At 33.9% G+C, this 72,089-nt stretch overlaps 3 protein-coding genes across 6 annotated transcripts; 2 read left to right on the top strand and 1 right to left on the bottom strand.

Moving 5' to 3' along the window:
- Nucleotides 1-1,870: 1,870 nt before the first annotated feature.
- LOC110694129 (serine/arginine-rich splicing factor RSZ22-like) lies at nucleotides 1,871-9,396 on the bottom strand. Of its 4 annotated transcripts, XR_002505767.1 has the most exons (7): nucleotides 9,282-9,396; nucleotides 9,052-9,159; nucleotides 8,719-8,807; nucleotides 7,779-8,001; nucleotides 7,340-7,492; nucleotides 6,569-6,799; nucleotides 6,350-6,391 (listed from the first exon to the last, which is right to left on the bottom strand). XR_002505767.1 is itself a non-coding variant. In XM_021871295.1 (6 exons), exons 2-6 carry the CDS (start codon nucleotides 9,138-9,140, stop codon nucleotides 6,793-6,795), a joined length of 561 nt encoding a protein of 186 aa, XP_021726987.1. In that variant the 5' UTR covers nucleotides 9,141-9,159; nucleotides 9,282-9,396; the 3' UTR covers nucleotides 6,402-6,792. The 4 variants fall into 4 exon arrangements, 3 of the variants coding, with proteins under 3 accessions (XP_021726986.1, XP_021726987.1, XP_021726989.1); XM_021871295.1 differs by lacking the exon at nucleotides 6,350-6,391 and having other exon boundaries at nucleotides 6,402-6,799; XM_021871297.1 differs by lacking the exon at nucleotides 6,350-6,391 and having other exon boundaries at nucleotides 6,402-6,799; nucleotides 9,052-9,145; nucleotides 9,282-9,348.
- A 10,786-nt stretch (nucleotides 9,397-20,182) lies between these two features.
- On the top strand, nucleotides 20,183-25,392 carry LOC110694128 (putative potassium transporter 12). The gene is made up of 9 exons (XM_021871293.1): nucleotides 20,183-20,978; nucleotides 21,533-21,761; nucleotides 21,851-22,099; nucleotides 22,608-22,658; nucleotides 22,849-23,109; nucleotides 23,459-23,511; nucleotides 23,598-23,712; nucleotides 23,808-24,062; nucleotides 24,232-25,392. The coding sequence occupies exons 1-9, from the start codon at nucleotides 20,715-20,717 to the stop codon at nucleotides 25,272-25,274; spliced, it is 2,520 nt and encodes an 839-aa protein (XP_021726985.1). The 5' UTR covers nucleotides 20,183-20,714; the 3' UTR covers nucleotides 25,275-25,392.
- Nucleotides 25,393-54,967: 29,575 nt separating this feature from the next.
- On the top strand, nucleotides 54,968-60,724 carry LOC110694126 (potassium transporter 6-like). The gene is made up of 8 exons (XM_021871292.1): nucleotides 54,968-55,451; nucleotides 55,592-56,084; nucleotides 56,252-56,305; nucleotides 58,013-58,273; nucleotides 58,369-58,421; nucleotides 58,847-58,970; nucleotides 59,061-59,315; nucleotides 59,428-60,724. Exons 1-8 carry the CDS (start codon nucleotides 55,407-55,409, stop codon nucleotides 60,495-60,497), a joined length of 2,355 nt encoding a protein of 784 aa, XP_021726984.1. The 5' UTR covers nucleotides 54,968-55,406; the 3' UTR covers nucleotides 60,498-60,724.
- The last annotated feature ends 11,365 nt before the right edge of the window (nucleotides 60,725-72,089 follow it).

Below are 72,089 nucleotides of genomic sequence, written 5' to 3'. Positions count from 1 at the left end.
TCAAATCAATGTCTAAGCCATTTCTCATAATCGCCAAAGCCGAGCCAATATTAAAGCCCCCTGAAGGAGCACCTGACCAATACACTTCATCAATCGCCTCTTCTTCTTCTGCTAGCTCAAAAGAGGCTAACTTACTCAACACATGAGACGGTAAGTAATCCGCAAAGAGCTCATACCTCCACCCAATATTCAGATCCCACATAGCCTCAACCAAGTCCTCATGTATCTCAATTGGAGGTTCCACTACAGCACTCTCTAAAAGAGTCTTCTTCGAAGCCCATCTGTGTTTCCAAAATTTAGTCTTGCGGCCATTACCAACAGCCATCCCTACCCCCTTTCAAAGAGTATCCACACACCTTAAAATCCCCTTCCACGCATTCGAGGCATCCGGCCTATCTTTGAACATATCAATGTCACACCTACCACCACAATATTTGTATCTCAATACTCTCGACCAAAGGGTGTTAGGCTCTGCCAACACTCTCCATCCCAACTTAGTAAGAAAACCCGCATTTTCTTGTCTCATGGAGCGTAAACCTAAACTGCCAGCACTTTTCGGCTTAGTAAGCGACTCCCACACAACAAGGTGAACCTTCCTCACATTTTCACTGCCTCCCCACATAAATCGCCTTGCTTTTTTTTATCAATGTCGTCACAAAGGGAATGAGAAAGCTTAGTTGTCTGCATTGTGTAATACGGAACAGACGACAAGCACGATTGAATCAATGTGGTTCGGCCAGCCATAGACAATGTCTTCGACTTCCAACCTGGCAGTTTCGAGTTAATTCTCTCCATGAGGTACTTATAATCATTCCTTGAGGTCCTACCATTAATAGTGGGCACGCCCAAATTTTTTTCCAAAGTCAAGAGTGGCCTCCATACCCAGCTCTTCACAAATAGCACCTCGAAAATCCAAATTAGTGTTATTCAAGAAAAAAACCCGAGACTTATCTAGGCTCACTTTGCTACCCGAAACTTCACAAAACTTATCAAGGCATTCCCTCATCAACCTAGCTTGATCCACATTGGCTTCACAAAAAAGAATTAAATCATCCGCAAAGGCCAAATGAGAAATACTCGGCCCATTAACACTTGCTCTCACCAGAATCCACCCTCCACATTGAACTTCATGTTCAATCAAATGTGCCAACCTCTCCATACAAATAACATAGAGATACAAAGATAACGGATCACCTTATCTAATTCCCCTAGTTGGAGAAAAAGGCATAGTAGGCTCCTCATTCCATAAGACCTGCAACTTTGTAGAAGATACACAATTCATTACAAGATCAACCATATATTGCGGAAGCCGTAACTCAAGTAAAGAATCTCGAATAAAGCTCCACCGCTATCTATCATATGCTTTCTCAAAATCGATCTTCACCGCCATATAACCCCTCTTCCCTTGCTTCCGTCTCATAGTATGGAGCATTTCTTGGACAATAATGATATTGTCCGTTATTTGACGTTTAGGCACAAACGAACACTGAGTCGGAGAGATAAGGCTAGGTAGAACTGGTTTGATACGATTTACTATAACCTTAGTCACAATCTTGTAAGAACATTTCACAATAACTCAATAAGCAATGAATTTATGACACAAAAAAGAAAACATTACACTGACAATCAAAGAACATGGATATGTTCTTTTCACTCTTTTTTGGTGCAAATATGTTCTTTCCACTCTAGAAACATGTTCATTATATTTTAATAGTAGTTCTTTTCACTATGGCTATATGTTCATTATTTTTCTATATTATGTTCTTTCCTACAAAACAACTGTATGAAGCATCATACAGGCTCCTACAAGGACCAGCGATTGATTAAAATCAAGATAAATCACTAGTATAAAAGTTTTTCAATCTGTTGCTCTATATAATGTTTTTACTTCTATAAACACTGAAATACTCCGAAAACAGAACAAGAGATGTTTCAATTATACATCAGTTTGCAAAGTTTTGCGCTCCTCCTCAACAACCTTCTATAACAACACTAGCCCAACACAAGTTTACAAGAACTTTGTTCACTAAACTCATGAATGTACAGCACAAGTTTACAAGAACTTTGTTCACTAAACTCCCTCCGCAACAACCAGCCCAACACGAACTGCAGTGACTACAACTCAAACAATCAAATTATAACACAATTTTAAAAGTATAAAGGGTAGCCTCAAAGAAAAACTAAATAAAAATATCAAGATAAATCCCCAGTTGCTTTCACAGTTTTCCCCTGCTTATGATCATCAACCTTCTTTTCCATCGTTTGCTGCTTACAATATTCAAAGTACAACAGAAAAGCAATCCACTTCACCAAATTTCCAATTGAAACTGACATTATAACAATGGAAGTGATCATAACACCAGCCACACTTCCATTACATAATCCGGCATACAAACAAGGAAGCCTCAGAGCATTACCAAACACAAAAAAACCGAGCATCAACTGAAACCCGGTTTTCTTGCAATGCCTGCCATAATACTCTGATAATCCTAACGCAGCAACCCCAGTTTGTTCTTCTTTACAAGAAATCGCCATTCCCATATTCCAAAATGCACTCCAATCAAGGTACTTGTATAGCAAAGCTAGAAACATCACTGACTGAAGTGCAACAAACAGTACATACCAAAAAGATATAGACTGATCATAGTACCTAGGACCTGAGAAGAGAACTTTACTCAATAGTCTTATCCAAGAAAGACCTAACAAAGTTGTTGATGACAGTAAGTGAACACAAAGATAGGTTGTAAAAGGACCGCCGAAATTAACTTTCTGGTGAAACAACTCTTTGAAAGTTGACAGTTTCTCAGCTGCAAGAACTTTTGATGCAATTTTCGTAGTTAAGCTCAAGCTAAAGAACTCTAGAAAGGGATACAGAAGCAAATAAAAGAGAGAAAATTGGAATGTGTTTAAGAAAAACTCCCTTCTTTGATCAGTATATGTTGTATAACTAGTGAACTCATCATCATACAACACACCTTGATAATTATCTACCGAGTTTGATGCAGTACTATTTATTAGTGAGGAATTATAGGGGTACATAGTTACAGAAATGGGGTAGTGTTGCATTAGAAGAGGGTTTGATGAAAGAAAACTTAATGATTTTTGGAGTTTTATCTCATAAAAGACCATAAAAACAAAAAGAGGAAGAATAGACAATATCATAAAGAGCATAAACTTGGTATTACTGGTAAAGATTTTCAAAGCCGACTTCAGAAATTCAAATGACTTCAACTGCTTAATATCAACAATAGCTTTCCTGATATCGATCCCAATTCCTTCCCCAGTTCCTAGCAGCCTCTCATTTTGTGACTCGATATCATCGAGTTTAGGAAGTAAGGAAGCTTCAACATTTCCTTCACTCATGTCTAAAATTGTATGCCTGTATCTAACTTCGATAAGCCTTAGATCGTATAGCTAACTTTATAGTCAATCGGCCATCCAAATCTATCATCATTATACTTTGAATTAAACCATTGGCTTTAAATTTCCACCTTATGTGTGCCCGTTCCTTCTCTTTGACTAATATAATGTAACCAATTATTTAATTAGGTGCTGACCATTGACTTTGAAGTTTCCACCTTATGCTTCAACAAAATAATGAATGGTGCAATTGTAGTTGGTACTTGGAAGTCTACTGACATGAAACTTCCTCAATAGCGACCTTGAAAATTGACAAAAAAAATTGGAAAGAACTTATTATCACTAAATTCCTATAACTTCATTCTTGCTCCATCCCAAAATGTCATGCCCATTTCTAAATTTGCACGGGAATGAAGGGAAGTGGAGGGAGTGAAAAAATCATGTATAAAATAGAAAGCTGATACACATACAACCATTGTATGTTGTAGGTACAACACCATTAGAAATTTGACACATCTACAGAAAATGGAAGAAAATTAAGAGCATCAGTAATAGAAGGTTTCTTAAATGAGGGTTCTTATACTCTCTCTTATTCCACATCATCAACAACTCCTATTAAGAACCATCTTTTATATTCTCAAAGAAATACACTAAATCCTAACACTATATCTTTATCTCTCTCTTAATCATAGCCGTTGGAAGAAATTTTTTACAAACAACATTTGATAGTGCATGGCCACGTGGATGCAAATTTCAGTCATAGGATAGCTTTTACTTTTATAAATTGTATAGTATCATGCAAAACGCACCAATTTTAGTAATATACAATGTCGTTTAATGTCTAGTAAGCTATGGTTCTTATTTTTAAGAGCTATTGCTTATTTCAGAACCACCAAGCACAATTGCTAAATAAGATGCTCCCATTTCTTACTTAAGACCCATTTCTTAAATTATCTCTCCTTAAGAACTACCTAATATTGATGCTCTAAGAGTCAAATAAAAATTGAATTTAATGGAACTTGTACCTATTATTTTAGCCAATAAAAACATGACAAATTAAAGTTGTATGTAATGACCACATACAACAATTGTATGTATAGCCTTTACCATGTGAAATATATTTGAAATAAACTACAAAATGCACAACGTACATTTTCTTTTCCACATGATGCATTTAATGTATTCAGTTGATTTGTGCAAATATTACATATGGACGCCAAATTTGAAAAATATTATGGGATCTTAACATTTACACATTACTAACAACTATAAACTGAAAGTATCAAGACAAGAATTACAAAGCAATCAAATGAAAAGTTCAGCTAAAAACATAAGCAGTAGGTGCCATATTAAATTTTGAACCAAGGATAAATTTTCATTTACCATTCAATTTATGTACTAACATACCGGATAAAAACCTACTCGGGAAAGAAAAGAATATATACAGCAACACTAGCACGCCTAAGTACACATTTTACCAAAAAAAATAAAAAAAAATAAATAAATACTAATTCAAATACGTACAATATAAATCACACGAACCAAGTGTATTATTAACATTTGGCTTGGTGACAACACAGATCAATCGATCTCCATCTTCAAGCATATTACAATTGTCTGGGGTTATCAAGTATATCCACAATCATTCACTTGGATTTGAAGAGGTCATACAAATGATGTCCCCCAAACATCACATGGAAAAAGTAACAAGAAGCTCTGGATTCTTCATACTTATAAGGTAAAAACCAACCAAATTCTATACAGCAAGCAACATACACAGGCGTTTAGGTGAAATTATGCACAGATGTCACATGTGTTTTAAAGAAAAAACATGTACCAACCGGAAAAGAACGATAGCTTAACATAGGACCTTCCACTCAATTGCACACAAACTCATTGCCATTAGCACAGCTATTACTTCATATATAATACGTATTCAGTTTCATGTGAAAGCTAATCACAATACCATTCAATATGTATTCAAAAATAATCAAAAGAAAGCAAAGAAGCAACTTGCCAATTATTATCATTTAGAAGTTTGCACAGTTTGATACTCTTCCAAACCGACTCTACAAGAAGTATCAAAAAAAAAAAAAAAAAAAAAAAGAAGCCCTCTATGTAAGTTGGAGGCAAGCCAAGTTGTCGAGAAATCCAAAGATAAAGTTCCATAGAGATTTAAAATGTAGACCAATAAGCACTAGCCTGATTTATTAAGCATATTAGGCAGGAAACAATCTCAAAGCAGATAACTATTTTCAAAATAATTCACTGGTTCTTGATAGTTTACTACTAGTGACGCACCCAAAAGGAAATGACATCCTTCCTAAGTCCCCATCTCAAACTATGCAAACATCAAATGATGTTGACAAACAAATTTTGAAAAAAAAACAACAATGCATCTTACAATTTGAGGAAGAGAAAAACAAAGTCAACAAGTGACTAAGAAATGTATTTGCAACATACCCAAAATAGCAAGCAGGCAAATAAAATAAACTTACCTGCTGAGGGCCTTTGTCTGATGTCCTGGAAACTGTGCAAGAGAAAAAAAGGTTATTTTGCCCTGAGGACATAACGGTTGGAGCAGTAGTTTTACCAAGTCTCATTGACAAGCTGGGACATCAAGTCCATAATGTTCCCTGAGAAGTATGTTACTATATAGCGAATCTTATAATCAAAGGGGCATGTGCAGTTTACTTCCTTTTCTACACTTTGGGTGTACTTTTAGATCATCCAGAAACAAATTTTTGATGGTTCCTATGCCCTCACAACCAGGTTAGATGAAATGTGACGAGGTCTCATCTCCTTCAACTGGGGCAAGCATAGTGAACGTGTTCTAAGTGGAGCAGCTTGGTCATACATGATGAAATTTAAAGTTTGAGGGCGGCCAATGTAGTGGGGTTCCAGAGTCATGATGACACGAAGTTAAGAAGAAGCGATGACAAGCAGATGATGACGCAGACAAGCAGATTTGAAAAAACGGAGCACGGTAAGCAGTAAGAGTCGAAACGATGCCGTTGCATCCTAAATCACACTTCACAAAAGAAATATGAACTTTTAGTCTTTCAGTAATACCAACTTCATATAGAATACACATACACACACACACACACACACTAAGAAGATTATAGAGCAAGAAAATAGCATTTGTCACAAAACTAATAGTAAAATATAAAAAGGCAGTAATATGGCAATCAAAACAGAAACCTACAACATTCAGAGAGCTGTAGAGAGCAAACTGATGCAGAAGGGATGTCCAGTAAACTTCCTACATTAAAACAGCATAGAAGCCATCCAAGCCACCGAAGCAAACTTTAAGCACTTCATAGCCTTCAATATGCACAGTAATATCAAGTCTCTATTCCTAATAGTACTATTGTTGGATCCTGGCTGCAACTGTTGCCTGCTAAAAAGCTTCACCACCATTTATCAGCATCAAACTCTGCAACAAAAAAATATAAATAAATTAAGACTGGAAGCACAGAAAAAGTTCAAGAATATAGTCTGCAATACAAGATTGAAGTGTATAAATGGGGATCTAAGAGAGGGCAACAAATAACTTAGTGTGGTAAATACTACTATTACAAACATAAATACACTACACCAAGCTCAACCAGGGCGCAGCAGTAAATTAATGTAATTATATATCTCGACAACTTCATAAAAGTCTACACTACAAGTTACTCTACAGCACCCCCATCTAACCTCCAAAAAAAACATAATACTCGAAACCTAAGAGAGTCACATCAATTACATAACAGCTTTACTTATTAGAGATTAAACCACACTTGTTAACAAATAGGCAATTGCCAATAATAATTCACAGCAACTGTAACCTTTAGGTGTTAGACATTAAAACTCGCATCTTGATTATAAAACAACCATCTAAGAATATATTTTCCCAGTAATAGATAAATGAATATTTTATCAACAATAAATAACAATATCATGGTAGGTGATTAATGTGAAAAACTTCACATACCCATTAGCATACGGTGAGGCACGGCGAGCACGACGAACTGGTGGTGATCTACTGTAGCTTCGACCACGGCGATATGCAGGTGATATGCTCCGTTTCCTTGGCGGTAGCGGTGACCTCCTTCCTCGTGGGCTGTATCCACGTGGGCTATAACTCCTGCCACATGATAACATCACATCAATCATTGCAAGTTGAGAAAACAGTGACAAAAAAAAATCAGATGGCAAGCAAAGTTTACAAAAAGCATCTTATTGATTAGGCAACAGGGTAATTTTAACAAACTTATGACATAACTAGAAAAAAATACAGAACCAATTGGCCTAAATTGAGCTGCAACAATAGATTGGAAAAGCACTGAAAGAACTTTCAAAATATCAACATAACCATCCTTCATAGAATAACACATAAATAGAGAATCATTCACTAAATCAAAAAAGCAGACCTGCGGCCATAACTAGGACTTCCACGATGACGAATAGGGGAAGGACTACGACGCCGTCCACCACCTACCCCTCTTGAACCAACTCGCAAGCGACATTCACGAGCAAAGTGACCAGGTTCGCCACACTCATAGCATTTCATATCATCACCCCCACGCCCACGTCCACCACGACCTCCACCTCCCTTTGTATTACGGGACAATTCCACTCGCCAGCCATTCCTTCCTGTTGTATAAGCTTGCTCATGAGTAATCCAACATGGTAATTTATAACAAAGCAAACATGATAATTCTAAACATGGAGGGGGAATATTCGATAAGACAAGAACACCACGTTCAAATTGCAACTAGGCCAACTCAGACATAACATAGGCAATTCAAACTTCCATCAAACATCATAGAGAGATCCAAACAATGAAAATACCAAATAGTGAGTAGTGAAAATACCAGTTCATGACAAGTTATATTGCGCTATAAACAACTAGATAAAGTAATCCACTAATCCCCATGTAATACACAATGGCATGAACAACAAAGTTGTAAGAAAGATTAAGAACAGCCAAGAACGGGAATCCAAACCTATTATTTCTCAGCAAACTTTTAAAAAAATGTTTTTAAAAAAACCCCAATTAATTCGATAAGAAAACGACTTGGTTGGAAGGAGTTAGAAAGAATATGAAGTATATGGATTTGCATGAGGAGGAGGCATTGGATTGTAAGGGATGGAGGAGGCGGGTCTTTGTCAATGATTACACATTTACACGTAATAATCAAATTTGGTTCATGTAGCCGACCCCACTTAAAGAATTAAGGCTTTGATTGATTGAATTAAATAAGGAAATCATCATCATCAAAGCTAAAGACCTATTAAAAATGTAGACTTTACAAACGAAAAAATCCTCCACCCAACTAATTTGAAAGACCAAACGAGAAGAAATAATACCATCAAGAGCTTGAATTGCATCAAGTGCATCCCTTTTGTCATCGAATTCGATAAAAGCATAGCCTGGAGGCCTTCGAGCAACCCACACACTGCAATCATGGTAATTTGCTAGCATAAGAAAATCATCATCAAAGCTAAATTCATCTAATTTGATACAAAATATAAATCACCCAATCATCAAGAAAAGATGGACAAATCTACCCAACATGTAAATTTCAGAAATCAGAATCAAAACAACAAACAAAGGAAATCCCTGTTTGAAGTACTCGGATCAAAATTAAGGAAAAAACTCATGTAAAATACAGGAAAAGGAAGAAGAAAAAAAATTAGAACCTGCGAAGAACGCCATAAACTCGAAATTCATCCTCGAGCTCGCGTTCGGTGACTTGAGGATCCAGATTACCGACATAGACTCGAGCCATTATTCCTGAAATTTGATAGCTGAGAAAAATTTATGAGAATTTAATCAAATACAAATTCGAGGAATTGAGAATGATTTTTTAAGGTTTAATTCAAGAAATTGAAGATGAAATTAATAGAGGAAGTGAGGAGAGAGAAAATACCTAGGGCTTGATCAAAAGATGTTACAATACAGAACAAGTTTCTGATTTTGATTTGGGAATAACGAAATGTTTAAGGGGTTATTTGAAGATAAAAATTTATGGGCTTTGATGGAATATGATTTGATGGACTATTGCCAATTGTATGGGCCATATTTTGAGTAGTCCAGTCGACAAAATAAAAAACGGTTTTTCTAAGCTATGTCCCGTGATTGTTGAGTTCCTAAGGCATTTCCATGCTTTATCAAAATTACAAGATATGCCCCACAACTTAAGGTGATTATTCAATCGTACTCTAAAACCTAACGTTAGCAATTGTCTTAACTGTTAATAACCCCACTTTGGAGAGAAATTTCACGCCCAAATTAAGTTAGAATTATATAGGGGAATTAACATTAAGAATTTTTTTCACATTTTCTCATCTATTTTTTCATCGTTTTTTCAAAAGGATATGTTGAGCTCTCGATGTACTTCTTCATTTTCTCTCATCCGCTTCTTATTACTTCCTATTTTCTTTTAATTATTAACATCAGGGGGTACGGTTTATTATGCAGCTTAAGTTAGAGGACATAACTTATAATCTCTACCTCATAAAAAGTAGAAAATAACTCTTATGAATAGTGTTCTACCAATTATACCCTCAAAAAAGTGTACAAAAATGTGTATTTACTTTTTTACCCTCATTAATATGTTTACTCATTAATATGTTTAATGTTTTTTTTCATTAAACCTATCATCAATTAATTTAAAGTTTTTTTTAAACAAAAAACTTGTAATGCTAGATTTTTTTTTAATAAAAAAAAACTCTAATGCTTTATACTTTATATGTTATTATTATTATTATTTAAAAAGAAAAAAAAAAAAAAAAAACTATATGTACGAAGAGACTGTTTATTACCAAAAGACTGTCTATTTTTACTCCTTCGTGGTTACTCTTCTTATTTACAATCTTATCGTCATTTAATTGCAACTACTATTAAGGTTTATTAGCTTTGAAATGCACATGAACAACATTATGGAATTTGAATGGGATTCACATTAAAAAGTGATATTTGAGCAGATGTTATCAAGAGGTATAAAGAACTTAAAAATCCTAAAATCGCAATCAAGGGCAACGATGATTGGAAAAAAAAATGGTATTAATTAATTATGGATAGAATTTAAGAGGAAAAGTATAACTAACAGAAGAACTTACATTATTAAGTTTTTAGCTACAATAAACATTTCACATTTTAAAACTTCATATGACCAAAGCTCACAAGGAATTCATTATTTGAAGAAAAACACACTAGGTATTATTGAAACATGTAAATAAATTAAGAGTTCTAAACTGACAATTGCCGCTTAAATTATGAAGGAATCGGATACAAATCAATTAAATACTATTTAATAATAATTTGGAAAAAAACACTATTTGTTATGAAATATTGTATGGATATCCATTATCCTCCTTTATCATTTCGGAATGTTCTAGAACTAGGGTTATTGTTAACTAAGCAAACCCTAGTTATATTGTGTATATATATATATATCCCCACTCTATGGAATAATATAGGCTGATCTATTCTCCCTAATTTCTCCTCTTTCTCTTTAATTTTATAACACTATCAAACTTTTTAGGGTTTTAAAAAATAACTGCCATAAAAGATTTTTGTGATTTTCTTATATTTCTACATCGCCACCACATAGGCACATAAATCAAATAGTACGTATTAAAACTACCAGGTCTACCACCCAAATCAAAGGTATTAATATACGTCAATACAACTTCTCTGAAGACCTAGCCCTTTGCGCGCATCGCGCGTGTAGGCCACCCTAGTTTTATAAAAGCATGGACACATTTTAAAAACTCAACAACCTCAAAGCATAATAGTTTAGAAAAACCCAAATAAAAATAAAGAATAAAGAAGAGTAAAAAATTTTTGGACCAAAAATAAAATGAAGAGTAATTTTATTTATTTATTTTTTTTCAAGGGTGTTTGAGTGAAACATGATTTAACTATTTTCAATACTACTCGTATGTATTTTGCATTGTTAGAGGATGAACACTTTTCTTCTATTTGCAACCTAAACGTATTCTGTTAGACATACATTTAGACCTTTTCTTGGGTTTCTAAACCTTGTACTACCTCTGTCACATTCTAGCTCACGGAGTATATGTACAATTTTAATGTATTATTTGTGACATATAAAAAATTCAAAAGTTACACATGGAACAGAGGTAGTATATAAGAACAATCTATGTCCCAATTTCTAATGCATCAGTAGCACGTAAGAGTTCATAATCATTGGTTCTTTCAGTCATTGGAGCTCATGGTTTGACAATTTTTTTCTCAAACTTGAAATTTTTTTAATTTTGGAGATTAAACTTGTACTTTAATATTTGGGTTTTGCCTCTTATTAATATTAAGGGCAGGGGATAAAATATTGAAAGAACAAGGAAATGAGACAACAGATCATCTCAAGGATATTCTTCATTCTATATATCAAATTTATTTGTATTGCCTTTCGTTTTTCCACTTAACATCATGTTTTGAAAAGAAATGATGATGATGATCCATTTGTTTATGAATAAGACATTTGTGTTTGTACTAACTCACTTATGGTCCCTTAAGTAATAGAATCTCTTATTCTATTTGTGTTTTGGATTGAAGAGAGTCCCTCTGAAATCCAGGGACTCTATGTAACGATATTGAACTTTTGGTGAATTAATAATATATGCTAAGTTGCAGTTTTTGTTTAAAATAAATAAATAAATAAATAAAATAAAATAAAAATAAAAAAATTTACCCATTTCTAAGAAGGGGGAAGGCCTTAAACTAAGTAACTTCATAATAAAATCAAATTTTGACCATTTTTTCTCAAAGCAATGGCTGAGTTACTTTTTTAAGACTCCGCTTATATTTTACTCCATACAAAATAACTGAATATTAATTTAGGGCTTGTTCACATTTAATTAATGAATTGAGATGAACTGAACTGAACTGAACTGATTGAAGCTGAACTGAACTAAACTGATTGGAGCTGAACTGAACTGAACTGGTTGAACCTGAATACTGAACTGAACTGAATAAGCTGAAATGGATATTTTATGAGAGAAGGAAATTAGGAGCTGAACTAATTTGAGCTGAATTGAACTGAATTGAATTAAACTGAACTAAGTTGAACTGAACTAATTAAACTGAGTTGAAATGAAATTAAGCTGAAGTAAACAGGCCATAGTATAGAGCAAGAGAGGTTGTTGTTTTTGTGAAATTACATAGCTCCACAAATCTACATGATTTCTTGTTCAGCAGATTGAGAGTTGACACACTCAAATTATATATTGTATGTCTTTGAGATGATTCATGGACTACTACATATTTAAGATTTAATTACTTTAATAAATGAAATAACTTTACTTTTATATGATGATGTTAGTTTTGTTTAAAAGTTGAACATTGTAAGTTGTTGTGAATAATCCTGGGCACCGTGCCGTGCCGGGCCGCCGCGGGCCGTGCCTGGCGGGCCACGGGCTGGTTCGTGCCGTGCCGGTGGGCCCATGATTTCGTGCCGTGCCGTGCCAGCCATTTTCACAGGCCAGCCCACGGCACGGCACGGCCCTCGTGCCGTGCCGGCCACGTGCCGGCCTGCGGGCTGGCCTGCGCGGGCTGGTGCAGTTTTCATTTTTTTTTTTTTTTTTTTTTTTTTTTTTTTTAATGACAACATTATAAATTAATAAGTTTATAATGTATATAAGTTATAAAATTATAATTATAAGTTTTATAAGGTAACTTATAAGTTTATAACTTATAAGTTATAAGTTATTAAGTTATGAATTTTATAATTATAAGTTGAATATTTATGTTTTATAATTTGTATATTCAATATTTATATTTATATATTTACTTTATACTATTACTTTAAAATTTAATGTTTATGATTTATTAGTAATTGGTATAATTTTATTTTTTTTAATATGAATTTACAAATTGTAACAAAACGGGGAAAAAAGGCAAATTGGACTTTGGATGTGAATAATGCGTACTTTATATTATTATTACTTGAGTTGAGAAAATTGTACAATGATAACAATGATAAAAATCATACAATGATGGTATTAAACAAAAATTGGAAAATGATAAAATTGATATTTTTAAAATCGTACAATATACAATAATTGTCTATTCTTCTTCTCCTTCTTCTTGCTCGTCTTCGTCTTCGTCTTCGCCTTCGCCTTCAAGGTCATCGGCTAGTTGCATAGATTGGGAACTAGCCGAACCCGAACCGGAAGCGGAGGTTCCTTCTTCGTTGTCGTTGTGGTCGTAAGAACGGTCTTGTGAGCGATTTTCCGCATCCAACCAGTCTTTGAAACACACGCACATTTCTAGTGTTTCGGGTTTTAGACTTGTTCTTCTATCGTCTAAAACCCTTCCGGATGCGCTGAAAGCTCGTTCGGAGGCGACGGAGGAAACTTGGATAGCAAGAATATCTCGTGCCATTGCCGCCAAAGTTGGATGCTTCGAGCTTTGTTGTTTCCACCATGCAAGGAGGTCGAGGCTGTTTATCTCATCGTCGTCCATGCCTTTGGTGAAGTCGTAACTCAGGTACATCTGCAACTCCGAGACGTCGCTTTGCGTTCTCCTGATTGATGAATCACCTGAAAACCTTGAAATCATGTTAGTAGCTTGTGAAAATAAATGTTTGGCCTTCTTACTTACGTTTTTGGATGGTTGGGAAGGCCCTGAGCGAGGAACGGTGCCATATTTGGCTTCATAGACTCTATATAAAGCAAAAAACTGATCCTTCACATTAGTCTTATAGTTTTCTACATCATCGTCAAGAAACATGCATTGAAAGTAAATGTCAACTAACATAAATGTGTTTTCATACTTTTGCCTAGGATCTAATATGGAAGAAAAAATATAAATCAAAGGAATCTCACTATAATATTTACGCCACTTTTTTTCCATTGCTGGAAGATACTGATCATAATCACTTTGATCGCGATGATCAGCGAAAAGTTGGGCGAGTAAGCATGCATTAGAAAGAAAGTTTTGAGCACAAGGATTGTAAACAGTAGAAAAACAATACGTCATGTTATATAATAACTGTAAAAATTGCATATATCTTTCACAGTTTTTCCAATCATCATCATACAAAGCATTTTGTGGAAATTTTTGGTTGTAAAATAATGTTAACGGGCCTTTGTACTCAATTGCCTTTGTTAACATGTCATAGGTGGAATTCCACCTAGTTGGGCAATCGGTTCTAATTTTTATTACCCTTATCTTTTGTTGTTTTAGAAAACTCTTCCATTCTTGGTATCTCATGTTAGAGCTATTAATAGACATAATAGCATCTCTGATTTTGCTGTAGTATGGGCCAATTGCCCGAACTCCATCCTGTACACATAAGTTAAGTACATGGCAAACACATCTAGTATGAAGAGCTTCACCGTCTAATAGTACATCGGTTAAGTTTTGTTTGATAAGATTAGATGTGTATGTCATAGAGGTTGCATTATCAAAAGTCATAGACATCATTTTATCTCGAAGGTTGTATTCGTCTATTGCTTGCATTAAATGGTGAGCAATGTTAATGCCGGTGTGTGGGTATTCCAGCATTTTGAAATATATTATTCTTTTTTGTAACATCCATTGATCATCTACCCAATGGCAAGTCACACATAAATAGTTATATTTATAACCACTATCCCAAGAATCGGCTGTTAAAGATACTCTACAGTTAAGGTTACTCAATTCGGCTTGTAACCGGACTTTGTACTCTAGGAAATTTTTCATTGCGGCGGAACGAACGGTTTTCCTAGAGATTCTTTTATGTTGGGGTTGTAGTGCTTTGTTAATGTAGGTGTTGAATGCGTCACTTTCCGAGAAAAGAAAAGGTTGTTCGGCGTGTACTATCATTTTTCCTAGTTCATCCCTATCCCTCTCATAGTTGTATGTAAAGCCGTATGGATGGAATTGGGAAATTTTGGGCTGGGTTGGATCACTAGCTGGTTTTGCACAAGCTTTCATGTGTCTAGATAAGTGTCTCGTCCCGTTTTTGGTAACTGCCGTGAATACACTATTACATGTTTTACATTTTGCCCATTGTTCACCATCTTTACTTAGGACAAAATAACGCCATACCTCACTCCTTCGGTTTTTCAAAAGTAGCATCTCAGTTTCGGTTAACCATTCATGATGTGTGTGATGGTTAGTAGTGGGACTAGTGGGAGTGGCAGTAGAAGGGGTAGAACCGGAGGGAATTCGGGTACTTTCTTGGCTACCTTGGCTAGAACAATAGTTTTGTTGATTACCGATATAATTAGGTGGAAATTGGTATGGTGGTAGTGGAAATTGGTTTAATGGTGGTGCTGGAAATCCCGACGTATTATATGGCTCATAGCCCGGGGGGAAGTAAATGGGGTCATTGGTTTGACTCGTAATTTGGGGGCTCGTTGTATTTGGTGGTTCCCTAGAACTACTACTACGGATAAGTCGGTCTTTCCCCCTAGACCTAGATGATGGGTTGTTCGATGCCATAATTAACAATTAATTTTTTAATAAAAAGTGGTTAACTATAATAATAATAATTAATAACAACAATTTTAACAATAAAAATATCAATAATATTAATTAATAACAACAACTATAACAATAACAACAAAAATAAATAATAACAACAATTGTAACAATAATAATAATTAATAACAACAATTATAACAACAACAATAACAATTAACAACAATAATAATTAAACAAGATTATTCTAATAATAACAATAAAACAATAATAAATTTAAGATTAGTTTAGATCTTACAACCGTGCTTCAACGCTCCACTAATTACGATTACGAACTTTTTAATTTTTTCCGATATTAGGAAAATAATTAGAGAATTTAAGAGAATAATTAGAGAATTTAAGAAAATAAGGATTATTAGAGATTTAGAGAATATAAGAGATAAGAAGAAGAGATTGTGATTTTGTGATTTGGGAATGAAATGGAGGTGAGTATTTATAGAATTTTTGGCAAAAAACTAGCCGTTTTATAGCCGTTGGCCCGCGGGCCGTGCCTGCGGGTCGTGCCTGCGGGCCAGCACGGCGGGCCATGCCCGTGCTCGTGCCGGGCCGTGCCTGGGAATTCTCAACCGTGTCCGTGGCACGGCCCGTGGCACGGAAGTTGAACTTCGTGTCGTGCCGTGCTTGACTTCGGGCCGTGTCGGGCTGCGCCGAACGGCGGGCCGTGTCGGGCGGCACGCGGGCCAACCCGGCCCGTGCCCAGGTTTAGTTGTGAGCTTTATTTATTTTTATTTATTTTTTGGGAAGTTCTCATTGGTAGCAACAAACTATTGCACATTCTCATTGGTAGCAAATTTTTTTAAAAAATCTCTTAAATAGCATTAGTAATCTAATTACTCTCTAATATAGCATTATTTTACTAAAACTAACATAATTAAGTTAATTGGACTAACCATGGATACATAATTTCCCTCCAACACAATTAAAACGATTTCCCTCCCCCAAAAACTAGGGTTCTTATCTAAAACTCCTATTTCCCCAATTTTTCTAACTTCCATCTTCTTCTTCCTCTGAATTTTATATAATTTTCTAACTCCTATTTCCCCAAATCACAGAGAAGAGGGAAACAAAATTAAGAGGAAGAAGAAGATGGAAGTTAGAAAAATTGGGGAAATAGGAGTTTTATATAAGAACCCTAGTTTTTGGGGGAGGGAAATCGTTTTAATTGTGTTGGAGGGAAATTATGTAACCATGGTTAGTCCAATTAACTTAATTATGTTAGTTTTAGTAAAATAATTCTATACTAGCATAGTGCCCGTGCGATTATAAATCAAATTATTAAACCCGTAGGAAAAATAAAAATAAAAACAGAGGTAATTCATTTACTACTAAAGGACTTGGTTACTAATGGTCAATAAAAAAAAATTTAAAGGAACGTAATTTGAATAGTATTTTATGTTATTTGAATTTCTTTTAATTTTTTATAATGTTATTCTATTAATTGAAAAATAATTGAATAATACTCCACATAGCTATATAAGAAGTGGACTAATTTATTTATATCTCCTGTTGAGAAAAAACTATAATTTTCTTATCATACCATCCGCATCAGTAGCTACAATCAATCTAATATGTACATGTTTTATTTACCCGTTGCACTCATTAAATCTATAAATACAATAATAACCTTATATTTGACCTACCAGAACATATATTTTCCTAAGTTAACCATTGTGCCAAAAACTATATATTATATAATAGTCACATATATAACCAACAGCTGATTAAATATAGTATACAACACAAATACTTCGTATATAGGTATGGATACTGATAATTTTATATAAATAAAATATACGGAGTATATATTACTAAGATTTATCCCTACCTCAATTATAAAAAGGTTAACAAAACTCTTATAATAGTGCATGGACATTTATACATCTAAAAATGTTCTTTTTACATATATTTTCCCCCATTTAATTTTAAAAGCCTTAAAATTGTCTCTTGATTTCGCTAAATTGATTTAAAAGGTTATGTTTATTTCAATATTTAAAGCCATTTACTATTTTCATTTCCTTTTGTTTTAATTTTTCTATTTAGAATGAATTTATTAGACTATTAGGTTTCAAGATCGAAGTCAATATCTTTTTACCGTACAGTCACTAAATCAAAGTCGCTCAACTAAAGTTTTGGACATTGCATAGCTACACAACATCCAACACATTTAATGATTACGTGCAAATAATTTTAATAAAACTACGCATTCGATATAAGTTATTAAACAATTTAACTATATATACATTTTGATAGGTTTATATCTTTCATATTAACAAAAATTTACAAATGTTATTATTATATTTTGAAAAAAAATTTAGACTTTGGAGTTTTGTATAAGATAGATAAAGGATAAGTTAATTCCCGACATATATGCATTGAGTTTTGCGTGTTCTATCCGGTTCACCCTTTGGGCTAATCCAGATTTGAGGATCAGTTCTAGGTTATTAGGTTCCATTCCCCTTCCGATTGTTGTTGCAGGGGAGCGAACACAGGTCCTCCCTACCTAGTGTAGTCTCAGTCACCACTACACCAACAACCAATTGATGTAGTGATGATTGGGACTACACTTGGTATGGAGGACACGTGTTATAAAATATTATATTATATACATATACTTTTTTATATTATAAAAAATATTATATTATATACACATACTATTATAGTTAAAAGTATTATTATGTATAAAACAACATAAATTATTGCACATGATTGTTGTATATCTAGTATAGTACATGAGCAATGCACGATTTTTAAATTCATAAGTAATAACATTGTTATTACGAATATTACAATTTAAACACACGAGTAATAGTTATAATACATTTTATATTTGTCCCTTTTCCGTCAAATGTCTAATTCAATTTAACTTTTATTCTTCTTATTTAGATTGGTTATTGATTCAGTTTTTTTTTTTTTTTTTATGCAAGAAAAACAAAAGGTCATTGTAAAAGACGTTGTATAGAAAATGAAAGGCCGATTAAAATTAAATTTATGTTCAAGATTATGTATTTTTTTTCCAAGACAACATTTCGGCTCAGCATTCAGTATTTGTCAAGGAGTACAACAAACGATAAAAGTAATTTTTACACTATTTTGTATCTTTATCAAAAACTTTTGTATTCATCCGATTACTTGAATTGAATTGAATTTAAGGATAACTTGTAGACTATTTTGGGTAACTTTTATCAATAAAGCATAAATAACGTTCATTCATTACAGGGTAGATTTTATAATAGGTGCACAATATTTTATTGTACATCTGATTTTTTTTAAAATGTTTGTATTGATTTCATAATTGACGTCAAACTAATTTCTATCGATTTTATTTAATTTTCATAAAAAAATATTAGCCTTTCAAAATACGAAATATTTGTTCCTTAATTATGTCACTTTAATCATATTGCTTCAAATTAGTTATTATTCTTTAAATTGACTATAAATAAATATTGGAAAGACTTTATGGATTATTTGTAGTATTGGAAAGTATATATTTATTATAAAAAAAAAAAAATCAATATTTATGTTAGGAAATCATGAAAATCTTATGCATGTATAGAAACTTGCTTTTATTGTTTGAAGTTTAACAAAAATAACTATACTTGAATATGTAAACAATAATTATATAGATATATTTTATACATAAGATAAGCCAATGAGAGAGTGACATTTGTCATCCTCACATTGAGGCGCTTGTCTTTTAGTATAATATATAGATTATTCTTTAAATTGACTATAAATAAAGATTCTTTTAGTATAATATATAGATTATTCTTTAAATTGACTATAAATAAAGATTGGAAAGACTTTATGGATTATTTGTAGTATTGAAAAGTATATATTTATTATAAAAAAAAATTAAATCAATATTTATGTTAGGAAATCATGAAAATCTTATGCATGTATAGAAACTTGTTTTTATTTTTTGAAGTTTAACAAAAATAACTATGCTTGAATATGTAAACAATAATTATATAGATATATTTTATACATAAGATAAGCCAATGAGAGAGTGACATTTGTCATCCTCACATTGAGGCGCTTGTCTTTTAGTATAACATATAGATAGATAGATTAGAGAGTAATTAGATTACTAATGCTATTTAAGAGATTTTAAAAAAAAAATTGCTACCAATGAGAATGTGCAATAGTTTGTTGCTATCAATGAGAATTTCCCTTATTTTTTTCATTAATAAAAATACGGAGTACATTTTAAACTTACAACAGAAAATTGATATTGTACAAAATTTTTAATCCAAAAGAGGTCGAAGTCAAAACAAAGCTCAAGTCACCCTCTCTTCAACCAATCAAAAGACAACCTTTTATTGCATTATTCTTTCTCATTCTTTTTTATTTCATTTTTCTCCATGAAATAATACGTGGCAACCGCTGATTAGTTCTTATTTGTGCGGCTCGATTTGTCAAATGAATGCAAATTTCGGTACTCCTCCTCCATCACTGTGATCTGTGACAGTGCAGTATCTTAATTCATCAATTATTGAATAAATAATAAAAAAATCACATAAGATAACAAAAAACACACAACCACCTACTACAATTTGTAAAATTTACATAATTGATAAACAACAACAAAAAATTGAAGGATTTCATTTATTGTGAGTGTAACTTGTATGCTTACAACTATGTTACAAAACCCATTTTTGTCGCATCAAAGTCATTAGTTCAATAACTTAATTCGGAAAGAATGAGGTCGGCTACATGAACCAAGATTACGTATCGTGGGTCATCTAAGTAGTACAAAATTCATACCCCATTTGCAAGATTGATGAAAGATTTGATCTTTTTTAAGTTGATTATTTTTGGGGGTAATTTGAATTTGATACATTTCTTTTGTTGAAAATTTGATTAAATAAAAATGGGAGGAGATTTGATTGAAGAGAGTAGTAGTCTGACATGGGTTGGAAGTGGTGGGAGTGGAACTTCAAGGTGGGTTGATGGAAGTGAAATGAGTTCAGAAGAAATGCCAAATTGGTCAAAAATGGATGAAAATGAATTTAGGAATAGATATAGTTCTTCTTCTGGGTCTTTTAAAAGAAGGCTCGTGAAAAGGCCTAAAAGAGTTAATTCTTTGGATGTTGAAGCTATGCAGATTGCTGATGCCCATGCTCATCACAATAAGGTTTGTTTCTTATTCCCTATGGCTTTATTTTGTCGTGTCGTATTGATATTGTTATATGTAGCATTAAGGGCTAAGAATATGCATATTATATATTTGTTCGAAAATAGAATTTCATACAATATTGATTTAGATGTTTAATGATTTTACTGCAATTGTCTTGTCAGAGAAAAAAAAAACAATTCAAGTAATTAATTAATCAAGGATGCTGAGATTTTTGGGAATTTCAGACAAGTGAGGGATGAAAATGTGATAAGTTTAGAGGTGTGATTGTGGTTATGCTTTGTCGTGGCTTAGTACTATCCCCGTCTCAAAATAATAGGCCACATTTAATTTTATTTGATCACTTAGTGATGAGATAATCGTCATATTGTATGATTCATTGGAATGAATATTGTATGAAGTTTTGTTCTGCATTCCAATGCTAATGCCAATATCAGATTGGGCTCTTAGCCTTTTCTTCCAGTAATTTGTATAAGCTTGCTCATGGGTGAAAATTTAACAATCTACTAAAATATGATGTTCGTGTTATTGAATACAAATTGACTATTATACAGGAACTATCTACATGGCATACTCTTTCATTGGCATTCCAAACTCTTGGTGTGGTGTATGGTGACGTGGGCACGAGTCCTTTATATGTATTCACTGATGTGTTTAGTAAGGTGCCTATAACATCGGAAGTTGATGTTCTGGGAGCTCTGTCTGTAATAATGTATACGATAGCCCTTGTGCCCTTGGCAAAATATGTATTTGTAGTGCTTAAAGCTAATGATAATGGGGAAGGTACATGATTTTCCAACTTTCTTTTCGTCTTATGTGCTTTATCATGAGTTATTTTGCATCTAAAAATAATAGGCTGCTTCTGGCTGCAGGAGGGACATTTGCACTGTATTCTCTTATAAGCAGGTACGCTAAAGTGAATAAGCTTCCAAATCAACAGCAAGCCGACCAACAGATCTCTAGCTATAGGCTCAAACTACCCACTCCGGAACTTGAAAGGGCTTTATACATTAAAGAGATTTTGGAAAAGAACGCTTTCATGAAAACCCTTCTTCTATTTTTGGTTCTTACTGGAACTTCGTTGATTATAGGGGATGGCATCCTGACTCCAGCTATGTCAGGTATGTAATTATTACAAATGAGCACATCTATTTTAAAATGGAGTATGTGTATGCTACTTAATATTCTCTCTTTCTGTAACGAAGATTATAGTAACTGTGGAATTGCTACTCAATAAACATCACACTTCCACAGCTTAAGTTCAACAGTACTAACTATAAGTTACAAATATCTTTGTGAGCACTTCCTTTCTGTATTCTCAGCCTTTTTCGAGTTGGCTGTGCTAATTTGTCCAATATCTGTAAGGATATACTTTTATCTGACCACTTCAAGGCAATATAAAATAAAGAACATAGGAAAGCTTTATATTCATGTTAGCCACTTCTTTAGAGCCCAGGCATTTGCTTGCCTCTGCATCGCCATGACAATTTTTGTAGTCCTTTAAGCTTCTGCATAAAATGAACTTCATAAAACTAAGTGCTAGAGTTACATATAGACTATAAATGCTTTCTTGTGAATCAGCTTTCTAATTTTTCCTCTAATTCTCATTTACTGTTTTCCCTTGTGCAGTTATGTCAGCTGTAAGTGGTTTGCAGGGCGAGATTAAGGGATTTGGTCCTAGTAAGTATTCACCCTTTACGCAAACACAGTAGTTTAATAGCTTCAATCCTGTTATCACTTTCATCACACAATGTCAAATCACTCAAATGCAAATATTTCTAGGTCTTTTAGATGGGCTGGGCTGCTGTAGTTATAAACTTGTTATTGAATGTTTTAAGCATGGGACTGAAGTTTTGTGATGTTTTGACAGACGCTGTAGTCATTGTTTCGATGATCATTCTGGTTGGATTATTCAGCATACAGCGTTTTGGGACCAGCAAAGTTGGCTTTTCATTTGCGCCTGCCCTGTCATTGTGGTTCTTTTCTTTGGCGACTATTGGAATCTACAACCTCCTTAGACATGATATTACTGTCCTGAGGGCCCTGAATCCAGCTTACATCTTCCTTTTCTTTAGGAAAAATGGTGTTCACGCATGGTCTTCTCTTGGCGGCTGTGTTTTGTGCATCACAGGTATATATTTTGTGGTTCCTTCAGCCTTTTATGCGGAGAAATTTCAGCGTAAAGGCCTTAAAATTAGCATTTAGAACCATTCAATCTTGTTATATATTTTTTTTATCAAAGCAAACTGTTGCTATTTGCTGTAACATAATTCCTCGTGATCATTGCTCTATGTAATCAGCATGAAACAATCCCATTTGCTTGGGTTGTTGCAACTATGTCTCCTGTTTTTCTTGGTTTCAGAGCCAATATCTAACTAGCATACATTGCTGAAAGCCTAAAATCACTGTTTCTTACCTGAAAATCCATGTACGAGTTGCACCTATGCTATCAGTGTAACTTGTGAGCTATGTGATTACAGGAGCTGAAGCAATGTTTGCTGATCTAGGCCACTTCTCCGTACGATCTGTTCAGGCAGGTCTTTTTAGCATATAGTACTTCTAAGTTCCATCACTGCCTCACTACTTTTGTTGATTTATAATGAATGATGGAACTTTCAGATTGCATTTACTTCTGTTGTGTTCCCTTGCCTTCTGCTGGCTTACATGGGCCAAGCGGCATTTTTGATGAAATTTCCAGCCTCAGCTGAGCGAGTATTCTATGATAGTGTGCCAGGTGAACCTTTAATAGAAGTTACTTCTTTATGGTCTTATAGTCTTATATCATATGAGCTTTTTGCTGACACTTCTATAAAACTTTCTGGTTACTAGATGGATTTTTCTGGCCAGTCTTTGTGATTGCTACACTTGCTGCCGTTATTGCCAGTCAGGCTATGATATCTGCTACCTTTTCGGTCATAAAGCAAGCCATGGCTCTGGGATGTTTCCCGAGGTTGAAGGTAATCCACACCTCGAAGAAGCAGATGGGTCAGATTTATATCCCTGTCATCAACTGGTTTCTGATGGTAATGTGTCTAATAGTGGTTGCAACGTTCAGAAATACCACGGACATTGCAAATGCATATGGTAAGGAACCTCTTTTTAAACGTCTTCCAATCCCTCTATTACTCCTACAACGTTTACTTATGAATCACATATGCATTTTAAGTTCCAAGTTTACATCAATATGCATGACAGTATGACACAACTGACTATTGAAGAAACATATCATATGGCGTAACAAATGTTATTTCAGGAATTGCTGAAGTTGGAGTCATGCTGGTCAGTACAGCCTTGGTGACACTAGTCATGCTTTTGATCTGGCAAACTAACATATTCCTAGCTCTCGCTTTCCCTATTGTATTTGGGACAATTGAGCTCATTTATTTATCAGCAGTCCTATCAAAACTCTTGGAGGGCGGTTGGCTTCCTTTAGCCTTTGCTGGGTGTTTCTTACTAGTAATGTACACATGGAACTATGGAAGTGTACTAAAGTATCAGAGCGAGGTCAGGGATAAAATTTCTATGGATTTCATACATGATCTCGGATCTACTCTTGGAACTGTAAGAGTCCCCGGAATTGGATTACTCTACAATGAGCTAGTTTATGGCATTCCTTCCATTCTAGGACAGTTTCTTTTAAGCCTTCCTGCCATTCATTCTACCATTATCTTTGTTTGTATCAAATATGTTCCGGTTCCTGTAGTACCTCAAGAAGAACGATTTCTCTTTAGAAGGATTTTCCCTAGGGACTACCATATGTTTCGTTGTGTTGCTCGTTATGGTTACAAAGATGTACGAAAAGAAGACCACCATTCATTTGAACAACTTCTGATTGAAAGTCTGAAAAAATTTCTGCACAATGAGGCCCGAGATCTTTCTCTTGAGGCCAACATGAATGAACTAGATATGGACAGTGCTTCAGTGAGATCAGCAGATGCAGTAGACCCTGACGATGAGCTGAGAGTCCCACTGATGCATGATCAACGAACAGTTGAGTCAGGACATCAGCCATTGAAGTCAGAAGACACCGAGGAGTTGCCATCGAGTGCAATGTCAACAGAGGAGGATCCTAGCTTAGAGTACGAATTATCTGCTCTTCGAGAGGCTGTTGATTCAGGTTTCACATATCTGCTAGGGGATGCAGATGTCAGAGCAAAGAAAGAATCCTGGTTTCTTAAGAAGTTGGCCATCAACTACTTCTATGATTTCCTGAGAAAAAATTGCCGGAGGGGCGCTGCTGTACTCAGGGTTCCACACATGAACATCATAGAGGTTGGGATTACATACATGGTTTAATTTCATGGCAAATTTACCTCATAAAGATGTAAGCTAAGCTTCTTGAAGTTCATCATTTATGGATTGGCCTTCTAGCATGTTATATTAATATAAATGTGTTGCATTATTTTAACTCTAAGGGTCTTTCTTTTCTAAAATTAACTAGCCTTATGGCCCGTGCAATGCATGGGTTATTCATATAAAATTGTATTGAGAGATAAGTGAGGAAATATCAATAAGTCATTACAGGGTATAATATGTAATAGGAAACGTGATTAAAGAAATTACAATTTTGGAACTTTAATTAAAAAAAGAGGCTTAAATAGAAGGTGGAAGGGCTAAAATTAAAGAGAGAATAGGAAAAGGTTTAATTAAAGGGGAGAGATGAAGATGAAGAGATGAATTGTGTATGAAAGATGAAGTATAAGTTTAATGAAAGAATTAAAAAAAATGGTGCAATAAAAAATTAATAGTGTAAGATAACATGTGGCACTATGGTTAGAGAAGTGTAATAAAATGGATGAGGATATGTGTCTTTCTTAGTTTCTTGGCTATAGTTTTTAAATACTAAGTATAGATATAGATATATATTAATAATATGGTTGATTCATACCAATAAGGTCTCGACCTATTGATTAAGAATGAGGATTTATGTTCGATAAAATATAGCATCTTTCTCAAACATATAGCAAAATGGGTATCTATTTATAACAACGGCACAAGAAATCTATATGCTCAATTGCAATCTCAACCTACTAGTAGTATGATCGATGTTTTGCTAATCTCTTTTCGGCTACTCACTCATGCACCTTTAGGTCAGATTGCCCATATTTTGTCCATCATTCTTTCATCCTCAGTATTAATACGTATATAAAGAGATGTTCTTTATTCTAAAGGTACAAATTCATTGTCTGTGGCTTTTGTTATGCCACTTAAAACTTAACATCATGTGTTTCTTTTAGAGATGATGTTCATGAGTATGACATTTGTGATTGCATAGAGTGTCCAATCTCAATGGTCCCCTAATTTATACAATTGCCGACAACAAAATTTTCAAACGAACCTTGATTTGTAACACCCAAAATAAAGGGATTGTGATGTGGCATTGTCACAACTAGATTCGGATGTATTGTGTAAAATTACACCTTTTTATCTACTGGTATCGTCATTTTACGTGCTAATGCTAATTAGGGGGTGTAATGTTTCATCCGAGTGTAAAATGGAAATTGTAAAGACACATGTTATTCCTTAATTTTCAGACTAATTAGCATCATATGCAGGATTACTTTAGTGGTTTTACTTATTCATTTAGGTTAGGATTTACACTCATCAATTGGGGATAAAGTTTTCAATCTTATTTAAAAAGAAGAATAGATAACACTCACCTACACCTTATTATCAAAAGGATTTGTTAATACACTACTTGCGTTCAAAAAAAGATAGTTTGAATTTATAGTAGAAAATTGAAACAATTTTTAATAACACACTAGTAAACTACATTATCCCCAATTGATGAGTGTGAATTCCTTAATAATACACTAATTAGCATCATATGCAGGATTACTTTAGTGTCTTTACAATTTTTAATAATACACATGTTATTTCTTAAAATTGTAAAGACACATGTTATTCCTTAATTTTCAGACTAATTAGCATATCATATGTAGGATTACTTTAGTGGTTATTCTTATACACTACTTGCGTTCAAAAATAGATAGTTTGAATTTATTGTAGGAAACTGAAACAATTTTTAATAACACAACTAAAACCTATCAATTTATTGTAGGAAATTGAAACAATTTTTAATAACACACTAATAAAGATCTCCTATATTGAAATATGAATTAGACGACGTCGAACATATATTACATCATAGCTTTAATGAAATAAAACCTATCAATTTTTTGTAGGAAATTGAAATAATTTTTAATAACACACTAATAAAGATCTCCTATATTGAACTATGAATTAGACGACGTCGAACATATACTGTATCATAGTTTTGATGAAATAAAATATTTTAAATTACAAAATATACGTAATTCTTATTTATATTCATGTATATATAATAGCGATTTATTATTAAAATGTACAAATTAAAAATAGGTTTTATATAAATCGTGCATCGCCTAGTTTTATCTATTGAATGTGAGCTGGGAGGCAATGAGGTATGGCATATTGAGATAAGCGAAGGGGTTTTGGTCCTTTATATATTTAGGAGTTATCCATCACCAAAAAGCCTTGTGCTACCTTTTTATGGATCTTAAAACTTTAACTTTTGACTTTTTTAGGCTTATTAGATCAAGTTATTCCTTATAAGATACGTAATAAATTCTTTCAAAAAAGAAAAAAAAAAGGGTACGTAATAAAATACTCCATTAAATTAATGGAAGCTAATTAAGGTTGAGTCTCAACATTAGTGTTTTATAAATTGAATGTATGCAATTATATTATGAGACACGATGTCATATCATAAGATGAAAAGATACTACTTCATTATTCAGTAAAAAAAATTACCTCACAATTAGTAGGCTAATGTTTAGTGCCACATTTATCTTACCATACAAGTAATAAATGCACCTCATGTTGCACCAAGAAAAAAAAAGCACCTCATGTACAAATTACAAACTTAAAATACAAAGTCATAATAAAGTTATATTTCTAAAATGGAAAATTTGCAAATTGCAGCCCAAAAGTTCATATAAATTATAAATTGCAGCCCGATTTAACTTTTTTATCGGTTTACAAGTTGAAAAATCTTCGATTAAGGTTTTCGGGGCCATTTTAATTCTTAGGGGTCCGAATTGAGCTCGGAATTAGCAAAAAAATAACGCAAGTATCTCGTTTTGCGTAACAAAAGTGTATCAATTTGTGGGAAACTGTAAATATGAGATACTTACGTTATTTTTTTGCTAATTCCGAGCTCAATTCGGATCTCTAAGGGATAAAATGACCCCTAAAACCTTAACCGAAGATTTTTCAACATGTAAATCGATGAAAAAATTGAATCGGGCTGCAATTTACAATTTATACGAACTTTTGGGTTGCAATTTGCAAAAAAAAAAAAATAGTGGTTACAATTTACAAAATACAAACTTTAAATGATTGCAATTTGCAAATTTTCCTTCTAAAATTAATCACATTGAAGTAATAAAGTTATAAACTTCAACAAAGCTAGTTTAGTACACTTTTGCTTTTGCATGTAAATATATCTTTGTAGAAAGCCCAAAAGAAAGTCCAAAGCCCTCAAGCAAAGGGAGGAAAAGTTGGGCTGGACCATATCTGAAATTTGTACCTTTCAACCATTTTTTTTTTCTTTTATAATTTCATTTGTTTGGTAAATAAATAAATCCAAAGCAAGAAACAAACATTCTTGTAAATAAACTAGCACTTTAACATGTAGAGTCTTTATCTAAACAGCTGTAAATGGCCAGCCAGCCCCTTCACAAACTCTAGAATAATTACTTGTAGATACTGCAAAAGTGGCCCAACTTTTAAAGTATAAAAAAAAAAAAGTGATTGTAGGATATTGATGATACTATCCAAAAAAACAATAGGACAACCTAAACAATTACACATTTACACAAATCAAGCACTATCCTAAATCCTTTTCGTATATACTAATTTTAAAGGTGTCAACATTACATCCAACCCCATCTAATGCGAAACCGACTCAAAAAATATATGATTCAGATTTCGACTTGCGTTGGCACAATATTTTAACATGACTCAAGTATAAAAATTGATCCCATCTAATTCGACCTCACCGAATTAGATCTGGACACCTGAATTGACATCTCTAATTTTAATTGGAATTTTTTAAATCTAGATTGATTTGATATGGTCTAATATAATACTCTGCATGAACGATATGAATATCAAAGTAATACTTGTAATCATATGTTAGCAAATAGGTAGAGGAGTTGAAATCATTCCAGCCTCATATCCAATTGCCCTACATTCACTTGCCTAATCCATATTTCCTTATCTACCCAATGCTCGATTTGTATCACAATTTCAAAACGATTTAAATATCTTAAAAACAAAGTAAAATAAAGTTTTAATATCATTAAGCGAATAATATACCTATAGTTAGAATCATTTGGATGATGAAGCGAACAGAATTTAAGTTTATCCTCCTTCATATTATTGAAGAATCTAAATTTTTTTTTTTTTTTCATTTTATTTATGATGATAGAATATGCTTTGAATATTATGGATACACGTACGAGTGATGGATAAAAATAGAAAAGGGGGGAGTTGAGTAGTTAAGAAGGTCATAGCTCCAATTATCTAAAAACGACCACGTAATACACAACATTTCGTCATGGTGTGCAAACTTACAAAGTAATAAGCAACAAAGTCACATCCTCGAGAATTTTGATAACGACTTATATAGGGACATTGGACGTTCAAAAATTAGGTAAAGGCCTTTTTACGTGCGATTTTGGGTCCCCCTAATTTTCACCAACTTGGTTTCGTACCCACATAATTTTGGTATTAATGGATATGTCATCTCATATACTTCCTTTGTTCTTCCTTTGTTCTTGTTTGTAATGATGTACGGAGTATAATCGTATTACGGAGTACAATTTAATAAGAAAAGTATTATATCAGAAAAATCGATCACCATGAGTATGAGAAAGTGTTATACTTCCTCCGTTTTTTTAGTTGCTACACTTTTGTTTTCATAATCTTCTAGATAATTTTTTAAGAGGAGAGAGATAGAGAGCTAAATAAGATGGACTCATGTGAGTAAGAGAGAGAAATAGAGAAAAAAGAATGTCAAAAATGAAAAGTTTTGCAACTTATTAACAATTTTTAAACTAGAAAAGTATAGCAACTAAAAAGAAACGGAAAAAGTATTTATTAAAACAAAATGAAGGGATATTAGATTGTACAAGATATAAATAATTTGGTTCCTTGAAAAACAAAATTATAAATAATTTGCAAAGAACAACAATTATGATAGCAAAATGAGGTTGCATTGTTGCATGATTTCATTTTTTAAAGAGTGTATAGTTTTTGAGAATCATGGAGTATGTATGTGAAGAATAAGTTGTAGCGGAAAGTTACAAATACAACTCCTCTATATTATATAGCACTGTAAAAAACCGAACCGAACCGGTGAAACCGAACTGTTTCAACCGATCCGAATGAGAACCGAACCGATTAAAAACCGATTTTTTTGAAACCGAAAACCAACCCGAACCGCATGTTAGTAAAACCGACACCGAACCGATCCGAGAAAACGTTAAACCGATTAAGAACCGAACCAAATCTAAACCGAACTGAAAAGGAAACCGAACCGAAAATGAACCGAACCGTTTCTAACCCGAAACCATTTAAACTGGCATAAAAACCGCTTACACCGAACTGTTAGCAAACTGCTACTCGTTTGCACCGAACCATTTAAAAACCGAACTGATTGTAAACCGAACTACTTATAAACCGAACCGTTTATGAACCGAACTGCTTATAAACCGAACCGTTTATGAACCAAACCGCTTATAAATCGAACCGTTTACAAGCTTTTTTTGTATGTAATAATAATTTTTTTTTTGGTGCACTTTTTTATGTAATTATTTGGATTAAGTATTAGAAATCTTAGAATATATATTTAGCATATATTCCATACTTATCAATTTTTCTTGAGACCATATACTTATCATATTAATTGTATATATCTTAGTAACTTAGTTAATACTAAATTCCCTTAGAAATAGCACTTCGTTAGCTAATCCGTGAGTATTGACTTTAATTTGGTTTTTGGGGAATAATCTGCAATTTTGGTTTTTTGGGCAATAACCTACAATTTTTTGGCCTTTTGGGCCTTATTCATCAACATAGCAGTATTCCAGTAGCATAATAGGATTAATAGCATTAACAAGTTATAAAACTTCTAATTCAACAAGTTTCAACTTTTCAAAACCAAAACAAACTAATCCAATCCATACACATAATTAAACAATTTTTAACAACAAAGTAACAAAATCAAACCAACCAATCCATACAAACAAGTTTTAACAACAGAATTGTACAAGTTTTTAGCATAACAAGATTAACACCAGCACCACAGTCTACAGCAGAATGGCAGATCAGCAACACTGCAGACTGCAGCAGCAGAATGGCAGAACTGCAGCGATGGAAGAAGAGCAGCAGAACATCAAAATGGAAGAAGAGCAGCAGCAGAATGGAAGAACAACAGCAGAACAGCAAGTCGGCAGCACAGCAAGTCAGCAGAACAACAGTAAGGAGAAGAAGCAGTCAGCAGTAGCAGCACCCTATACTTATCATTAGTGTAAGAAATGAAGCTACACTTTTCTCACAAAAAAAAAACAAGAAAGCTTGAATTAAGCAACACAATATAAATTAAGCATCAGTAAAATAGCAACATCCATACCTTTCTAATTAGATGCAAAACTTTCATCTATCACCTCTTTACCAATTTCAAGGACGTCTTCTTCAATATCACAATCATAACCACGTAACCAATTTTGTGTGGTAACCAACGCCTCAACATTCTTAGGCAAAAGTGCACTCCTATACTTGTTTAAAATACGACCACCCAAGCTAAAAGAAGACTCAGAGGCTACCGATGTAATAGGAATGGCCAAAACATCCCTAGCCATAATAGCTAATATGGGGTACACATTAATTTGAGATTCCCAATACTTGAGAACATCATAATTCTGCCCTTCAATTGATGGTTGACGAGGAGTATTCAAATAATTATCAATCTCCATCGATGGTCGATTTAGGCTATCATCAACATCAACATCCTAGAAAAGTGCAAAAAATATGCTTTTATTAAATAATAAAAATTAAGACATATAATTATTATTTTAGTAAACCACAATAAACAGAAAATAATTACCTTGAATATATCATCATCATCCAAGAGACTATTTGATTTATCAACCCCAATAGGGATGGAGGGGGAAACAATTGTACTTGACTTAAAACCGGAACACATAGAAGAATAAAATTTATACAACTCCAAAAGAGCATCTTTAATCACCTTCGCCTTTTCAACACATGCCTCCTCAACATAAAGCACTTTCAACATATTCGTCAATCGAAATAGCTTATAGCGAGGATCAAGAACAATAGCTATTGAAAGGATCAAACTATAGTCATCCCAATAGCCCTCAAACTTTTCAAGCATAACTTTTTCCATGGGTGCAAGTTTAGGGTCTATATGGGCTTTAGTTATTGTGTGCTCAATTTTCAAAACACTAGCAAAATACAAATTTGCGGTAGGATATTCAGAACCAGAAAATAACATAGTGATTTCATAAAATGGCTTTAGGAAATGACATATTTTTGCAAGGGTATCCCATTCATCATCCGAAAGTTTGAATTCATAACCCATATACTTATCGATAACCACTTTCAAGGCTTCCTTTGCTTCTAAAGCTTTTCGGAGCATCGTATAGGTGGAATTCCAACGAGTCACAACATCAAGACGTAACTTACCGTTAAATAGACAGTTAACCTCAGAAAGAGCATGCTCAAATTGAGTAAGTCTAGAGTCCGAAGAATCAATATATTTACAAACCTCACGCAATTTTTGAACACTACTATCAACTTCTTTCAAACCTCTTTGAACAATAATGTTCAAGACATGAGCTGAACATCGAATATGAAAAAATTTACCATTACAAGGAAGAGGAGAAGTCAACATTAAATCTTTCTTCAAAAGTTTAACCATAACATCCATAGATCGAGCATTATCAACAGTAATTGCAAAAGCTTTACCCTGAAGGTTCCACTCCCCAATAAGTTTAAACACAAATTTTTCTATCTCAACACCAGTATGAGGAGGACCACAATATCTAAAATTCAGAATTTTAGACCTTAGACACCAATTTTTATCAACATAATGTGCAGTTAAAGTGAGATAACCTCGATTAGTGCATGCTGTCCACAAGTCACAAGTGAAGCTAACTCTACCTTCAATTCCAGAAAAAGATTGCAACAACAAGGACTTAAACTTATCATGCTCAGCAATACAATATTTCAACATAGTGTTTCTACACACATGCTTCACATTAGGATTCAGATTCGTAAAAACTTCCCTAAGGCCATGATGCTCCACAATATTTAAAGGATAGGAATGCAAAATTATAGCTCTAGCAAGCAATTGTAAATGACGAGTTTGATTAAACGTAGGATCAACAACACTTTCAAGATTTGCAGGATGATGTATATTTTTACCCATGCATGCCTTAGTATGAGCTTTACAAGTGGAAGTATCAGCCTTACCTGGTGCTTTATATTCATTACCGCAAACATTGCATCGCGCATATCTTATCGGAGCAAGACCAACAATCTTATCAAAAAAGGTGTAATGCCTCCACACATCTGATGTTCGTCCACGCTTACTACCACTAGTGGTAGTGACTTGTTGCTGAGAAGAATCTTGATTCTGAATAGTGTTTTGAGAATCTGAAGTTTCTAAATAATCTTGTCTGTCCTCATCATAATTTTCATACCCTTGATCCATTGCTGAAAAAACAGGATCAAAACAACACATTTCAGCCTTATAACAAATAATTGTCCCTATCAATGCTAACACATTTAGGTACTTTTTACACTCTAGTTAAGAGTCGAAAACCCATTACATTGAGATGTACACTTAATAGTGAAACCAACAAATAGAATAGAGAGTGAAAAGTCATTAATCCCATATTATTTTTCTATAAACGCTAATAAACTCATATAATCAAATTTCAGTAGCAACCCATTAATTTTTAACTACTAGAAAATTAAATACTCATTAAGCTTAACCTAACTTACAATTATACAATTATATACTCATTAGGTAAAAAAGGCACCCAAGAAGTTTTCATTTTAACAACTCTTTCTTGTACCATCTTTATAAAATTCATCTGCCTCTTTTTGATCCCATAATACCTTTCCTCAATTAGAGATTTTCTTTTCATTCTCATTTTTCCTGATTTAAGTGAGAAAAAAACAATTAATTTCACAAATTAGAAAAAACCCCTTTCTATTAAAACCTACATTATAGTATAAGCTTAACCTAATTTACTATTTCTAGCCCAAAAAAACATATACATGCAATTCCAATTTTTAACACAAAATTAACTCAATTAAACCAATATTCAAAAGGGTTTTCATATTTGGCATGATAAAATGAAACCCAGATAAAATTTTAACTCAGAATTGAACAGAAGGAAATCATAGCGAAATTATGAATCCATACTATTTTGAAATTAAATTAATCAATGCCATGAATGATACTATCTATACATGATATAAATAAAAAATCACAGATTATCATGATTTTTGTTACAAAAAATTAGCACATCAATGAAAAAGCAATTCATTGATCAATTTTCCCTCAAAAAAACTAATTTCAGTTAAAATGAAATCACAATAACAAGTACACAGAAAGCAAGGAACTTTGAATCAAACAACACTGAAATAGAGTAAGATTGATTACCAGTGAAGGAATTATACAATTATACAATTATATACTCATTAAGGGGAATTATAACTATAATAATGCAAAACGTAGAAAACCTAAATTTTAATGTCAAATTTGATTATTGGTCTTTCACTCTTTCCTGTTCAATTCTTTAATCTTGATTCATTTTGATTGATATGCAAACAATAATGCAAAGCAGTCAAGAAATACAACCGTCAAATACTAACTAACTTAAGATAGACCACTAATCAGAGTTATACAGTAAACCACTAAATTACAATTATACAATTATATACTCATTAAATCAACTACAACTTTAATTCTTCTACTTCATAAATCAGATTAAATCAGTTGCAAGAAGTACGAGGAAGAGAGATATCATACCTGGACAAAAAAAGAGAGGTTTAGAGCAGCAACAACACTGATAAGCGAGGATTAGAGCAGCAACAACACCGATGAGCAGCAACAACGAACGAAAGGCGCCGTGAATGAATTAGGGAGAATTGAAAATGAATGAGAGAGACGACAAACGAAGAGGCGCCGTGAATGAATGAGTGAGATCTGAGAGGAGATGAGAGAGAGAAAGAACTAGGAGGCGTGAAAGTGAAAGTGGAATTAGGGTATCAAAATGGTTGAGATGTAAATCTAACCATTGATTTTTTAATCTATGGTTGAGAATGGTTTTCCGTGTGTGTTGTGGGGAAAAAAAGCTAACCGTAGATTGTTTTTAATCTATGGTTGAGAGTGGTGATCCGTGTGTGTTGTGGGAGAAAAAAATTAACCGTAGATTGTTTTTGATCTATGGTTGAGACTGATTAGATGATGTTTTGTGTGTTGTGTATTCATTTGATCGGGATCAGTCTCCAAGACGCGTATTAAAACATCTACGTAGTATATCTTTATTTTCATACAAGTAAAAATTATAAAAACGTTATATTAATAAAATATATAATAATACAAATTTAAAAAGATCACTCATGAAGTCATGAGTCATGACTCATGAGTCTCGTGACAAAATTAAGTTTTACTGTTTTATAGATTAGTGGTAATTTATGGTCAATATTTTCAAAGTTTGACCCCAAAAATGACAAAGGGACAAAATAAAGGGACGGATGGAGTATTAAAATAATAGTTAGAGATGGTGTAGATCATTATACTTAAACTACACGAACAATGATCCTAATTTAATTTAAAACAACAGCTCAAGTTATTGATCCAATCAAAATAATGTTCACTAATTTATAACTTTGTACTAATACATACGAAGTATTTAACTATGAGATGGTTAGATGCTATGCGTTAATGTGTACATACGATCGATTGAACTAATCAATATTACCTTGTTAATAAATCATTAATGTTTTCTTTCATTACACAAATCAAACTACTTTGTAATATCTTCATAATTTCATGAAAATATATAAAGATAAACGAGCCATAATTACCAGTCTTGTTGATTAATCAAGTATCGAATTACCAAATTGCAAATTTCCATTTAATAAGAACTCATCAAATCATGACTTTGACACTAGTATTTAAATGATTAAATAAGAAACATATAACAACCTAGTTGTAAAACAATAATACATTAATTCACTAACTTTTATAATCTACTTCGTAATACACTAGTAAGATCAATATGACTAAACTTGAAACAGAACATGATATATATTTATAAAATCAATGTGAATTTGTTTATAATATGATGCCTAAATATGAAATGATGAAGTCTTTACTTTATATAAAACTTGTTAACCAGCAAATACTATCAAATTTCAAACCAAAACCATTTAACTGCCCAAATCCAAACGACTCGATAAACAATTGATTTTTTGAAACCGAAAACCGACCCGAATCGTAATTTAGTAAACTCGGAATGGAACCGATCCGAATAACGTTAAACCGCAGAAGAACCGAACTAGTTATAAATTGAACCAAAAAAGAACCGGATCAATTATAAACTGAACCGAAAAAAACCGAACCAGTTATAAACCGAACCATAAAAGAACCGAACTGTTTCCAACCCGAAACCGCTTCCAACCCGAAACTGTTTGAACCGGGATAAAAACTGTTTACACCAAACCATTAACAAACCGCAACCCGTTTGCATCGAACCGTTTACTACCCGGACTGTTTACAACCCGAACCGAATTAAAACCGATCAAGATTAAACCGAAACCGAATCGAACCGATAAATATTTAAACCGAACTAAAACCGACCCGCGAGACACTTAAACCGATTTAATACCGACCCGATTTAATACCGAACCGATTTCAAACCGAACCAAACCCGAACTGTCAAACCGTTTGACAGTGCTAATATTATACATAGGATTTTGGACAATTTTAATTTACAATCTTATCTAATCCATTTTATTTGATAATTTTTTTTTCTTACAGATTAATATACAAATAAAAGCAAAGTCAATTCAAATAAAAAAAATCTTAAGTGCACCAAAAAAAAAAAAAATGAAATCAAACTAAATCATACTTCGTATTAGATTAGATTAGATCAAGCGAGTAGATGTCCATATTATACCTTACATAGGCAATTAACTCTTCTTAAAGAGATTACAATAAATGAGTACAACGAAAGAAAACAAAAGAAATAATACAGTATTATAATTGTTTTATTATGACATAATCTAATCTAATCCTGATACTACGAATTAACTAAGACATAAATCATAATAATAACAGCAATTATATTATGATTGTGACATATCAATTACAACCACTAAAACACATTACAAATCAACTAAGTTTTGGCATTCTATTATATTCCAGCGCATGCATTATTTATGATTTTATCTAGTAAGTAGAAAACTATATAATATCTCAAATCACTTGATACTTCTACTCCTTATCAACTTGCAATTTTCATACCAAAATTCGATCTTCCAACTATGAGGCCAGGGCCAGCTGACAAGACATTGTCATTTCTTTTCGACTACGTATTAATCCTTTTTAATCAATCAATAGGGTGATATTCGAGCATAAATGATACTTTATTCGTCTCATTTTATTTGGAACATGCTTATTTTTCGTGATTTTTATTTTTAACCATGTTTATATTGAGTAGCAAATATAATTACTTCGGGCCTGTTCTTTTCAGTTTAACTTCAATTCTAGCTTCAATCACTTTAGTTCAGTTAAATTCAGTTTAACTCAGTTCAATAAATTCAAACAAGTCATTTGTATATATGTTATTTGTACTACGTGTACATTATTTCTAACTAATAGTTTCAATTATAAATTTATAAATGCAATAAACTATGCATTGTATATCAATTATATATTTATTGCACAACACATATGTTGTGTTGTCATTGCATGTATTGATTTATATGATCTAATAAAATTGTAATACGAAGTACATCTTAGTTTCTTTATACTTTTTTTTGGATTTAGATTAGCAATAATAATTTAAAATAAACTTATAATCCATATAATATACCAAATCTTTGAGGATGATTTTGAAAATTTTATTTTCCACCCTTATTATAGACCAAACAATTGAATATGTGAAAAATGATTATCGTAAAAGATATTTCCCTCGAAAGAACTAAATGGAGGCTATGGAGCCTTGTGAATGCATTTTTTTTCTTGTTGAAAATTACAAGACCGTTTTCGTATGTCCTAATCATAGCATAATAATTTAATAATCTTTTGACTTAAATTACTGGTAGGGTTATTGTAGTTTTTGAACCGTACATATGTCATTCTCAATTGAATTGAATTTTTTCAATCATCAATACATCATTCCCCTTCAAAGGCCAAACTCTATCTCCATAACCTAACAATTTAAAAGCCTTTAAATAAACCGTACTATTATTTAATTGGCAGAATTAATTTAATAAGGACTAGTACAGTTGTTATTTAATTTGTGGTGTTATTTTATACCATAATTTTAAAATAATTAAGATATCACAATCATCAAACTGTCACACGTATTCTAGCTAAGCTAGAATTTCCAAAGATATGATACTACCAATTAAAAATGAAGTATGCAAGTAATGTAACTTTTGATACATACCAAATTCTATCAAATATATATTTAAAAAATAAAATAAAATAAAATAATAATTCTAGTCATGCATGCAACAACTTTTGATGTGAATATTGCTACGAAACATATAATAATGTGTGTACAATTCTTTTCGCAAAATTATTAATGTAATCTTTATGCATGGCAAGCAAGCCAAACGTGCGTCCCATAGGATGGTGAAATTAGTTGAACAAAGTCACCATAGTTCATAAATCAAAGACACTTCAAATTTGGTCATAAAGTTTAAAAGAGTACGTAATCCGATTAATTAGTCTTTAATCAATTAGTCATCAAAATTCAACATTTTAGCTAGATAAGTACATTAGTAAAATGGAAAAGAGGTGATCATTCTCTTTCAAATACTTAAGGGACCAGGAAATTTTTTGCCTTGCTTGATGCCTACTCTATTCATACTCGTAATTTTAGAAAAGTGCTTTCCTCGTTTCTTTTTGAACCATATCATGTGAGATCTCGTTAAATTCGATTTTAAATGTATTTTCTAAATATCGACATGCAAGAAATGTTACTCATACCATATTAAATATATACGTGATCAAAGATATGTAGTGGAAACCTTACAATACATAATTTAAAAATATACTGATATACAAAGCTCTTTTAAAAATTGATCCCATATCATTATTGGGAACGACAAGCTGAGAATTTGATCATTCCAACACCAATCTTAAATCAATTTGGGCATGTTCTCTTACGTTGAAATTCAGTTCAGTTCAGCTTAGTTCAGTTCAGTTCAGTTCAGCTCCTAATTTCCTTCTCTTATAAAATATTCATTTCAGTTCAGTCAGTTCAATTCAGTTCAGTTCAGCTCAATTCAGTTCAGTTCAGCTCAATTCAGTTCAGTTCAGCTGAGTTCAGTCAATGAGAAAACCCTTACTTATTGCTATTAAATTTGAGTAGTTTAGGTTTCTGAGTTTCTCCCTCAAAATACACAGTTTAATTAGGTTTCTTAAAAACTCACCTCCTTGTATACCTATTTATTTTTAAAGGACAAAAAAAAAAAGAAAAAAAAAACACAAGTCAAAGTTAAGGGACCAGCAAAGGGTAGGCCAGATCAAAGATGGTCACAAGGCTCAGCATACGGCATACCCTCTCCTTGTAAATGTCGTTAGTTTTGATTATTGTGTACGTGCAACATCGTTCACCACCATTCACCAACTGCATTAAATATCTCAATTATGGAGATATGGGACACAAAGTGTTACTTCATTACTTGTAGGTCTCATTCCATGTAGTGTATATGAAATACTCTGTACTATAATTTTTAGTTTTTGTTATTATAGGGAAAAAAAATGATATATATAGTCCTAAGGATATGTTGAAACTCATTGTAATCTGAATGTCCCACATTGGAGAAAGATGAGAGGTGGTTCCACTTTATAAAGTAGAGGAGTAACTCCTCCTCATTCGGATTTCCCAGACTTATTTCATATTGCCTCGAATTTTAACAGGCTATGTATGAGAAGTTAAAAGAAGAAAGAATTAATTGAATACATACATTAACCACACTGATTTCGCGTGATTTTGTCATACATTCCTAAATTAAGGGTATGTTCTCATTGACTGGACTAAACTGAATTGAACTTATTAGAGCAGAGCTTAACTGAAATGAATATTTTATGAGAGAAGGAATTAGGAGCTGAACTGAACTGAATTTATTAGAGCTGAACTGAACTGAATTTATTAGAACTGAGCTGAACTGAACTGAAAATAATCTGATGAGAACAGACCCTAATACCAAATAAGGAAAGATATTCAATGCTTATTTATAGTCCATGTAGCATTATCCAAATGGAAAATTATAGGCCACATAACAAATACAACCCTTTGTGCTAGGGCCTAGGGGCATATCTAATAGACTAATACTTTTATACTTGGTTCTGCATGTTACGGAGTATTACATATTTACATTAGATAGTGTGTGAAGGTCTTCATTCAGAAGAAAGTTGCAAATTCATTACTACACGATCACAAGATTCACAACAAAGTATAGCATGTGGATTTACTTAGTATTTTTCCCAAATATTTCATCATTATAACATAATTGTGTTTTGATAGAGAATTTATGTTACGGAGTACTAATTATTCAAAATCTTATGATTTGTATATTATGGGTATGTATGCATGGCTAAAATTGGCACGGTCGCTAGGTTGAATGTAGAAATTGATGCCATTATGTTAACTATAAAGCTAGTTTGTCCATGTAGTTTCATTCTCTAGCTTATGTGTTGCAATAATTATCGATGAGATTTTGACCCAATGGTTGAGAGTTTAAGACTAGGCCTTCTAAGATATATCATAGGCCTAATTCCGTCATTCCATTATTTGAAATGCTCTTCTGGTTTATTCATTCAATTTGCATAAAAATAAATAATTACAACAACTTATTATTTAGTTGGCTATGGTAAGTTTCATTGCAAGTAGTCAAGCTTCCCATGAAGATTCACTTTGTTTCACTGAAATTTGAGGTGTCAAAGGACAATGATAACTATTTAAAAAAAAAAAAAAAAAAAAAAAAAAGCTATAATTAAGATACAAGTAAAACCAATTGTTGCGTAATTAAAAGGGGTTAGAAAATGTAATTAATCCCCCAATAAAGGTAAACTTATTATAGGTCGGTGTCGGTGATTAAAACTATTGATAATGTCAATTATGACCTCTAAGTCAAAATGCAAAAGGTTTAAAAAATTAAATTTAAAAAAAAAAAAAAACTCATTTAAGGTGTAATTGCTCAAAAGTTATGTTAATTTTGCTAAAAATGATGGGGACAGAAAAAATAAAACCCTATTATTGTCCAAAATGTCACCATTATTAAAGCTATTAAGGGTCCATTATCAAGTAAAAAAGATGACCTACCATAAAGTAAGCAATTATCTTCAAAAATCACCATCATAATATATATACTTTAATTTTTATCATAAGATAATGACCAAATCAAAATGAAATTCAATTCAACATATCATACAATTGGGAAGTGTCCTTATATAACGATAACCCACTTTTTATCATATTTTTTTCTTTTTCTTTTTTCTTTTTTAGGGAGCAAGCTAAATGGCTAAGGGTCAACCAAGATAGCAATGTGAGTGTGCTGTGTGCTACATTACTTGCATACAGTAGTTAGATGTTGAAATCGTGACGAAATGTCGAGGCCGTCTTTAGGATTCTAGAACCAACCTCATTCGATTCTTTGATTGCATACGCGATACGCCATATGGTTGTCAATACCGGAGGCGAATGGCTGAGTAATGTGTGGTGTGGTCATGTTATTGTATGTATCAGCTCGTTTTATTAATGTTATCGAATGCTACTTTCTTTAAAAACATTTTGTCATGACAATGCATGATAAAAAAAATGCATGTAAGGAAAATTGTACAGTACTTAATTTAATTATTGTGAATTATCATTTACTATACGAAATATAAAATGTTGATGTGATAGAATATAAAACATATTTCTAAACCTCAACCATCATTTTAAACTTTTGGTTGAGTGGTATCTAAGCTAATGTGACACAAAGGTCACGGATTCAAGTATAAAACATATTGCTTGACCTCAACCATCAGTTTAAACATATATCATTTGTGTTCCGCTTAATTTGATTGGTTATCATAATTACAAGAATTCACTTTAAAATTTAATGGACAAAAAATATTATGACAACCAATTAAAATGAAGTGGAACACAAATAGGACATGAAAAATGGGATAAAGGATTTAAACCGGAGTACCTTCAACCAATTAACTTGATGTTTGTTCGGTTCTCTCCATCCCCATTATATTCCCACATTTTTTATGGGGAGCATATTATGGAATTAAGAGAATTTGGGTTTTTCTGTATAATTATTTTGAGCAATATTCTACCTTTAATTAGCTTTTATTTTACGGGGATAGCTTATGCTTCTAAGATATGTTGAAGAAAAGTGGCTATTTAAGTAGTTGCATATAGCTTGATATTACTTATTATTCCGTACTTCATAGCTAGCTATTAGATAGATGTTACTATATATGTTAGTTATAGCTCGTATTATTGTACCCACTTGTTCAAGAAAAGAAAATTCAACTTTATATAGTTTTCACCTTTATAGTTTTTGTTTTGTCTAAAGAAAATTTAAAAAGCTACTTCGTATATAGTAGAGTATGTACTTTTAAAAAAGAGTGTAATATGACCTTATACTTCGTATGAAACTATACCATTCAAATTTCAAACTAGGTTGCGCTTGTGTAATACTAAATGAAATTTAGGGTAAATTTGAACATTAAGTTATTATGTATGTATGGTTACAATGATCATTTTAAGTGCTAGTAACCTTAACCTATCCAATGAACGGTTGCTTAATTTTTGAACTAGTTTTACTTGTTTTTTTATTTCTCAAAAACATAAACTCCTCAATTGTTTAATTAATTGAGTAAATAATAGGTCTTATGTTTATAATACAACAAACTGTGATTATTTGTTAGTGCTATTATGTTAGAAATAGGGGTGTGCTAAAAATAAAATTTAAGCTAATAATTAGGATCATATATATTCAATATTCAATCCAAAATTCCCGATATTATCTGAATCTTATTGGATCGATTACGACCTTACGATTATTATATTTATAATAAGTTACATAAGAATTATTGAAGTATTGTGCATTGAATAATCAATCCAAAAACAGTACGGAGTACCAATTTGGATATTCAACTAATGCACAACCCCTAGTCTAAAGTACAACAGTGCGTCTTGTGTGTGGCTGGCCACACCATGTGGCCACTTATTAAAAAACAAAGTAACTCTTGTAACACTGATCCAGTAACCCCATGTAATACTGACCAAGTAACCCCTATTATACTGACAAAATAACCTTTGTAAAACTAAACGAGTAACCCTATAACACTAACAAAGTAATCTTCATAATGGATAGCCACACCGTGTGGCCAGCCACATATAAGAATTTGTGAAAGTACAAACCCTAAGAAACGAGTCAAATATCATTATTTATATCAATGAGATGGGGATTGTTCCACTAATCACGTTTCTTAATTATATCTAGACATCAAAGTTACTATTAAAACTACCAACAACAACTATTAGCAAAAAAAAAAAACTGTAGTAAGGAAAAATATCGTGACAAATTTCTCTTCTTAGATTTGTGTTTGATAATAAAATTAAATGGTGCTACCAAAGAAAAATACAAAAGGTTGCCCAGCTAACCCTTCATATCTTACATCACTTATCAAACAAATTTAAAACCTTTTCTTCCAGACATTTCTTCCAATTATTAATTATTGAAAGTGATGTTTTGGGGGTGCTTAGCTTCTTAATCACTTATTTATTTTCTTAGTTATTTTTCTAATTAACTCCTATTATTGTTTACTTGTTATGGGCCATTTTGATACTAAATTGATGATTATTCTGACTATTGAGATAAATGAATGGCTAATTAACTTGAGCACGATATCTTAATCCAATTTGATTTCTCACTATTTATATTAATGAAGTGTTAATTAAGGCCCTGTTCTCCTCACCTTAAAAAAATAATATTAAGTAAAAAATAAGTTCAGTTCAGTAAAAATAAGTTTAGTTCAGTAAAATTAATTTCAGTTCAGTAAAAATAATTTCAGTTCAGTTTAAATAAGTTCAGTTCAGTAAAATTCAGTTTTCTTAAAGAAGAATTATAATAGAAAATCAGTAAAAATAATTAAGTTCAGTAAAAATAATTCCAGTTCAGTAAAAATAAGTTCAGTTTAGTAAAAATAAGTTCAATTCAGTAAAAATAATTTCATTTCAGCAAAATTAAGGTGAATCAAACAGGGCCTAAGAGGGTAACCGGAGGGCGGAGGAAATGAAATATAAAATATGTACTACGGGAGTATAATTATAATTCATGTAATTTCACGGGTTTATTGTATTGTCCATATACAATATATAAATTAAAAGTGGGAATATAAATGAAATTATATACTTATATATATATAAATCATGTACATTTAATGGATTTTTTTAATGGAGTAAGGGCCTATTTACTTTAGCTCCAATAAGTTCAGTTCAGTTCAGTTCAGTTCAGCTCCTAATTTTCTTCTCACGTAAAATATTCATTTCAACTCTATTCAGTTCAGTGATGAACTCCAATCAATTTAGTTCAGTTTAGCTCAGTTCAGTAAATGTGAACAGGCCCTAAAAGTTTTGATTGATGAAGTTCTTTTAGAAATTGAGTGGTGAGGTATTAATTAGTATTATTGTAAATATGAATTATTTTTGAAAGAAATTATAGATGTAATTCATGTAAAATTTTAAAATAATTAATTCAAGAAAATAGATCATGATTAATATAACAAAGGATAGAATATGGATTAAAAATAATTTAGAATAAATTCTTTTTCATTATCAGTTACTTGTATACTCCGTACAATATATAAATTAAAATAACGAAATGGAGGATTATATATAAATTGAATTCCTAACTCCTTATATTATACAATATATTAGTCAATATATAAATTTACCTAGCTCCTCATTTTCTTATTGAAGCATGTTTTCTTATAATGAATGACGTACAATTTTTTTATATGGAGTATGTTTAATATGAAGTAAATTTTAATTAAATTAGGGTATGTTCTCATACGTTTATTTTCAGTTCAGTTCAACTCCTAATTTTCTGCTCTTATAAAATATTCATTTTAGTTCATTTCAGTTCAGCTCAGTTCAGTCCAGCTCAACTCAGTTCAGTTCAGTTCAACTGAGTTCAGTTTATAAGAACAGGCCCTTAATCTAATGGTGCTTTATATATTTTTCTTGACGCATAAGTAATTTTATTTAATGCGTAAAAAAGACAAGTTATACAATCAAATACAAGAAAACACGAACATCATATTAATTGCTCCGTGACAAGTAATTTGACGGCAAAAATTCTTGGAGTAAAAACGAAAAATGGACGACTCTATAACTAACAAAACTTGCACTCGTTCAATTACATGGACTCGACGACTCTTGTAGAACTACAACACTTTAATTATCGTTCACTCTTACAGTCTTACATGCATTTTTCTTACCACACATTCTTCAATTAAATCACAACCACCAACTATTTTATCTTTCTAGTTTATATACTCTGGTTTTGTATTCTTTTGGTTGGTGTGAATTATGAGACTAAGGGCTTGTTCACATTTACTTAAATGAGCTGAATTGAATTGAACTGAAATGAAATGAAATGAATATTTTATGAGAGAGGAAAATTAAGAGCTAAATTGAACTGAACTGAACTGGGCTAAACTGAATATTTTATGAGAGATGAAAATTAAAAGCTGAATTGAACTGAACTGATTGGAGCTGAACTGAACTGAACTGAACTGATTAGAGCTGAACTGAACTGAACTGAAATTAAGTAAATGTGAACAGGCATTAAGATTGAAACCTAAACATATAGATTTAGAAGGTAATAAACGTCTGCCCTACATTTTGAACTAAACGTATATATTTTTTTTATCTGTTTTTAACTAGCTATCTGAACTTATCATAAATAATTATCTAACTGCTTCTTGTTGGTGATTATATTTTATTTTACAAATTTTTGTATGCGGCTGTGGTTACGTGTAGGATATTACTTGTAGGTGTTACCTATATGGGGTTATTTGTAGGGTGTTACTTGCTTGTATTCTGGAGTTACTTGTAGGGTGTTACTGGTTTTGGTCAGGATTTACTTGTAGGGTGTTACGGGCTTGGTATGGGGTTACTTAGCTTGTAGGGGTTACTCAGAATACAAGTAACACGTACAAGTAATCCATACAAGTAACACCTACAAAGTAACCCCTGACAAAACCATTAACACTACTACAAAAATTGGCAAAGAGACCCGTTGAAATATGCTTGATAGACCGCCTCACAACGGGTCTTTATCTCAGGGGTCTGTTTGGTAAAGAGACCCGTCATTAAAAGGGGTCTGTTCTTAAGGACAAAGAGACCCGTTGAAAGTGATAGTAGGTCTATTACATAAGTTATAAATTTAATAATTTTGAAGAAAATAGACCCGTTGTTAGAGGTAGGGGGTCTGTTAAGTGGGTATCAAACAGACCTACCCTGTCACATAACGGGTCTCTTAGTTCTTTAAGTTTTTTTTTAAAAACAAAAAATTGATTTTTATTTGGAACGTTTTTTTCTTTAAAATTTGGACATTTTTTAAGAAACTACCTTTTAAAGCAATTTTTTTGCGAGAAACTACCTTATAAAAAAATGTTATAAAAAACTACCTTATAAAAGTTAAATGTTGTAAGATACTACCCTTGGTCGGAAAGTGAGAGTTGACTAATTTTTTCCGGCGTTAACCTAGTCATGTACCGGTCACGGCGGATTACTATAGGATGATATGAGGGTTTTAATTTGGGGTTGGGGTTGGGGTTGGGGTTGGGCTTGGGCTTGGGCTTGGGAGGAGGTTTTGCAGAGAGAGAATAGGTGAAATGAATTTGGGAAATAATAATGATAAAAATAAAAGGTCAGGCACCTATTGCTACAGTGGAGTTCGTAAGGAGCAAAGCTAAGAGACCCGTCAAATTAAAGAACGGGTTTCACAATTTTCTTCTATCATTAGAGATGTGGGACCCAATAAAATGAAGAGACCCGTTGCAATTGATAACTGATCTCTCATCTCTCTCTATTTTTTTTCAATACATATAAGAGACCCGTTATAATTAATATTAGATCTTTTACATCAAACAGACCCGTTGGTAAAATAACGGGTCCTTAAATAGGGGTTTTTTTTCCAAGTTTTGTAGTAGTGTAACACCCTACAAGTAACCTTTGCCGTTGTCGTACTGGAAAACCTCTTATTTTGTTTTCAGTTTTTAAGTTACACAAAACCAAAGACATGAAACTTGAAAAAGTTGGTTCCACTTTTTTATTGTCAGTTTTCAAAATTATTATAATTTTAATAAGTTTGACCAATTTATTTATTTATATATATCATATAAATCATATGGTTTTGAAAACCAAAAATAGAAACCTACATTGATGCCAAACGGACCTGTAGCTTCGTTTTATTCTCAACCAAGAAAAAAAAAATGATGACATAGACGATACATAGGGAATTTTGATAAGGTAACATAATATTGAATTTTTTAAATTTTTTTAGCAAATTCCACTTAAAATCGCTCATAGTCATGTCATTGGTAATCAAAACAATTCTCAATGGTAAACCTTAACTTATTACTTTTCTCAGTGGTAAACAGTATTTTTTGTAAATGTCTATGGTAAACCTCAAATTATTATGTTAAGCGAATGGTAAAATTAACTAGTTAACTATACAATAAATGACTAATTTATACCGTAACCCTAGTTAACTATACAGTTAATGACTAATTTACCCTTAATTCCCATTTCCCTCCAACTGTGAATACCCATTTTCCTCCCATTTCCCTCTTATATTGATTTCCCCAAATTTTCCCCAATTTTCACTTTTTATGAACCCTAATTATTTCAATCTCAATTTCTCTGCCAATTTTGTGCAAATCCCCAATTGAATGAGCATGCCAATTTCGCGTTCTTCTTCCTCCTCTTTCAGACCAATAACCATGGAAGATAGGATAGGTTGGGTGAAGCTTGTTCGATGTCAGTGTGTTCCCCCCAAAATCGCTGCTGTGAAGATCTCAGAGACTGCGAAGAATCCTCGAAGATTATTCTTCAAGTGTAGGGTTTGCAATTTCTTTGCTTGGGTAAAGGAAGAGGACATAATTCGACCTGAAGCTGATGAATTTGGAGCTGAACAAGGTGGTGTTGTTGCTATTATTGGCAGGCTTGATGAACTGGTTAATTTCATTAAAGTGATTGTGACAGTAGCTCTTATTATGTATTTCCTTATGTTTTATGTTGCGATGTAATGTAGTTTGAATGATTAGGGAATTATGGTGTTGTTTGATGATGGAATGTAATGTATCACTTTTTTAATGAATAAAATTCAAATTTGATCCAATGCTAGTTTGATTTGTCTCAATATGAAAGGAAGGCATAAAAGCAAATATATTCCAATCATGTGTCCAAAAAAACCATTGCATTCAAATCAACAGTAATAGATGTCCAAAAAAAACCCCTTTTGTCACTAATACAAGTGCAAGAAAAAAAGCTAGTCACTGTTATCTAATACATGTACAAGCAAAAAATACCAAACTATTGGCATTCATTGTCAAACTAAACAGGTTGTGATGCTGATACTCCTGTTCTTGCCTTCTTAGTCCTTGGTGACATCCTTATAGGCTGTGAGGAAGTTGCTGCTGTTGAAGGATCTGGTTGGCTTGCTGAAACCCCCTTTGGCTTCCTTTTTGTTTGCTTCTTGGCTTGAGATTGTGATTCAACACCCATTGCAGCCTTCTGTTTACCAGTTAAGCCACCTTGGCAAGTTTGTGAGTTATGACCAAATTGTTGGCATTTACCACATCTAACAGTCCTTGATCTCTTACCCTTAGCTTGCTCTCCTTCCTCTCTTCTCCTGTTTCTAGTTGGCCTTCCAATCCCTCTTTTCATAGCTGGTGGAGATAATTCTGGATACTGACTATCAGGCCACTGTTCCACATCAGGTACATCCTTGATGGAGTTTCCATAAGTGAGCTTATACCTCCTGACTAAGTACCACTCACTTATGTACTTTCTGGGGTCATCATTGGCATGTAGTATGGCCCTCATTGCATGTTTGCAAGGTAGACCAGACAGTTGCCATGCATTACAAGCACAAGCCAGTTCTTTAAGGCTCACAGGAAGAACTGACTTGCCATCTAACACCTCATACTCCCCATCTCCAGACTTTAGGCATTTACAACTCCTTGATTCATGGCTTATCACTTGCATCCTTTTCATGATGTTAGGACATATGTCATCCACCCATCCCTCACATACTTCCCTTCTTGTAGCCATCCTTACCATTGTCACCCTCCTAATCCCTGCAATATTTACATTACTAATAAGTTTGGTCAAAGAAATGCAATGACAAAAACAAGATAATAGATTGCACATGAACTGTACCTTCAAGGAGAGTCAACACTGGTCTGTACCTATCAACCCCCAAAGTGGAATTGAAGCTTTCCACAAAGTTAGACTTGTTTGTGTCACACTTAATAGCTGGGTTAAAAGCATGTTTTGACCAAGTTGATTGTGCTCCAAGTTTTGATAGCCACGCTAGTGCTTTGGGATTGGCTTTTTGCAGTCCTTCCATTGCTTTTCTGAAGGTGAATGGGTTGTATGCCCCAGCTGCTTTCCAAAAGAGCTGGAACATCAAAAGTCCAGGGAAGTGCACCTTGAAATTCTTCACCAAATGCTTACAACAATACCTTCTTCCCACTTTTGGCCATAACTCAGTCAAGGCAACATCAATACCCTTAGCAATGAAATGAACAAGTATTAGACATGTCAAATAAGATTGCAATGAGGGACAAAATAAGACAATTAAATCAATCATAAAGTCATACCTTTTGCCTATCAAACATTATGCACCAATTATCACCTCTGCCAGACTCTTTTAATTTAGTGCATTCTTCAAATGCCACATGAAAAATTTCCAGCTATCACTGTCTTCTGCTCCCACTATTGCCCATGCAATTGGAAATATCTCATTATTTCCATCCAACCAACTGCTGAGAGTAACACTCCCCTATAATTCCCCTTAAGATGAGCCCCATCCACACCAATTAGGCTTCTACATCCAGCTGTGAACCCATCTAGACCACCCTTAAAGCATATGAAAATGCTGCTAAACTAAATAGGCCTCTCTGGACTTGGTTTTGTCCAGGCAAAGTTTGTAAAGGACCCTGGGTTTAATTCTTTCAGTACATCACAATACTTGGGCAGATACATATATGAAATATCATGGCTACCATGAATGTCAATCAATGCTTGTCATCTGACCCTATATAAGGTGCTGAGAGCCATATGAATTCCATACCTCTGAAATAACAAATCATTAAGAGACTTGGCAGGGATATCATTATTTTCCCTGATGTCATCTAATAATACTTTCTTATCTCATCTCACATTCACCATGTTATTCCTTGAGTCAAGCCCTTGGCATGTATGTTCTGGGTGAATGGTTTTGATGGCCCATGTTGTGCCATCTGCAAGTAGTGATGCATGTAGCTTCCATTGACAATGAACATCTGAGCATCTAACACCATACCTTAAGTTGCTAGCATAGTCCACAACAACAGCAAACCCACACTGAATGCAATAATCTCTTACAACATCCCTGAGATGTTGCTTATCAGTGAACAGTTGCCACTCCTTAAGCATAATCTTCCCAAAACCCTCATCTTTGTACACTTCACCATTATTATATAACTTGGTCAGGTAATTAGTTCATTCTCACAGTCAAAATCAGGATCCTCTAATGGATCATAACTGTCTTCAATCCTAGGCATATCATCATCCTTCTCAAATATGTCTTCTTCTTCAACACTCTCATCATCTGTCTCATCTTCTAAAGCATCTTCTGGGGTAAATGTGTCATCTGCATCATCACCATGACCTTCCTCATCATTCAACAACACCATACTTCCTGTCTCAGTGTCATCTCCTAAGCTAATAGACAGTTCTCTAGCAATGTCATTCCCACCACCATTGTTCATATCACTCTTCCCCCCCCCCCACTAGTACTAGTGCTTATGACAATGCCTCTCCTTATGGCAGTGCTTCTAGGCAATCTACTTCTATTATCCCTAGTAGCACCCATATTGTTCACATCACTCTCCCCTCCACTAGTACTAGTGCTGATCATAATGCCTCTCCTTTTGGCAGTTGTCCTTGGTAATCTTCTTTGAAAAAAGACTGAAACTCTAGAAGAGCTAGAAGACACTCTAGTCCCAAACTCTCCAACATTTTTCAAGGGTGGTATAAGTGTTTGAGTTGATGGTTGGGGTTGTGAGTCTTGGATAAACAGTTCAGTTGGGGCTTGGTACTCAGGGACTTGGGTATCAACTTGGTCAGTTTGGTGAGGTTGTCATGGGGTTGGGGAGATGTTAAACCAATTCTCTAGTGCATTCCCTCTCCCTCTCCCTCTCCCTCTCCCTCTCCCTCTCCCAATTTCTGTCCCTCTCCCTCTCCCTCCACCTCTCCCTCTGCCTCTCCCAGTATCAATCCCTATCCCTCCCTGAATCCATATACCTCCCTCAATACCAGCTTGTGTTTCAATCTCATTTTATGCACCTATCTCAGTTTGTGTTTCAAGCTCTGCCTCAATCCCAGTTTCTCCCTCAATCCCAAATTGTGTCCCAGTTTCTCCCTCTCTATTACTACCCCTTCCTCTACCAGGCACTCTCCCACTATCCCTTCCTCTAGTAGACCCTCTCCCTCTACCACTTCCTGTCCCTCTACCCCTTCCTTTCACTCTCAATCTGTCTAACTCCATATCTTCCTCTAGTCTTTGTTCAAGTTCAGGCCAAGTTTCATCTGGATCAAAACTTAGAATCTCAATTTCAACTACTTGTTTTATAGGTAACCCCTGAACATGCTTATCAAATTTAGCCTTAGACACCACTTCAGCTTCAACCAAATTAGGGACTTTCTTCTTCCTAGGGGTTACTTTTTTACAAGCAATGGGTTGGTTAGGTTGAACAATTGGACCCTTTCCCTTAACAAGTAATCTAGCTGCTGCAACAACCTTAGTGTCCTTCAAACCATCCCCAACCCATATATAAACCTCTTTCTTATCAGGAAAGTTTACAAACATTTTCATCAAATCACTGTCATTCTCAAAACTCACATGTTTCATTTTGTACACATAATTAAATGTGGGATTTTGGGGTGTTTCAACATTGCTTTCATTTGCCTTTTCCCAATACTCCATAATAAGGTCTATCAAATTCACCTTATCTATATCATCAACCAACACAGACACATCTTTACCCCTATATTGAAACTGTAGCAATTTTTTTTCATCCATTCTGCAACAACAACAACACAAATGAACAACATATAATCACTACTTAGGTAAGAATTATACCCTAAACAGAAATCACATCAACAAACAAATACAATAACTCTTACAACACAATCATGCAATTCTAAGAAATACAACAGTAACAATATCAACTTCAGCAATTAAGATTGTCAACGTGCTATAATTCACAATCAAACATTCAAACATTGAATATTAAAAACCCAAAAACAGAGCACAACATAATGTAAAGCAAAATTCGACACATACCTGACTTCAATTGCCACTATTAGAGGTCTCAAGCTTCAAAAGATTGAACTTTGTTCACCAACAACCAATCGTCGACAAAAATTCACCAAAAAACCCCAGTAATTTCTCGCAAATTGTATGTCAGAATTTCGAGTTAAAAACCCCGAAAAAAACCCTCGACTATACCCTTTACTACACAAAAATTTCTTCAATAATAATACTCAAACCCACAAATTCCCAGCCCTAATGCAAAGAATTCATCACTCTCTCTCTTTCGATGCTTAAATTCATTAAAAATGGAAGGAGATGAATCAGTTAGGCATAAATTCTGATTAGACATAAGTGGGTGGAGGGGATATAAATGGGGGTAATTTGGTCATTTCATTTTTTTAAAAATAAGCCTTAACCATGGTTAGATGAAGGATTAAGTGTTTACCATTCGCTTACCATAATAATTTGAGGTTTACCATAGACATTTACAAAAAATACTGTTTACCATTGAGAAAAGTAATAAGTTAAGGTTTACCATTGAGAATTTCCCTTTTTTTTTTGAGGAGATAAGCTCTCATTGAATATGCATTGAGACTTAATTTTAAGCTGACTAACACTCCAATAATTTCACTAAAATGGAAATGTAATTAAGAGCTAAGAACCAAGGGAATAACATTTATTATTTTTCGTATTATTTGTCCCAAAGTCTAACAAGAAATCACCCTTGTAATAAATATCCTACCAAATATGGCAGCAATAATTAACCTAACTATTTACTCATCCTTGTAAACATGGTTTTTACTTGTTGGGAGCAATGAAAAAAATTTCCCCTACTAAAAAGTGAAATTACATATACTCCATTTGAAGCATTAATTTCTTTTGACTTATAAAAAACGAGATATGATCTCATGTCATGCAATTGCTATAGGTACTATCCATTATGTGTATGACCCCATTTCTCGAGAATGGAATCTCATAAATGTTTAGCTATTTAAACCCAAAAATCCCACAAGTGAACAGTTGCACATAATAAGGCATAAGAATCACATACTATACTAGAGAGCAAGTATAAAGTTCATAAAAACAAAGAGATCTCAACATCAATATATTGTTCTGTTTCAAGGGTGAATGAAATGAATAAAATAGAGATATAAATTTAGATGCAATTCCTCCGCAGCCGCTAATAAATTATTAATACACTTCCACACATCTTTTGCCACCACTTCACTCTCTGAAACCAGGTGGTATAATTCTCTCCTTGATCCTTCTTCTAATCCTACTGGCAAAACTTGTATACAACGAGTGTATATTCAGTAATTGATTTTTTTTTTTGGTTAAACAGTAATTGAATTTATTCTTCTAAATTCGCATCACTCGTCCTACAATATACTATAGTCACATCTTTACCAAGGTAATTACTGAAAACTCTTTTTTTTTTTTTTTAATTATTATCATTGCAACAATTTTGAGTTTCTTGTATCTTGTCTTTTTTATTTGAATTGGAATGTGGTAATAAGGAAAAGAACCTAATGAAAATATATGTACAAATTTATTATCTTTATTTATAAATTTGCAAAAATTATAAAAAACCAAAAGCTTGAATTACTCCATAATACATACAAGTAGAAACGAAGTTAATAGACCCCACATTATCATATTTTTATCAACTCTAAAAATAAAAAAAGAACTCGGTCAAAATATAGTACTCCGTAGACCGTAGGTGAATAATGCCAAATTCAATTTGTCAACTACAAAGTAAAAATTAACAACGGAAGTACTTGAACAAATTAATCTTTTATTGAACAAAATGTTGTAAAATTATTCTCCATCGAAACAAATTTAACAAGATTATACGGAGTATTTTTTTTCGAAATACAATAATCGCAATTAAATAGTCAAATAATACTACTCTATGCAGTATACTATACATAGTACGGTGTACTCCTTTTTTTAAAAAAAAAATAAAATTAGTAAATTAATTAGTACTTTTTTTTAAAACAAAAATTAATTAGTACTTAATTAGTGTTGAAATTCAATTATTACGATTTTTTTTTTTTTTTAAAAAAAAAAAAAAAAAAAAAAAAAGGAAGAAGGGGGGTCACCAAATCATGATATAAATAAATTTTTAAAAATCCCATTTCTCTTTAATTCTTGTCTTTGTCTTTCTCAATTCTCACTCCTCATTCCTCACGCAAAATATTCTTAAAATCTGCCCCCCATTTTTATAAACTCTCTGATTCCAACTTCTCTTTCTCTCTCTTAATCAACCACTCTCTATCTCTCTTAAAAGTGTCTTAAAGTTTCTGCCTTTGTTTGTTCAACTGCTTTAGGAACTTACAGTCTCATACACCATTCCCATTAAACTAAAATATACTCTGTTTTTATCTTTATTTTTATTTTTTCTAATTAACTTTGATTGGGAACTGTATTTGCAAAAGTGGGGTACTTGATTGAATCCCTTGAATTATCAACAAAAATGATATTGTGCTTTTATTGAAGGAGTTTATGATGGATCCAGAAAGTGGGCTTTCTCAAATTCAAGAAGTAAAGGTGAGTTCTTTTGCATGTTTTCAATAAAATAAAACTATCCAAAACCTGTTAGATTCCAACTAATCTTAAATCGAGCTGTGCCTCCACTAGGCACGGCCTGATTGGTTCCGTAATGCTAATGAGTGTCTGTAATGATGCAGAAGAAGGAATCATGGAGACAAGTTCTGATCTTGGCCTATCAAAGTTTAGGAGTTGTGTATGGAGATTTGAGCACATCCCCACTTTATGTTTACAAGAGTGCATTTGCAGAAGATATTCAACATTCTGAAACAAATGAAGAGATTTTTGGGGTTTTGAGCTTTGTTTTTTGGACATTAACAATTGTTCCATTACTCAAATATGTGTTCATTGTTCTTAGAGCTGATGATAATGGTGAAGGAGGGACATTTGCTTTGTATACCCTACTTTGTCGACATGCTCGAGTTAATTCACTCCCTAATTGCCAATTAGCAGATGAAGATTTGTCTGAGTATAAAAAAGATGGGGTTGTTATTCCTTCTGAATCAACTATTGGGTCAAGGCTTAAATCAATTTTGGAAAAGTATAGAGTTTTGCAGAAATTGTTGCTTGTTTTAGCTTTGATTGGAACTTGTATGGTGATTGGAGATGGTGTCTTAACCCCAGCAATTTCTGGTAAATTTTCATTTAATATGGGTTCGATGAATTAGGGCAATGATGTAGTCGGGATTTGATTTCACGTCTTGGGTACCACCCCCACGGGTTTGTTATTGGGGGTGGGTTTTTGATATTTATTTATTGATTGATTGATTTTTTTTTGGGTGTGTGATTGGAATTTGCAGTTTTTTCAGCAGTTTCTGGGTTGGAGCTTTCAATGTCACATGAGCATCACAAATGTAAGAATCCTTGTTTTTTTTTTAATCTTGTTTTACTGTTGTGCATGAATTAGGAACTAGTTAGTAATACTATAATTAGGTAGAGATTCAGATTAAACAGTTTTGATTATGACCTATGGTTTAAATATAGTATGAGATTTAAATTAATAAAATCATTTTGTTTGATGCCTTAGAATAATGAATTGTCATATCATTTCTAAATATAAAGTTAGGTTTTATTAACTGTGATTCCTTGGTTTTGTTCTTCTTCTAGTATAGTCTAATTTGAAACTGTGTTATCTTTTCTAAACATGACAAAATTTCCTAAATCCATTACTTTCTTTTAGTGTTAAGCTTTTGTATAGCTAGTGGATTAGGTTCCATATATTTTTTATGTGATTGTGATTTTGCATCAATTTGTCTGTAATTTTTATTATTCGAGAGGATATATTGAAAGAATATTAACATATCTACTATAGTTTTTTATTTGGTAGTGTCAACTTTTCACCCATAACATATAACCAAGTGGTTGAGACAAATATTGTTCTGTGAAGCAAGTCATGTCATTATTCATTATAATTTAGAAGCTACCCTTTGTTTCTTGTTATTTGGCTGCATCTCTAACTGTGATTTTTTAAATCAAGACCCCGTAATTTTTACATTATATATTGAATTGATCAGCCATTACATTCGCTATGAAACTTGATGAGCTAATTTGGGATATATTTTAATTTTGGTTTATCAATTGGGTTGTCTATAAACATGTCATTGACTAGTATGACCACCGACCACTGACCCTCGAATAAAGCAGCAGCCGCTTTGTATATAAGTAAGAAGGGAGAATGTTTCCAGGATGGTGCTTGAAAAGTTTATATACCAAATTGGATGCACGGGCTTGTTTTTATTCTAATCTTTAAAATGAGATAGTTGGAAAAGGATGCATCTTTTAATCTTTTATGAAGCGGCTAATCTTTGACTGTCTAGGATATGTGTCTACCAAAGTAACTTTTGGAAGTAGGTGATGCTGTATCTTTCTACCAAAATTTTAACCTTTTAACACAAGGCACAAAAATTAGCAATGAGATGACCATATATTTTATCATTGATGCCTTCCAATAGCATGTTCGGATTTCGGACGATGTTTCATGATGCGATCAAAGAAGGCTTGTGCTTTAGCATCCGCCTATTGTTGAATTATTGTTATTAGACTTTTTTGAACTAATATAATAATAATTTAGTAATAATTTAGATACAGTTAGGACTTTCATCACTCTGCAGTCTGTAGAATCCTAATTCAATTTTATGCTTATACTTAGCTGTAGTGACTTAACATATTATATACTCTGTCTGGGAATCATTTCGATCTTGATACCATTATATGCTGAAGCTCTTGTTCGGGCTAAAACTATCACCTTCCAGGAAACAATAGGAAGCATGGTTTCATTTGTATCTTTCCACTTTTAAAGGCAAAGGATAATAATGTTTTATAAAATCTTATGAAAGAGTAGCTTAGTGCATTTATGCTGTCCCCCACTTTGGGACAACAAAAAATCGATGTTAAATCGCGTTTCAGTAATATCTTATCAACTTTCTCATATACTTTGAATAGGCGAAATTCACATGGGTTTTTGAGGGCTGATATGTTTGGTTTTTACCTCTCGCTATTGTTTTTTATCTGCATTTATTTGATCTTCGCCCCTAACAGCTCTGTATCCCTTTGTAAGACAGATGTTGAAGTCCCAGTTGCATGCATTATACTTATTGGCTTGTTCGCCCTCCAGCATTTTGGGACCCACCGAGTAGGATTCTTGTTTGCGCCTATAGTCGTGACATGGCTTTTCTGCATCAGTGCCATCGGTTTATATAATATTATACACTGGAACCCACATGTTTATCAAGCACTCTCTCCCTATTATATGTACAAATTTCTGAAGAAAACGCAAACCGGTGGTTGGATGTCTTTGGGTGGAATTTTGTTGTGTATAACAGGTAAAAAAATCTTAGTATTTCAATAAAATCGTTTGTGATAGCCCTTTATCTCTTTTGCAGTGTTAAGCTCACAATTTGAAATTTTACAAGTACAGGTTCAGAGGCTATGTTTGCTGATCTCGGACACTTTTCACAATCATCAATCAAGGTACATTTAACTTTAAATACACATCTTAGTACGTAGTATAATTTTTAACAAATGGAGTGATGGGCCATTTTCGTCAGTCATTCTGGATTCAGTTGCTAGATATTCCAATTGCTATACAATGCTTTCTTTAGTATGACATGCAAGTAGTGACTTTGATTTTCATCTTACTTTGACAATTTTTCGAAAGCTTACTCTTTCGGAAGTCCAAATGCACGGTATCCAAATCATCTATGTGGAATTTGATGTTGTAATTTGGTATTAAATTCTCAAAACCACAGTGATCACTCCACCAAGGCTGTATTACAAACTATATAGACACTTCTTTTGACTGCTTTTAAAGACTAGTTAAAAGCACTATCCATTTTACTGTCTTTAAGCCTTATGTTAGAGGCTGCAATTGGTCTAAAAGTGATTTTTCTGTCCAGATTGCCTTTACCTTTTTGGTGTATCCGTCGTTGATTCTTGCTTATATGGGACAAGCTGCCTATCTATCAAAACACCATGTGATGGCCACGAGTTACCAAATTGGATTCTACGTTTCTGTGCCAGGTAGCCATTTTACACTGATTTATTGGAGTATTTCTTGAGATCTTATCAGTTCGTATGGTTAAAATTTGGAGTTGAAATCGTATGTGGCAGAAAAACTGAGATGGCCAGTGCTTGGAATAGCCATTCTAGCTGCTGTAGTTGGCAGCCAAGCCATAATTACTGGAACCTTCTCCATTATTAAGCAATGTCAGGCCCTTGGATGCTTCCCGCGAGTTAAAATTGTGCACACATCTTCCAAGATTCATGGACAAATATACATCCCGGAGATTAATTGGACATTGATGATATTATGCTTGGCCGTCACTATTGGTTTTAGAGACACAAAGCGTATGGGCAATGCATCGGGTATGTTTTTCAGGTTTTCACATCTCAAAATCAAGCGAATTGAACGTTTTTTCCCCTCCCCTTGTGTTGTGGGATTGGAGGTTAAATGTGATTTTGTTTCATGTCTAAACAGGTTTGGCTGTCATTACAGTAATGCTTGTGACAACGTGCCTAATGTCACTCGTCATTGTCATTTGTTGGCGCAAAAGTGTCTTCGTAGCACTTGCTTTTGTATTCTTCTTTGGCGCCTTTGAAGCATTATACTTCTCTGCATCCCTTATTAAGTTTCTTGAAGGAGCTTGGGTCCCTGTTGCCCTTTCGTTAATTTTCATGGCTATAATGTACATTTGGCACTATGGCACTCTCAAGAAGTACGAGTTTGATGTCCAAAACAAGGTGTCCATCAATTGGCTGCTTAGCTTGGGGCCGAGCTTGGGTATTGTACGAGTCCGTGGTATGGGTTTGATCCACACCGAGCTTGTATCTGGTATCCCAGCAATATTCTCTCACTTCGTTACCAATCTTCCTGCTTTCCATCAAGTCCTAGTCTTCCTTTGTGTTAAATCAGTGCCTGTTCCACATGTAAAGCCTGAAGAACGATTCCTTGTCGGTCACATTGGGCCAAAAGAATATCGGCTGTATAGATGTATTGTAAGATATGGGTACCGCGATTTTCACAAGGATGACTTTGAGTTTGAGAATGATCTTGTGTGTAGCGTAGCAGAGTTCATAAGGGGCGAAGGTAATAAGATGAATGGGTTGAAGGATGAGTCAGATAAGGATAGCGATGAGAAGATGACCGTTGTTGGAAGTCCCTCAACTCATGTGGATGGGATAAGGATGCATGAAGACATGGATGAAGACAACGAAGACTTACCAGGAACTTCCGAGCTGAAAGAGATACGATCTCCATTGACCACCCCAACCCCAAAGAAAAGGGTTAGATTTTTGTTACCCGAAACACCTAAGATGGAAGATAAGTCTAGGGAAGAACTTCAAGATCTAATGGAAGCCAGAGAGGCGGGAATAGCATACATATTGGGGCATGCTCATGTAAGAGCAAAGGCAGGTTCGAGTTGGGTTAAGAAGCTTGTGATTAATGTAGGTTATGATTTCTTGAGAAGAAATTGTCGCGCGCCTTCTTATCCGCTCAGCGTTCCTCATGCATCAACGTTAGAGGTAGGAATGATCTGCCATATTTAGTTAAAATGTTATCTGATGCAATGAGATTTTGCGTATACTTTGTAAATGATGTAATTTTGCTTTGTATATGGAATTGTCACCTTGTTTTGCATAAATTGAAAGGCGACGATAGGAACACTAGCAGATAAGCTATCCATGAAAACCTCATACCTGCATAAGGCATTTGTTATTTTTTGCGGAAGCAATGTGCAACAACTGAAGAACATAATTTTAGCTCCTTGACAAAATGGTTCCCTTCTTCCTTGGCTTCGACGAGCCTATCCCTCCACCTTTGTGTTTTCACGCCTACCCCAATCGCTTTGACATCATGATCGCGCTACAACCTATCTTAAGAGTTGTTCTTTTCACCTTAAACAAGGAGATCTGGTCTGATTTTATTAAGATCTGATCTGGTCTAATTTGAAATATCCTCTGGTCTGATCTTATCTAATTCAATAATTTGACTAAACTTTGACTGCATTTAATACTGATTTATAAAGAAAAACATTATCAAAATGGATCTTGTTAGTTTTATTTCATTAGGAACTTTTCAAATATGTAATTTTTATAATTTTTTTTAATTACGCAATTCACGATATTATGCCATAAGTAAATGATGATTAAAAGTTCTGATCTGATTTAGGTCCTGTTCCGATTGACTGAACTCAGCTGAGCTGAACTGAACTGAACTGAGCTGAACTGAACTTATTAATTAGTGATTTTTAACTACGGATTAGTGATCTGATTATTTATTGATTATTTATTACTATACATATGTGTATATACAAATGTACATATTATTATTAATATTATTATTTATTTATTACTGTACATATGTGTATATACAAATGTACATATTATTATTATTATTATTATTATTATTATTATCTCAAAAACAAAAGTCATACAACCTACAATAAATTAGTGGGAAGCCGAGATACAATCTGGGCCCCCACTCCTCTAGCTATAGCAAAGCCTACTCTAGTGAATATGTGAGCTGCAGCACGAGCCCCAATGTCTTGCGTCATTGAGAACCTTTGAATCCGCTTCAGCAACGCAACAACCTCCTTCTCTAAATCCCCAAGCGAAGAAAAGGAGAAGGGAATGAAACCATATCCAATCGCCAGACAACGAGCTTCATACTTAACCCGCTTTCGATGAGCCGCATCAGCCACAACCCGTCCCGGAACAAAGTCATATAGCCCTGTCTGTGTCAAAGGAGAAGACCCTGTGAAGTCGACACATACATCACGACCACGATCCCATAAATAAAGTAACACATCGGCAGGTCTGAGGGCCCCGTCATTCCCTCCAGGCAATCCTATGTCAACTTCCTTTCTTGCTGAAATCCCAGATCTGTAGCAAATATCAACAAATGTATCCCGAACAACATTGTGCCGATGTTTAATACCAACAATGCTAGCACACGACACCGCATGGTCACCTAATACATCCCCAATAAAAACCCGAGAGCAAGCAGAGCACGGTGTCGAGACAGAGAACAATGGAACACCCATCCGATAACACAGCACACATCGGTATGTCTTAGCGTTCATCGTCTGACCCAATCCAGAAATAGGGACTGCCCGAAGCCAAGCAGAGGTGTGATCACCCTGCTGCGACTTTCACAATGCCGACTGCCGAGGAGACAAAGAAAAGGTGGATTCTGCCGAAGCGGTAACCTTTGTGAAATATATATCTGCCAATTTCTTCATGAGTTTAGGGGCAGCGACCTCATAAGGATTACCTAAAATGTCAGACTCAACCGTTCTAGTAAACAAACTCAACGCATCCTCAAAAGCTTGACCAAGACCCACAATACCAGTACGACACAGAAGCTGCGTCTGCAACCCAACAGACTGCAACCAGGAAGCAAGAAAAAGCATAGTGACGAACATCACCTACGGAGTAAACACCAAGCCCTCCAAACGCAAATGGTAAGGTGGCAAGCCGCCACTGCTAATCACCAAACCCGGGCCCTGAAGCAGTAACAATATGCTCCAAGGAAGATCGAAGAGCCTCGTCGAAAACGCGCTGAGCCCCCTCAAATGCACCTAGAGGATAAGTACGCAAGGAAAAGTAGAGTTTAGAAACTCCAGTACATGCCCTAAGTAACAATAGCTCACAACGAGGATCATCCAGCATAGCAACCTTATCCATAAGCGCAATGGTCTTGGTCACCCTCTGCATCACAAGCTCGCCACTAAACCCGGAATCAGAACTAACAGGACTACCAAGCAGCTTAACACCATGCAATGGTCGAGCAATAAAAGGGGGAAAACACCCCACAAGCCTGCTACGAGGGTCTTCTTTAGGCTAGAAAACTTCAGTTTTTTCCACATTGAGATGCAACCCAAAACGAGGTCCTTCCTCCATAATCAACTATAGAACCTTCCCTACCACCAAATTGTCTCCAATAATAGTGCCGTCATCCAAATACCATGCCTGAAGACATACCTCAAAAGCATCTTTGGTTTTACACACAAGAGGCTGTAAAACCAAAGAAAAAAGGAGAGGACCAAGGGGATCACCCTGCTGCACCCCCTGAGATGACCATAAGGTTTGGTCCCCATAATACAATCTGGCTGGATTAGAGTAGCAGAAATCAACCCACCGCAAAATACCCGGACAACGACGACGGACTTCACGTAACATGACCGCACGATCAACTAGATTGAAGGCATTTTGAAAATCCAACAACAACATAGAAAGACCAACGTCAGAACCACGATCCTCAATCAATTGATTCACAGCATGAAGAATAGCCTCACCCCCTGAAGAAACCCCAACGCCAAATTGAAGACCATCAAAGTAACTGCCCAAAGACTGGCCAACCATAACAACACCGACCTTCAAAACCAAACGTCGCCAAACAGTACCCACAGCTCAAGCCCGGTGGTGTGAGAGGTGCACTAGCAATATACTCTCCTAATTTCATAGGACATCTGCCAGCAAGAAAGAGATTAACCACCCCGGAAATATAGGCAACCAACTCATCTGAGACAGCCACAACAGAACCACTCAAGCAATCCATAAGGTGCTGAGAACGTAAACCATCCCTACCACAAGAAGTACCACGCGGAAAACTCTTAATCCGATCTAAAACAACAGCAGAAGTAGCAACGAGATGAAGTTGATCAACCGGTATATCAGTAGGCAAGGATGGAGCTGGAAAAGAAGGGTGTTTTGACTGTAAATCTACAAGAGTGGCCTCATTATACGGAGCAACCCCCGAAGAAGAAAGAACCCGGATTGCGGCTGTGTAATGGCCATCACAGATCTTCCTACGACATTGCTTGATATTACGCTCATCCAAATCAAGATCCTCATCATCAACCACTGACAAAGTAGGAGAATCCTTTGCCAAAGTTTCCTTCACAAGCTGCTCAGAACCACCTGGTGAACTCCAAGAGCATATAGCCCGAGAAAAACTCTCCTCCTGATGCCGGCGCTTTACGGAAGACGTAGACTCACGACTACTCCGAGGGCGAAAGGTTTTAAGGGTGCAAAGAGGTAACACCAAGTCATCAGGCTTAGAGATCACCTTATCAAGAGCACCTTTAAGGACTCGAGAAAACCCCAAACGACATTTAGGAGGGATAGACTTCACAGTGCGAAACCCCTTTGAGAACAAACAATTAAGGAGAGCCACATCAAAACCACCGAACTAATCTCGCCCTAAACTATCCACATGTCCAATATGGGCCGGAGAAGAGGGAACTTGTGGCTTGGAGAAATTATAAAGCACAAAACAAACAATACCATCTTCTTCATCAGGGGGTGACACATCCTCACCCACCCTATGACGACACTTAGCACGAACCGTATGAGTCTTGTAACAAACCCCACATAACCAAATCCCCATACGAGAAAAAGTAACTTCTGCCTCAGTATAAATGGCCAAACTAGAAGTAAGAGAATGCCGTGTGATATCCCGCGCACCAACACAACAATGGCGATCATGAAGATGCTTGATTAAAGAACTTTTAGTAAGACCATTTCCTTTTCCATCTTGACAGCCACTAAGACCTACAAAAGGACAATGAAACTGCACCATAGTAGTCGACAAAGCTACACACAACCAACCTGACGCATTCGAAAAAGGTTGCAAGAAAAGCAAGCGCTAATTCTTCGCGAAACAGACAGATTTACAAGCAATAAATCTGTTAAAAGACTCCGGAATCCACCAGAAAAGAGTATAACTCTTGAGATTATTATAAAATGTCAAAAACTGAATATTAAAGACGGCTAAAACGTTTAAGTAGTCTAAACAAAACCCTAATGCGAAAATAAAATAAAACTAAAATCCGGAAAATGTTTAAACGTTATTTTCGGGCCTTAAACGAACTCGTATGGCTTAAAAAGCCTGTCAGTCACAAAATCCGGAAAATGTTTAAACGTTATTTTCGGGCCTTAAATGAACTCGGATGGCTTAAAAAGCCTGTCAGCCACAGCGTGGCTATGTGTTAAACTCATTGGCCCGTTTCCATTTCCGAAAACGTATTTTATTAAGCAATCTGACTCCGGGAGCCCGACTAGTAGAAATCATTACCCTTAAAAACTAAAAATCAAGCCTTATGACGCTGTACTTCTTCGTCGAACCGAGAAGCTAACCTCTCTACGTCAGTCTCCTCCACCTCCAAAGAACTCGACCCCGAGTTCGTATCTTCATAAAGTATCTCATCGGCGTGGTACTCATAAATGTCAGCCACATTGAAAGTGTTGATATGTTCATATTATCCGGAAGAGCTACCACATATGCGTTGTCATTGATCTTTCTCGTCACAACCACAAAGTTGAAAGCAAGAACCCCAACAAAAACCCACAATCTGATCGCATAAAATGACCGAAACTGCCAGAAGCACCAAAGCACAAGCAATTCGAACCAACAGACCGAAAAAAACCAGTCACGCTAGAACAAAAACTGACCACAAAAACCCAAAAAGAATAGCACCCGAAACTGCTATAGAATAGCACCGAAACTGCTACTGAGTTGCAACTGAAATGCACCCCGATACTGCTGCTGATTTGGACCACGAAACTGCTACTGATTGCACCCCGAAACTGCACCAAAACACGCCCTGAAACTGCCACAAATCAATAACACCAGAAAAATGAACCATGTCGCTGCCTGAGAAAATCCCTTGAATAGACGCCCAAAAAAACGCTTGAAAAACGCCAGAAATAGCTTGGAAAATCGCCCCTTAAACGCCTGAATTTCTGCCTGAAAACCGCCTGAATTTTTGCCTTAATTATTATTATTATTAATTATTGATTATTATTATTATTATTTATTGATTATTATTATTATTATTGTTATTATTATTATTTATTGATGATTATTATTATTATTTATTTATTTATTATTATTATTAGTATTATTATTTCAATTATTATTGTTATTATTATTTATTGATGATGATGATTATTATTATTATTTATTACTTATTGATTATTATTATTATTATTATTATTATTATTATTATTATTGTTAATATTATTATTATTGTTAATATTATTATTATTATTGTTGTTGTTGTTGTTGTTGTTGTTGTTGTTGTTGTTGTTGTTGTTGTTGTTGTTGTTGTTGTTGTTGTTGTTGTTGTTGTTGTTGTAGTAGTCGTCGTCGTTGTTGTTGTAATAAGAGCTTAAAAGAATGAAATTTGGCTTTATATCATTAGCAATATCATTAGACGTAAATTAAGAGCTGAACTGAACTGAACTGCACTGAACTGAGCTGAGCTGAACTGAACTGAACTGGACTGAATTTCAACGGAAGAGAACAGACCCTTAATCTGAATGCAGCTGGTCTGATCTGATCTGATATGATCAAATCTAAATTTAAAGAATAAGTAATAAGTATTTGAAACAAGTTGAAGAAAACAAGTCCTAATTTATAAAATACGTACGGAGTAGTATTTATACTTATTATTTCATATTCATATAATTACGACTTAATATTTTGTCTAATATGCTTTAAATGTATTTTTTTTAAGTCAAAGAAACTATTTTGTATTCATTGTTGATTATTTATGTTGAAGGGTAAAGGTTACATCGTTGGCCCTATGAATTCCAATCTCATAGAATACAATTGATATTTGATACACGACCTGCCCGTGATGCTCAAAAGACCAACGAAAATGCAATCTATTAATTAATTAGAGCATGCATGTTCTTTGTCAGTTTTCTATAATAACAGGTACTAACGTATGGCATATTCATTTATAGTCCAAAATCAATCATGTTCACTTTTTTGGAATAAGCATATTCTTTTTGCAAATGACGATATTCATTTAGAGCACCATATGCATGATATCTAGTATGATAGAGTTAATCATGCTCTTTTATATTTTTATTTGCATTAGTATTAGTATTAACAATGACATTCATTTAGTGCACCATATGCTGATATGCACAATAATAGTGTATTTTGTACGAGTATATCATGATTATATTTTGGTATAAGCGTATTTTTTTACATGACCGTATTATTCATTTAGTACACCATGTACAATAATAATACAAGATACTACATACTCCGTAGTATGATATGGATTTTTATTTTTATTTTTATTTTTATTTTTTTTGGTGGTGGACAATAAGAAGTTTTTTTAGTTTGGATGTGGATAAAGATGAGCACATTATTTTCCCAAGTTCAAATATATATATATATATATATATATATATATATATATATATATATATATATATATATAATAAATTAAAAAAAAAAAAAAAAAAACCTTGATAGAGTATATAAATTGATCCAACAACCAATAATTTAACCTTTTAGTTGAGTTAGTCCACCAACATGATATAAGAGTCAGCATAACACAAAGGTCACATTTTAAATCTAATCCACCCCTCTTTTTAAAGTGGAATATTAAGCGTAGGGTATGAGGTGGCTCATGCTTAATCCACAGTTCCACACTTCAAGCTCATAGACTCTCATGTAAGGGGGCATGATAGAGTATAATAGTATATAAAGCGATCATGGATTTCAACTATTACATAAGATTTGGGTTGAGTTGGTCCACCAAGAAAATTCACTTTATTTTTTATTAATCACATTTGATCGTCACCAAACTTTCTGTGATTGATTTGAATTTGCTAATATACTACAGAGTATTAAGTAGAATTTGTTGGAGGCTTTAAAAAAAATTGACAGTGAATAAAAATATACAGTTCTGTCAGTTCATATAAATGTAAGGAATGTAAGATGATAAAATGGGGTATGAGTGAGGACCATGTAACAAAAGTTATACATAAGTACTCTGCAGTGCATCTCGACACATAGCTGTTATGTTTTTAAAAAAGCATATAGAAGAGCATAAATGTAATTTGTAAATTAGGTAAGCTTTAGGAAAAAAAAAAAAAAAGTTGACTCTATACTGGTGCATTATTATGTACCATTATTCACGTATAATAGAGCTTATCAAAACAAGCCCGCCCCGCTGGCCCGGCCCGATTTTGGGCGGGTTTTGGGCAGCATTTTCTGGCTCGAAATCGGGTCGGGCCCAGCCCAGCCTGAATTTTTTATTTTTTGGGCGGGCTTGGGAATGCATTTTAAGCTATTTTAGTTCAATTTTTTGGCCCGGCCCGAAAAGCCCGCACGGCCCGTCCATTTTGGGCGAGTTTGGGCATGAAAATTTCGCCCGAAGCTAGGCCCGACCCGGCCCTAGAAATGGACTGTTTTTTATGCCCGGCCCGCCCATTGATCAGGTCTAACGTATAATGTACCCTTAAAGCATAAGTTAACTTAGGGCCTATTCTCTTACGTTGAAATTCAGTTCAGTTCAGTTCAGTTCAGCTCAGCTCAGATCAGTTCAGTTCAGTTCAGCTCAGCTCAGTTCAGTTCAGTTCAGCTCAGTTCATGTTGAGTAATTAGGTTTTGATGATTATAAACTAATGATGATTATCTATTTAACGTGTTTGTTTAGTAAGGCATAGATAGAACAAGTTATACTTGGAACAGGGTACAAGTAACCTGAGTAATGACAGGTATATATGTAAGGAACTTGAGTAATATATGATAAGCAATAGAGGAACAAGAACAATGATAAGTGTTATGGTTGATAAGCATGATGATGGCTAAGGAATCATGAAGGTAACTATGTAAATAGGTATTTACATATGTTAGCTTCACGAGGTAAGTATCTTATGCATATATAGGTAATGTATGTGTAGGAGTCTTTTAATTTAGTTTAGTTTTCTTTATTGTTTTTATAAATGAAAAAAAAAAAAACTAACCTTCTGTTTTACTTTGTTATCCTCAGAAGTTTGCTCAGTTTGTCATCATTAAAAAGGGGCAACTTGTTGACCCTTATGAGGTTTCGATGATGATAGTTATGATTGAGCAAACTTCCATTTAATAAGGATTTTCTAGTGTTTTGATGTTTGCAGGTTTAGTAAACTATGAGAGTTGAAGAAGGAACTGAAACAGAGGAACTTTAGAAGATCCATGAGGATACAAGTAAAGTTAGAAGAAAAGTTCCAGAAATGGAACTTCAAGGTGTTCCCTGACAGGAACATACCACGGGTTGTAATGACCTGGTTCCGGTGTAATGCTGGGGCAAAGGTGTTTCCTGACAGGAACATATCAATGGGTTGTAACGACCTGGTTCCGGTTGTAATGTTGGGGCAAACCCTAAGATCCAGAATATATCAAGACTACAGGATTCCAGAACAAACGTTTCAGAGAAGCAGCATGAAGACAGAGAAATAGAAGTATATTGCTCTAGGATTCATTAAGTATGTTGGACATAAAAGTCTATCTGGAAAAATTCTATATAGAACGGTGAACTCCAAACAGTCAATGAAATTAGAGTGACTGACTTGTCAGGAACTCAGAGACTGTCAGAGTTCAGGAACCTAATAGGAACTTAAGTATGCACGTCGTTAAAAGTCGGTTTTAATGATATATATATTTACCTAATATGTGCATATCTTTTAGGGATTTGGTTTTACTGAATAAAGATATTTATCTTCTAATAAATCCCTTTTGGAAAAAGATAAGATTGTTTAAAAAGTATTTTTAAACAAAAAGATAAGATTGGAATAAAATCTGATTTTATGTTAATTATATCTTATTATTCATAACATATTTTATCCTTAACAAAAAGATATATTTTCGGAAAACTAATTTTTAAAAAATATCTTTTAAACTTATCTTTTCAGAAAACTTATCTTTTTCAAGATGAAATGAATAATTCGAGTGTATTATAAATATGCTCATATGTATTCATTCAAAGTAAAGGCTGACGAAGTGTAGTGGTCGTGCTTAATGGTTTTACCCTTCACCACGAAGCTAAGTCAGTTCTCCTAGTCAAAGTTCCTATCAGGTTTTGGTTACAATACGTCCAGTGAGTTCCAGACAGATCTTGAGTGTAGTTTTATCTCTTTATTCATAGATATGTATTTAGGGATATTCAATGAGATCTTGTAAGGGAAAAAGGGTTTTGAGTGTTTTAAGTTTTGGGGTGAGATTGTGAATTATCTTAAATTCACGTTTGAGTGTATGAGTTTGAATTCTCTAAAATTCGAAGTGGTAGTTAGTCACCTCGAGTGTGTCTTGGATTGCACAGTGAGAAAAAGGAACCTGAGTGTGTCTTAGGTCGAGAAAGGAACTTGAGTGTGTCTTGGGTCGAAAAAGGTGCCTGAGTGTGTCTTAGGTCTGATAGGATAGGTTCTTAACAATTAGCAAGTGTCCGAGGAGGAACTTGTGAAGAAAAGGTTTGTGTAATAGGTTGTATTAGGAGAGTTGCCTATTATAGTGGAATTTGTTTATAAGTCCCAATAGGGCCGAGGCCTCGTAAAACTTGTTGTGTTCTTTAAGTTCCTTTTATGTTTTGTTTTTAATTTCCGCATAAGTTTCACGATTGGAACCTACTACCATTCAACCCCCCTCTCGTAGTAGTTCATCTAAACTAACAGTTCAGTTCAATTGAGCTCAGTTCAGTTCAGTTCAATTCAGCTCAGTTCAGTTTGGTTCAGCTCAATTCAGTTCAGTTTAGTTCAGTTCAGTCAATGAGAACAGGCCCTTAATAGTACTTTATGTGTACTATTATGCATGTAGTTATACTTTCTACCATTCTACATGTTGAATATTTTCTCCCAAAATACTTATCACATATCATCTATTATGCATATATTATAGTGGTACATTTTTCCATCATTTATGTTTGCTAATAAATAGCAGTTATGCGCTAAGGGTTAACCAATAGTCCAAACTCCATAATAAATTACAAGTGAAGTATATCCATTTCAAAAGTGTTGCAGTCAAATAAATAAATAGATAAATCGGTTGAAAAATACAAGTACTACGTATATAATTTGCACTCGACATTATTTCGTGCGGTGACACATCAAATACTAATTGAGTAACCCCTAACTGACTGAGTAACCCCACACCAAATAACTTTTGACCGACAAGTAATTTGGTCATACCATGTGGCCAGCCACACTAAAAAATTTAAAACATTGTGTTTTTTATATGGCTGGTCACGCTATGTGACCAGTTGACACACACCAAAAAACTAACCAAATAACCTTTGATCGACCGAGTAACCCCTAACTGAATAACCCCCAACCAAATAACCCCTCACCAGGCCAATCGAGTAATCCCCAACTAAGTAATCCCTAACCGAGTAACATTTAACCAAGTAATTCCGGCCACACAGTATGGCCAACGACATACTACCTCCTTTTTTTTAGTTGACACCTTTATATTATCACTCTTGCCAAAGCATGTTTGTAACGTTTAATATCACTAATTATCAACTTTGTAAAATTATAAAAAATGGATATTTATAATATATATATATCGAGATGATTCAAACAAGATCTCATATGACTATATTTTATCGTATCTATAAATTACAAAAGCGAGTCAAAGTGTAGCGTATAAATAGTGTAAAAGTCAACTAATGTCAATTAAAAAAACGGAGGTAGTACAAACTACTTAGGACCTGTTCACTTCAGTTTAATTTCAATTCAGTTCAGTTCAGTTCAGCTCCCAATTTCCTTCTTTCACAAAATATTCAGTTCATTTCAATATATGTGAACAAGTTCGTAATATGAATTTTTTATTTTTCTGTAAAGATATTAAAAATGACCCGTTTAAAAAAAAAAAAAAAAAAAAAAAAAAAATAAAAAAGCCTTAAGGACACTTGTCCAGGTGGTGTGCAGTCCCCACCTTGGACATCGCCTTCCGATTAATGCGGTGAATGGATAAGTTTGCTTTCTATCTTCTCTCGAGCCTCCATTACTGTATACGTGTACTCCATTTTATTTTTTATTGGGTTTTTCTACATGGTACCCTTGAGTTATTGGGTTTTCTACATTGTACCCTTCTAAATCCTATGTTCTACAAGGTGTCCTTGAGTTTTTGGGTTTTTCTACATGGTACCCTTGAGTTATAAATTAAATGACTCTAACTTAATTTGACTCAAACCGACACCATCTAAATGATCTATTTACCACTTCTATATTTATATTAGATGGAGGAATCATCAATCTTCATTATTCGCTATTTAGTGGAACTTTTGTATGATCATTTGAGATGGAAGGTAAGAACTTTTTTTGCTCATACTTTAACTAAAAGAGCTTGTTTTA

The sequence above is a fragment of the Chenopodium quinoa genome, unplaced genomic scaffold (genome assembly GCF_001683475.1).
Source record: "Chenopodium quinoa cultivar QQ74 unplaced genomic scaffold, ASM168347v1, whole genome shotgun sequence".
NCBI lineage: Eukaryota > Viridiplantae > Streptophyta > Magnoliopsida > Caryophyllales > Amaranthaceae > Chenopodium > Chenopodium quinoa.
This window is presented reverse-complemented; position numbering and strand designations above follow the sequence as displayed.

Excerpts from the sequence above, each read along its gene's own strand:
- LOC110694126 (XM_021871292.1), top strand. The coding sequence starts at position 55,407 with ATGATGGATCCAGAAAGTGGGCTTTCTCAAATTCAAGAAGTAAAG. Across the intron at positions 58,274-58,368 it reads AATTTTGTTGTGTATAACAG|GTTCAGAGGCTATGTTTGCT; the intron begins GTAAAAAAATCT and ends TTACAAGTACAG. Across the intron at positions 58,971-59,060 it reads ATTCTACGTTTCTGTGCCAG|AAAAACTGAGATGGCCAGTG; the intron begins GTAGCCATTTTA and ends CGTATGTGGCAG.
- LOC110694129 (XM_021871294.1), bottom strand. The coding sequence starts at position 3,363 with ATGAGTGAAGGAAATGTTGAAGCTTCCTTACTTCCTAAACTCGATGAT.
- LOC110694128 (XM_021871293.1), top strand. The coding sequence starts at position 20,715 with ATGGGAGGAGATTTGATTGAAGAGAGTAGTAGTCTGACATGGGTTGGA. Across the intron at positions 20,979-21,532 it reads CCCATGCTCATCACAATAAG|GAACTATCTACATGGCATAC; the intron begins GTTTGTTTCTTA and ends ACTATTATACAG. Across the intron at positions 21,762-21,850 it reads AGCTAATGATAATGGGGAAG|GAGGGACATTTGCACTGTAT; the intron begins GTACATGATTTT and ends TTCTGGCTGCAG.